This window comes from Teleopsis dalmanni, chromosome 1 (assembly GCF_002237135.1).
Source record: "Teleopsis dalmanni isolate 2A chromosome 1, ASM223713v2, whole genome shotgun sequence".
NCBI classification, from domain to species: Eukaryota; Metazoa; Arthropoda; class Insecta; order Diptera; family Diopsidae; genus Teleopsis; species Teleopsis dalmanni.
This window is the reverse complement of record NC_051846.1, coordinates 91,186,894-91,258,982: the sequence shown is the minus strand read 5'-3', so window position 1 is coordinate 91,258,982 and position 72,089 is coordinate 91,186,894. Positions and strand designations below refer to the sequence as shown.

Below are 72,089 nucleotides of genomic sequence, written 5' to 3'. Positions count from 1 at the left end.
CTACGTGTGGCATTTTCTTGCCAGCACGGTGAGCTATTGAATAATTATAGTTTTCTAACTCTAAGGCCCATCTAGCAATTCTACTATTTACTAATTTCTTATTTAATGTTAGTGTTAATGAATTGCAGTCGGTTATAATCTTAAATTCTATTCCTTCTAGATATACACGGAACCTACGGAGTGCGTAAATCACTGCTAAAGTTTCTAATTCAAAGCTATGGTACCTGCTTTCTGCGTCAGAAGTTCGTTTTGAGAAGTATGCAACTGGATGAAACTGTTTATCATCTTGTTGTTGGAATAAAATGGCACCAAAGCCATGAGAGCTGGCATCGCAATGTAACTGTGTCTCTCTATTGCTGTTGTAAATTGATAGTACCGGACTTGTTATTAATTCTTTCTTTAAGTTAATAAACGATTGCCTACATTCCTCATTAAAATCAAATTTGGAATTTTTCTTAAGCAGGTCATATAGTGGTCGAGCTATTATTGAAAAGGATTGCACAAATTTTCTGAAATATGAACATAAACCGACAAATGACTGAAGTTGTCGTTGATTTTTTGGGTCAGGAAAATTTCTTATAGCTTCGACATGGCTCTCTGAGGGTTTCATTCCTTGTGATGAAACAATATACCCGAGGTATTCTATTTTGCTGTGCACAAATTTACATTTACTTAGTTTTATCTGAAGTCCGAATTCTGCTAATCTGTTTATAACTTTGCTTACAATTATGAAATGTTCCTCTATTGTTTTGCTTCCAATTACAATATCGTCTAAATAAACTATAATTTCTGAATTCTCAATAAAATCTCTTAGGATTTTTGTAATAAATCTTTGGAAAACAGTTGGGCCATTTTTTAGACCGAAAGGCATTTTTAAAAATTCATATTGGCCATTAGGTACCACAAACGAGGTATATTTTATGGATTCTTTTGCCATTTTTACATGGAAAAATCCCGATTTTAAATCCATTAATGTTAATATGTTCTTACCCCCTAAGTATTCTAAACAATCTTCAATTAGTGGCAGTGGGTGATTATCTCTAATAATATGTTTGTTCAGGTTTCTGTAATCTATACACATTCTAGTTTCTCCCGATTTTTTCTTAACAAGAACTATTGGTGATGCATACGGGGAGTCGCTATATCTAATGATTTTCTTATCGAGCCAGTCTTTAATTATATCATTTACTTCATTCTTTTCGGCAAAAGGCAACCGTCGTGGTGAACAGAAAATTGGTGTGTCTGTTTTTATTTCTATTTTTGCCTCATAATCAGTGTCCAAAAAATTTGCTAACGGTTTTTGTATGTAATTATTTTTTTATCATTGTTTCCCATTTTGTTATCCAATCGCGGGATAAGTTTGGGTTAATATCTAAGGAATCACCATCACTTTTTGTGATATTACACATTTCTCTAAATGCTCTACCTACAATGTCATCTGCCTTTGTCTTTTCCAATATATTTAAATTATGCCTGTTTTTTAATTGACTTTCTGAAAAGTCATTTTTATTTGTGTGTTCAATACACAGAGAAATATTGAATTTATGTAAAAAATCTCTGCCAAATATAATTGAATATGATAAGTAATTGTCTGGTACAATTAAAAAATTTAAGGTAATTATCTTATTTTTATATTGGATTTTTGCATTTGCAGTTCCGCAATACATTATATTTTTACGTGCCAGAGTTACATACTGCGACATTTTATTATCATGTAATTGGATCTTAGGATTAGCAGATAATATTGCCGACCGCTTTACAAAATTAATAGGGCTACCCGTATCCAGCATACATAGAAAACAGTCAAATTTAAGTTCAGGTTCGCTATCGGTATTAAAAGCAACACTTACCTTTTCTTCAAATTCTACTTTTTCATAATCGTCATCATTATTAGCAGCAAAGTTTACAAATTTTTTCGGACAGTCACTGTGCACGTGATCGAATTTGCCGCAGGTGAAACAGGACCCTCTTCCACGTTTTTCCTTTTTACAGTCAACAGCATAGTGGCCATATCCCGAACAATTGAAACAGCGTACAGGCTTGTTTGGCACGTTTGAATGATTTTCATTAGTAGCATTATTGTTAACCACAGGAAAATCTCGTTTAGCCTATGATTTCTGAAACGGTCGACTTATCATGTTTTTTGCATTAGTAACTTCCGTAATTTTTTCATATTTTAGTAGCAGTTTTTTAAGCTCTACTATTGATGTAGCTCCATAAAGCATAACTACATTTGTTGATCTGTCTTTAAGGCCATTTATGATGTATTCAATTAGTTCTTCCTCCGACACAGGTGCTTTGCTCGCAATGTTCTGCATCGTTATCACATAACGCAGTAGCGATTCATTTCCTTTATCCCAGGCGCGTGTTTCCAACTGCAATTCAGCAGTGCCAGTAAGCATTCGACGAGCGAAAGCCAATTTAACTTTCTCCGTCCAACCGTACACTGCGGATACATTTTCAAAATCAACAATCCAAGTTATGACGTCCATGTCATCATCGCCACTGAATTTCTTTGACACTTGCTCCATTTCTTTATATTGGGTAGAGTTAATTGAAATGTGATTTTGCATCTCCATGATTCTTATTTGATTTTCCAGGAGTTTAACACGTAACTTAAGTTCATCTGTGTCAACTGAAGTGTCTACATTGCCGGTGTTTACAGCATGTTTAATTTTAGCTGTGGTTTCACTGCACTGATTTTCATTGGCATCACTTTTATCGAGTTTTGTATATGTCACAATAGCGGCATTATTATTGTATGTATTGGTGGCGTCACTTTTGTCATCTGAAGTCGCATTTGCTATTACTATTTCTGAAGTTGCATTTGCTAATATTGTTGAATCGGACCGCTCGTCCACTTCATCAATAACACCAGCAACTAATTTTTTAAGTTGACTTAATGTTGCCGTGTCTGGAAATGAAATATTCATATTTCGCAATGTCTCGATTATTGCAGCTCTTGAGCCATCAGCCATTATTTTATTATTATTTTTTTTTTTTTTTTAAAACTGATTAATATATATATTGTAAATTTGCGCAATTTAACGCGAACTTAATTCTTATTTGTACGCACGCTATTGTCGCTAGAATAATTTATTTATCTCCACGTGAATTTTACCCCACACCTGATATTGTAGTAATAAAACACAACCGCTTCATTTAGTTTCTTATTACACACTGCTTGATTCTTTATTTGTTATTCTTTATATTCGTTAGTCATCAATAGGGTTGCCAGCCATTTATATTTATTCTTTAATTCTACTACAAAATATATAAAAATATAAAAGATGTAAAAATTTAAAAAATATAAAAATATAAAAATATAAAAAAATAAAAAAATATATATATTAAAGACTATAAAAATATAAAAATAATAATACATATAAAAATATAAATTAATTACATATATTTTTCTTGTTTATTATCAAAGTGTTTATTCTTGTTAATTTTTATTATATTATATTAAATATTTAAACAAATTACATATTCTTCTAACTCTTGTTAATTTTTATTATATTATATTAAATATTTAAATTAATTACATATTTTTCTACTTTTCGAGTTTCGCTTACTAGCGTGGTCAGGTCGCAACTGACTCGACGAAAAAACTCGTCTTAGCGCAGCACACCTAAACGGGACATTCTTATTTTATTATTCAAGACCCGTTTTGCAGCAATCATGTAAGCATCGCATGGCTGCGCCGTTAATTATGTTACATAATTAGTGAGGGGCAAATTTGGTAACATCGGGTGTTAACTCCTCTCCTCCCAATTTCAAACGTCCCCGTTTGAGACGCTACACTTAAATTCATTTTTGTTCTTTCTTGGTCTCATATTACTAGTTACAATATATTAGTTAATTACTTAATATTAGTTAATCTTACTCAACAATATTATATTACCAAGAACCAAGATGAAAAATAATTTCCCTCAATGGTCTCCTTATATTCTCAATACTCGTCTAACATCCTAACTACCTTGAACTTTGTAAATTTATCAATTGCTGTAAGCACTCTCTTTCCATCAGTCGAAAAAATATCAATATGGAGAGTGTGACCTGAATATGTCGGCATTGGTGGTGGTTGTTAGTTAGGATTTGTTGTTAGGATTTTTGTTTTTTTTTGTTTTTTTGTTTTTTTTTGTTTTTTTGTTTTTGTTTTTTATTAACGATTCTTCAAATAAAGACAAGAATGGTTTTAATAGACAAGAAAGACAAGAATGGTTTTAACCTAGTACAAATAACAAAAAAAAGGTACTAATAAGCAATTTGATTTGAATATTTAATGTAAAAAAATGAAGCTATTTTGCTACTCGCTGTCCATTAAGTCTGCCACTGTTTTCCTTTTTAGCCGTCTAGGTATTGCAACCACCTGGAGAGGTCTGGATGCTGTAACGTTGACATGTGTTTTCAATCGCTGTTTGTGAGCAATGGCACACCTTTTTGCCACGACGTCGACTGTTGGTATGTCAAGGTCACGGTGGAGATCACTGTTTCTAAAGTATCGTAGTACTTTATTTTGAAAGCGCTGGATAGTTGCAATGTATTTCTTGCTGGCACAACCCCAGAATTGTATACCATAATTCCAAGCCGGCTTCAGTATTTGTTTATAGACCATTAGTTTGTTGTGGATTGGCAGTTTAGAGCGCCTGCCAATGAGGTGGTAAAATTTGTTTAGTTTTAGGTTAAGCTCTTCTCGTTTTTTCTTAACATGCGCTTTCCAGCGCAGCTTGGCGTCGAGTGTAATGCCCAGATATTTGGCTTCGTTGGCGTGTGGAATTTTTGTGGCATCGATATGAATTGGAATATGGTTATAATTTCTCAATGAGAAGACTATATGTACTGATTTTTCCTTATTTAGCTTGATTTGCCATTTTTTTGCCCATGAAGCAATTTGATTGACTGTGTATTGTAGATTAACCGTCGCGTCTTCTATATTGTTTTCGATTGCTAAAACCGCAGTATCATCTGTAAATGTTGCTGTAACTAATTGGTTTGCAGAGGGTTAGTCGTGTGTATACACACGACTTACCCAAGAATGCTCCCTTGCGGGACGCCTGCGCTAATCTTCTTTAGTGCTGAATGTGCATCTTCATATTTAACACTGAAGTACCTGTCGGTTAGATACGATGATAGCAGCTGACAGAATTGTAGAGGCAATAATGATTTAAGTTCATGAAGTAATCCTTCATGCCAAACCTTATCGAAGGCTTGTGATACATCTAAGAACACGGCACAACACACTTTCTTCTCTTGCATCACCGATTCAATGGCATTTACGACTACATGTATTTGGTCGATGGTTGAGTGGTGTTTTCTGAAGCCGAATTGATGATCCGGAATTAAGCGTCTTCTCTCGATTATTGGTAATAAACGCGATAGTAGTAGTTTTTCAAAAAGCTTCGATAAGGTTGGCAATAGAGATATTGGCCTATATGAGGATACATCAATGGGAACTTCCCCGGTTTGGGTATCATAATTACCTCAGCGAATTTCCAAAAAATGGGTACATGTTTCAAACGGAGGCACGAATTAAATAAATCGCATAAGTACATGATGCAGTTATTGGGTAAGTTCCGAAGAACTTCAGCCGTTATTAAGTCAAAAACCAGGAGATTTTTTGAGTTTCATTTTTAAAATTTGTTTACTCACTTCTTCCGTAGTGACTGGAACAATTGCAGTGTCGCCTTCGGGCCAATTTGTACTTGACCCAATAACATCTTGACCGTCATTTGGACTGAAGATTTTCTATAGGTGTTCAGCAAACAGTATTTGTTATAGCCCACTGAGTTTCGTTTATTTTCACTGTAGCAGACTGCTGCATTAGTCTGTTAAATGATTTAGCAGCTTTCCACAGAGAGTATTTATTATTTTTGTCTGCCGTGAGGCCCATCAGAAAACTATTAAAGGTATTATTTTTGTATGATTTGATGGCTGTGCGTAACTTTTTAGTTGCTCTGTTTAGTTGCGATTTAATTAACGGACATCTAGGTGCTTGCCAACGTTTTCGCAATTTTCGCTTCTCCGTAATCTTTTTTGTGATGAAGGGTGGGTATTTTTTACCATGTAGATTTTGGAGTTTTGGTGTTGGTGTACTGTTCCACGCTGCCATCTGCAAGTGCTGAGTGAAATAAAGTACTGCGTCATCTAGTTGCTTGCTGTTAACAATATGATCAAACTTGTGCAAATATTCAAGCTGAAGCTGAAAATATTTCCAGTCGGTAAATGTATTGCCTGAGAATTCCCGTAGACAACGAACAATGTCAGGTATTTTGTCCAACTCTCCTAAGTTATTTCTATTTGTTATCTGTTCATCGGCTAATTCTATATGTTAGTCAGTTTTTTCCCTTATAACATTATTAAAGGTACTATCTTTAATAATATCTTGTTATTCGGGTGTTGCCCTGGCGACATTTGGAGGTGGCATATGGACGTTAGGTAATGATAAGGGGTGTTGTTGGGCTTGTGACCCTGGTAATGAGTGTTGGTGGATCTGTGCTTGGTGTGCAACCTGGTTGGTATCAGGTAAGCCTGCCTCATTCATCATGTTCCAAAATCTACTGTTTTTATTCAATAACGTTTTTAACGTTATTCTGTGGTAAATAACTTTTTGTATTATTAATTTAAATATTCAACTTTGTAAGAAATATTATAGTATCATATACATATATTTATATTTTATTGATATAATAACCAAAAAAAACAAAAAAATTTTCCTTTAAATATAATATAGTGTGTTATATTTGATAACTTGTAATTTTTTATTTTAATTTTTTCAAGAAATAAAGCAAATTTTCTTTTAAATGTTTGCTAACTTTCTTTTAATTTCGTTTACATTAATATTAATAATTTTAATTTTTTGTTTTTATTTTGTGGATATAATACTCAAATATTTTTTCTTTTAAATATAGTATAGATTTTTTTTATCTAATAACTTGTAATTTATTAAAATTTTTGGGAAAAAAACTAATTTTTATTTTAAATGTTTGCTAACTTCTTTTAATTTCACTTACATTAGTATTATCAGCATTTTTCATTGGCTGCAGTGCTCCGGATTTTGTCCTTTTTACTGTAGTTACTGAGGATCCTACACTCGTTGCCTTTTAGTTGTTCATCCAATTGTCCACTTCTTTAGGGGAGTCTACTGCTCCTCTGCATAGCATTGGATTTTGGTTTTATCGTTTTGTTGATTTTATTATAAAAAATCCCATTGTTCACGGTTTTAGGGGAATATACTGCTCTTTTGCACAGTATTGGGTTTTCGTTTTATTGTTTTATTATTTTGATTTTTATTATAAAAAATTTTTAATAAAATGTTTATTAAACAAAAGGTTTATTTTAATTTTATTAGTAATAATTAATTTTCCACTCTGATTTAATTTCGTCGAATTTTATTGTTTTTTTTGTGATTTTCATTTATTTTAATTTTATTAGTAATAATTAATTTTCCACTGTGATATAATTTCGTTATTAACTTTCTTTATTTCACTAATTCGTTTTTTTAAAGTTTTTATTAAAAGGAAAAGTTCTAAATATTTTATTTTAAACTTTTAATGCTTTTCATACGTATTAAATTTTCACTATTATTTTATTTGTTTTTATTTTAAAGAAAGGTTTTAAGTATTTTTATATTAAGCTTTATTACTAATGCTCATAACTTGTATAATTTAACGATAAAACACAACAACTTTGACGTTGGGCGCCAGTTATGGTATCTTTTGTTCAGAGTACCAAAAAACGAAAACACGAATGTGAATCTTTATTTCTTGAGTTCTTTATTAAAACTGATTTATAACTTTTAACAATATTTTAATATTGCACCGGACAAGTGCATTAATTTAAAGCGTCAGCTTTTTGTGGACGCTCGTGCAAGTGTAGAATTACTCAATGGGAAAATGCTTAGTGATCATTTTGCTATGCATTCCATCGTCTGCACATGCATTAATTGTATCAACTTTATATGTGTTAACTTATATACATTATCTCCTTCCTTTAGATTGTTATCCCTTCTCGTGCCTTTATCATAATATTGCTTTGTATATCTTTTCTGCTGTGGTATACGTTCTGACACATCTCTTATCACTTCTTGTTCTGTATCGTTGTTTGGTATCTTAGCCATCTGCAAAACATTCATTTTGCTGGACTTGATCCAATCTGGTTAGGCACGTTTCTCCAAAGTAAAATTGCTTTATAGAAATCAATGTTCAATTCTATAGCTTTTTTTATCAACTGTTTTGCTATTTTTACTACTGCTTCGCTCTTACCATTTGCTTGTTGATGGTATGGGCTCGAAGTACGATGTTCAGATTCCCACTCTTCTGTGAATTTTCTGAATTCTGTATTAACAAAATTTGCACCATTCTCTGTAATAACTACTACTGGTATGTCGTATCTGTTGAAGTTTTTTCTATATAGATATATTCTAGTTTTTGTTGATAAATCTTTTAATTTATCACTCTCGAAAAAATCCGAATAATGGTCTACAGTTATCAAAAAATATTTTCTCTGATTGTTAATGTTCATCTCGAATACATCCATCGATGTTATTTCAAATGGTGATGTAGGAGTATCTGTTATTATCATTGGCGCTCGTTTTTGCATTTTGACATTCTATTTACAAACCTCACAATTTTGTATCATTTGCTTTATCTCCCTTTCCAAAAAACTGTTTCACGAGCTAATTTCAGTGTAGCTTCTATTCCCAGATGTGGTAAATGTGATTTTTGTAAGATGTCACTTCTTATGTCTTTTGGTATACAGACTCGGTTTCCTTTGAATACTATTTCATCATTGACTATTAATTCATCTCTAAAATCCCAGTATTGTTTGATTTCTTCCGGTACATAATGTTTTTGTTCTGACCAACCATTTTTGATTATGTTGATCAGACTCTGCATGACTCCGTCTTCAGCCATTGTTTGTTTATGCGTTTATCTTCTTTTTCGTCCATTTCATCTAGCATAAATAATTAGATGCTCTTCTTGTAATTGTGATGGGATTTGATATAGTCTTTAATGAAAACGCATTAATTTGTTTTTATTATATGAAAACTTTATTTTATTTATTTACTCATTTACTTTTATATTATTATGATCTTTGCCAGATCACGTTCTACAATAGACTGTACTCTCAACTTATTCTAAATCTTACAATAGTTTCATTATTTATTTTTAAATGATATATTTATCTTATTCTAACAATAGTTAACTAAATCTAACAATATTCTCTTAATTCTAATTGGTTATTCTTATATACTTTACAATTATAATTTTCATATACTTCCTATTTATAAATGACACATTACTTAAGACAAGAAATGCATAGTAAGTACTTACTGTGCATTTGTTTGTCATGTGTCTCATGACACATGTGTCTCATGACACATGTGTCTCATGTCACATGTGTTCTGATTTGTGTGGTCTCAATATATTTGACACCACATGAGCTCGTAACCAAATTTCAAACGTCAAATTATTTATGTCAGAAGTATCGTTTTCTGACTCATGCCATAAATTACGAAAATGCAATGGTTAGCTCATTCAAATCAGAACATAAGTGTTTAGAAGAATATGAATGCAATAGTCATCAAAGGCGGCCTTAACATTGAGTAAGGTAAACTATAGATATACTATATCTATATCTATATAGATATAGATATAATGCACAACCTATTGCATACCATGACGCATCTGTTTATATATACAATTGGTTTGTTTATATTGTGATACTATAAAACTGGTGCTGTTGTTACTAATTGTTTTAAATTGTTAAAAGCTTTTCCCCACATAAATTTTTGTTTCATGTGTGTTATGTTACGTAGCGGTTCTGTTATTGTTGCTAGATTTGGTATAAATTTACTCACATATATAACAAGGTCTAAAAATCTAATAGTCTCAGCCTTATCTTCCGGTCTTGGTATGTTCAAAATTGCTTTCGTTTTATTAGGGTTTGGTTTTATACCCTCACTGGTTAGTATATGTCCATAAAATTTAATATTTTGTTGACATACCTTAAGTTTGTCTTTGTTGAATTTTAAATTTTGTTGTTTTAAACGGTTCAAGAGTTGTTCTAAGTTTCATTTGGAAAATTTCCATTGCTGGTTGTAACCCAAATGGCAAACGGTTAAATCTATACTTTCCAAATGGAGTCCAAAACATTGTAAGTTTGCTGTTATTTTTCTCTAATTCAAGTTTCCAAAATCCATGTTTAGCATTTAGTACTGTGAAGACTTTTGCATCTGCAAGTTCAGCTAAAACTTCTTCTATTGTTGATAGTTAATATATTACATCCTTTAATGCTTGATTTAGATGCTTTGGATCAATACATATTCGCAGTTTGTTATTTTTCTTGACAATTACTAAAATGCTTGTCCAATTTGTGTGTTCGTACACTTTTACTATTATGTTTTGTTTTTCCATTTCGGCTAGTGTAACTTTTAGCTGTTCTCCTAACGATACAGAAATACGTCTTGGTGCTTTATTTCTCGGTGGTATATTGCTATCTATTTTAATGTTAGCTGTACTGTGCCCGCTGTCATTATACGAGTTTCGTCAAGGGTTTTTAATGTTGTTTTAGTGTTTCTCATAACAAGGTCTGGAAATATTTCTAATGAATCTTATTTTAACAATTATGTTACATGTCGTGCCAGTTTCCAGTTGACATCTTATTTTGCAACTGTTGTTGTTGTTGTAGATGATTAAATCTATAAAAATACCTGTTGATTAACCAGCTTCTACTATATGCAGAACATACTCTTAAGGTTGCTCATTACTCTGGCTTCTCTCATTTTTCTTATCGTTGTTACTTTTTCAACATGTCTCGTTTTGCTTTGTGTCATTTTGTCGTCACTTTGGTTTTTGTTTTTAGACATACAGACTCTGGTGTAATGGCCCTTTTTATTGCATTTCTTGCATACTTCCTTTCTTGCTTTGCATTGTTCGATTTTATCGTGATAATCGTATCCGCAAAACTTACAATCTCTTACAATCTCTTACAATCTCTTTTGGGTATTACTGTCGTGATGGTTTTTGCACTTGTCAATTTTATTGACTTTGAATAGTAATAATTCAATTCCGCGAAGTTGTATTTCTGTTACTTCTTTTGATCTGCAGATATCGATAGCTTTATTTAGCGTTATGTTTTCGTCTAGTCACAGTCTTTCACGTAGATTTTGATCTTTTATTGAACATATGATTTTATCTCACATTAAATCATTTTCAAGCGGATCATATTGTGCATTTTTAATGAGACCACGCAATTTGTTAAAGTATTCATCGTATGTTTCGTGTTGTTCTTGTTTTGCCATGTTAAACTTCGCTCTGACGTAAAGTTTGTTGTTTGTTGGTGTTAAATTTCGTTCGATTGCATATAATTATTCGTCTACTGTTGCTTTTTCTTTTTCTAATACAGTCGAACCCCGATAAATCGAAATCGCAAGGGAACAGCATTTTTTATGAATTAGAGGGTGTTTTGAAATGATAATATTTTTTATCACTTTTAATTGTTTTTACAATATTTTATTTATATAAATGTACAATGACTTTATTTTACATATTTAAAGTTTTTTCCGAACGAGTGAACAAAAAATGCGTGTGTCTTCGCTAACGATCAACCGGTAAGAGAGTTGCAAATTTTGATGCAAAGCAAAAGGCAAAAAAAAAGCAAGAACAAAGATTTAATATAGAGAAGCAAAATGAAATGCAAATCACCTTTTCGAACAAAACAGTGTTGCAATGTAAAACAAATTAAAAATAAAATTAATTGAATTTAGTTACTACTACTCTAAACATTCTCCCCCGGTTGAAAGGCTCTGACTTTAAACATATTTATCATCTATCGGAAGAATTGCCACCCTCCTTACAGCACGTTTGATAATTCCTGTATTCGTACGTATTTCCACCACTCGAGTCACATTGTCAGATCCGCATATTATGCTGGTGATGCGGCCTAAATGCCATTTAAGAGGTGGGAGATTGTCTTCATGTACTAGCACTATATCCCCAACACGAACATTTGCTGCAGGTGAACGCCATTTGCTACGCTCTTGTAATAGCGTGAGGTAGTTCACACTCCACCTTTTCCAAAATATTTGTAGTGTATTACTAACTCATTGCCATCTGTCTAAGCGAGAGAAGTTAGACATAGTAAGGTTGGGCTCAGATATTGATGTTAGCGGACCACCCACCAAAAAATGAGCTGGTGTGAGGACTTCTAAATCGTCTGGATTTTCTAAAATAGAACAAAGAGGACGAGAATTAAGCACTGTCGATAAGTGGCATGCGAGTGTGCGTAGTTCTTCAAATGATAAAATTGAAAGTCCGACAGTGCTGTAAAACAAACGTTTTGCTGATTTTATGGCAGCCTCCCAGAGACCACCAAAGTGTGGAGATCTAGGTGGTATAAATTTCCATTCTATGCCATCACTTAGACAATCCTGATGAATATTTTTAAGATGTTGGCTACTTTCGAACAATTGTTTTACTTCAGCTAACTCGTTCCTTGCACCAACGAAATTCGTAGCATTGTCGGACCAAATTATTTTGGGATTTCCACGGGTACAAGTAAAACGTTTCAAAGCAGCTAAGAACGATGATGTAGTTTAATCTTTTACCACTTCCAAATGTACAGCCTTCGTCGAAAAACAAACGAATAAACAGATGTAGCATTTTACTGGAGGTCTGGTTCGCACTTCAGATTTATAATATAATAGAAGGGACCGCAGAAGTCGATTCCAGTAGTGTGATCTCCCATTATATATTCGACATATTTTTGCTTAAGACGAAAACAACGAACATATTTGTTGATAACGTGTGTTATAGTTTTTCGACCACCAATAGGCCGAAATTGCAAACGAATTGTGGCGAGCAAACTCTGTGTCCCAGCGTGCAAGTTCTTTTGATGAAAATAGATTATCATTGCGTTTGTGATAACATGAGTTTTTGGAAGTATCATTGGATGGCGAGCCTCGAAACTTAGCGATGAATTTTTTAGTCGACCACCTACACGAATCACTCCAAATGAAAAAATAAAATAATTGAGGGAGTAAAGTTTACTTGAACTAGTAACATTTTCTCCTTTTTTAAGAATTTTGTATTCAGCCGAGAAATGAGTTTGTTAAATGGTTTTAAACAAACCATTTATTTTGTACCCATTTCAATATTCTGAGGATCAAGTTGACCAGTTTTCCTTATGGTCTCTTTATGTTTGAGTGACACGAATCGATAAATATATGCGAAAACTATCTGCATTCTATTAAATGAGTTAGCGAATTTACAGGATAGTGTTAAGTCTTGCTGAGATGTAGTTTTTAGAACTCTCCTACGTCGTTCAGGTAATTCTGCTACGAAGACAGTATTTTGTGGCCAATGTATGGTAAATGCGTTGTTCTTAAAAATTCAGGTCCTTGTGTCCGAAGTTTTGAGGCTAAAAGTTCATCTGGCGCTGCTCGTCTTGATAAGATATCTGCAGGATTCATACAAGTTGGTACATGATGCCAATTCATGCCACAGGTAAGAGTTTGAATTTTGCTAATTCTGTTGGAGACAAAAACGTTAAAATTGGATGGTTGTTCACTTATCCAAGATAATACCACCATTGAGTCTGACCAGCAATGAAAATCACATGTAAAATTTATAGTTTTTGCAACCATATCAATGAGTTCCAATAAAAGTAGAGCAGCTGAAAGTTCTAACTTGGGAATTGTAAGTGTTTTTAGTGGTGCAACTTTTGATTTGGAGCATAGTAGTTGCGATTCAAATGCAGTCGAGCGCTCACACCTGACATATATACATGCACCATAAGCGTCCAGACTGGCATCACAGAAACCATGTATTTGCACTTTAGAATTAGACAATAAAACATAACGAGAGAATTTAAAACTGCTGATAATAGTAAATTGAGAGTGAAGTTCAATCCAAGCTGAGTATAATGCTTGTGGTAGACTCTCATCCCAATGCAATTTGTGTTTCCATAAGGTTTGTATGAACATTTTTGCCTTGGTGATGATAGGTCCAATTAATCCGATTGGATCATAAAAACGGGCTATAGTTGAGAGAACAGTACGCTTGTTAACTGGCTGACTACCTACCACTGGAGTAAATGAAAATAAAAAATTGTCGAGGTTTGGATCCCAAACTAAACCCAATGCTTTGGTGATATCAGAACCATCTTTAAATTTCAATAATTGTACACGTTCGGATTCAGCGGTACCACACAATACTCTTGGATCATTGGAACACCATTTTCTGATCTGGAAACCACCCTTTCTTAGTAATTCAGTAGTTTGCTTTCTTATTACTTCGTCCACGGTGTCGCTGCCTGACATTAAATCATCTACATAAAAATCTCTGAGAACGATTTTAAAACCCAAGGGGTATGATTTTTCTTCATCGCGAGCCAGTTGATGCATTGCTCGAATAGCTAAAAATGCAGCTGGTCTTGTTCCATATGTAACAGTGTCCAATTTGAAAACCTTTATGTCATCATCGAGATTACTTCTCCACAAAATGCACTGAAGATATTCATCGGGATATGTAACACACACGCATCGATACATTTTACAGATTTCTCCACAAAGAGCAATTTTAAAATATCGGAATCGAATAATTAATTCAAAGTGGATGTTTTAGCTGACCCATCGAAAACCACACGCAATTTCGTAGTTGTACTTTCGTTTTTCAGCACACAATGATGAGGTAAAAAACTCGATGGTAATTGTGCTGGCGACAATTTAAATTTATGTACTCATTAATAAAATCAACATATTGAGTTTTTAAGTCAGCATTATTAACTTTATTAACTTTCTTTCTAAACTGTGGAATCGGTGAAGTGCGTGATTGTAAGAATCTCCAAGTGAGTCGATATTGCGCTGCTTAGGAAGCAAAACCGAATATACACCAGAATCTTACCGAATAAAATTTTGTTTAAAATGGGTTTCGCAATATGCGTCTTCCTCTGATAGCGAAGAGTGCGCGTCAAAACAATTTTCTATTTCCCAAAACTTTTTTATAATTTCATTTAATGATTTATCATTTTCAAATTCCAGTTCAGTGGTTGATTTCTTAGCTGTAGCTAACGAAAATGAGTGATTGTATTTTGGAATAATACCGCCACCTGATGCTATCCAACCCAGCCTTGTCTTCTGCAACATAAAATTATTTTTCAGACGAATTTGTCCAATACGCAATAAGTTAAAAAATAATCCGCCACGTAGTAGCACATCGATTCTCTGTGATTTGAAAAACGTCGGATCAGCTAAGGTGATGTTGTTTGGAATTGACCAGCCAGAAATGTCTACATTAAAGGTTGGTTGAGGATCTGTTATAGTTGTTGTAACGATCGCAGTGCATGAAGTTGAATAATCACCTGAGTGTGATTTTGTAAATAGCTCAACAACCTTGTTTGTTTCAAGTGTAGAATCCCCTATGCCTGATATGGTTGTGTATGTTTTTTTCCGTATTTAGCTGCAGCAAGTTGACTAAACGAGAAGATATGTGTTATGATCTATATCTAGTTTGATACAGATTTTAGTTAATCCGGCACTTGAACTAGCTTAGCTTTTACACGTTATGTTATCCTCCGTACCTAGTCTGATACGGATTCACTAATCCGGCACTTTAACCAGCTTAGTAATTCACTTACGCAATCCGGCACATGAACCAGTTACGTAATTTATAAATAGCTATATATATATGTAAATATATATATAGGTATTTATTTATTTATTTTATTATTTATTGATTTTCAAATTCGGCACATAAACCGACTTTGATCAAAGTTCCTTTAGGCACTTAAACCAAAAGAAAACACTTGGTTGAATTCAGGTTTTGAAATTGAATTAAATGTTTATTGAAAAATGTTGTGCTTTTATACAAAATTCTTAACACTAAGCTTATGGTAAAGGAGGAAATGCACCTAGTTCCCACGATTTGTTATCCGATGGTCTTTGAATATTCAAGCCCAAGGGCACTCGTGGGAAATATGTGCATTGCCTATGCTTATACTATTTAATACAGCCAGCAAGCTGGTATACGTATTTTGCCATATATCAACCTGCTTCACAAATTTGGTGATTTAAATGTGTTATCACTTAAGTCATGCGTCAACTCATATTGCACCTGTGGGAACAACAGAATTGCCGCAGCGGCTTGCCTATTGCTGCAACTCACAACGAGCACACGATAAAAGAAAATGAACATAATGCTTATCAACCTTGCACAGTGGCGTGTGAAGATGATCATGTTACGTCTGGCACGCTGCTAGCGTGCGAATATTTAGTTGTGAGAGCCAGCAACATTGCTAAAAATATTTGATAACACAAATAAAACCAACAACAAAAACAACATAAGAAGCTAATTTAAAGTACTTATGAATACATATAATTAATACAATAATAATACAATTATAATAGTTGATACAATTGATTTTTATAATAAAATTAATATAAAACTTACCATAACATTCTCCCTCCTTTTGATTGTTGTTATCGAGTTTTGCGCGTTTTCGTGGCGCGTCTTCAGCTTGATCTGCTTGTACATTGGTGCATGAATGTGCATCTGCTAGTAACGATGCCAATCGATGTATCGGCCGTTTCCAAATTCCGTTCTTGGTTTTAACATCTACCACTCGAACCTTGCCATTAATTCCTGGGTAGGTATTCACTATCCGCCCTAATGGCCATTCCGTAGGGAGTGTGTTATCTTCTTTTATGATAACCATAGTACCCTTTTTAACTTTTTCTGCTTCTGTTTTCCATTTATTTCGGTACTGAAGCTCATTTAGGTATTCGTTTGACCATCTTGACCAAAAGTTTTGTTGAATTTGTGCGCTTGCCTTCCAACGTGTTGGCAATGAACCCGATGATACACTGGAGGTTTCTGGCATTGCTGTTATCGGTTCGCCGATCAATGAATGACCTGGCGTTAGTGATGTGATGCTGATCCTATGAGCTGATATCAGTGGTAGACATAATATAATGAGTAACGCTAGGCCATAGAGTTTTAGCCGTTTTAATGGCGTTTCTTTAGCTTGCTGTTGTTGTGTAGTGGTAGACGAATGTAAATCTGCTGATACCGGTGCCAATCGATGTATTGGCCGCTTCAAACTATCTTTCTTAGTTTTACCATCTGCCACTTGAATTTTACTGTCAACTCTTGGATGGGTATTCACATTTCGTCTTGCTGGCCATTCCTTATTTTGTCGATTGTGTCCAATAGATGTTGCTTCACTTTTTTTCTCGACTTCATGTAATTTTTATTCATTTTTGGTGGCTGCTGTACATGCGATTGTACTCTGATTACATCCACCTAATGTACCGCTGCATATCCAACCAATGACGGTTTTCTGTAATACTGGTAAATTGTTTGTTTACATTATATTTTTATGTTATCTTAAAATTTAAATTGTATTTTTCTTCATTACATAAGATTTATTAAAAAACTTTTTTTTTTTTTTTTTTTTTTTTTTAATTATAGTATAACATATGTACTGTTTATTAATTACTAAACGTTGTAATAAGTGTAATAAAATATAAGTAGAATTTTCTTATTATTATATGTATTGATTATATATATTTTTATTTTGTAACTAAATATTTGTATTTATTAACTTGATAATATAATAAAAATTTTTGCTTAATTAAATTCAAAAAATTATTTTTATTTATTAATTATAATATAGTCTTAGTCTGTCTCTGTTCACTAGTGAAGTTCTGTTGTTTTCGTCTTTTATGGTAACATTATTTCTATTATCTAACATTTCTACTACGAAGGGGCCTTTGTAAAGGTTTTCTAACTTATGAGCTGCATTATCTTTAACTAACACTAAATCTCCTATAGCTATATTTTGTGGTTTTATCTTTCTATCATGGATTAATTTTTCCTTGATTTTTCTAGATTTTATTAATTCATTAGCTCTTTTATGAGCTATTTGTAGTCTATATTTTACTTATATTTTACCCAAATGAATGCAATCACAATATGCCATTGGAATGCAAACGGCTTAAGCCAACATGTACTGGAAGTAACTAGATTTCTGGTGAGTAACAATATCGATATACTGCTTATATCTGAAACACATTTAACCTTCAAAAACTGTTTTCGAGTTTCTGGATATAAGTTTTATGACACTAAACATCCAGATGGTAAAGCATGTGGTGGTTCTGGAGTACTTGTTAGAAACACAATACAACATTATGAAATTCAAAAGCATTGTTTTAAATACCTACAAGCTACATCAATTTGTGTAATTTCTGGTCTAACTAAAACTGTCGTCTCAGCAATCTATTGCCCGCCCAAATTTGCTATTACTTCTGATCAATTCCGGAAATTTTTTACTGATCTCGGTCCTAACTTTCTAGTTGCTGGGGATTTCAATGCTAAACACACCTTTTGGGGTTCTAGACTAATAACTCCAAGAGGTCGTCAACTGTATGCAGCACTTGGCAACAGCCTTGATGTTGTGTCCTCAGGCCACCCAACATACTGGCCATCAGACAATCGAAAAATACCAGACTTAATCGATTTCGCAGTCATTAATGGTATGAAACGTGAAGATATTGCTGTTAAATCATCTTATGACTTGTCCTCTGACCATTCTCCGGTTATTTTAACTCTGACAAAATTTAATACTAATTCAAATGAGCAGAATAAGAAAACTCTAATAAACTGGAGGAAATATATAAATATAATTAATGAGGAAATAAGTTACAATTCAAATTGTAGTTCACCTAAAGAAATTGATAAAGCAGTTGATCACTTTACCAAGACATTAAATAATGCTGTAATTAAAGCCTCTCAACCAAAAAGATCAGTCCAGTCAAATATAGTATTTCAATCACACATTGATTATCTTATTTCTCGAAAACGACAAGCCAGGCGTGAATGGCAAAGACTTCGATCACCCACCTCAAAACAAAGATTAAATAAAGCTTCAAAAGATCTTAAAAAAGCACTATCTGATGACAAAAACCGCTCTTTACAAGAATATCTCGAGTCTCTTGGTCCACTTAAAGAAAACAACTATTCTCTGTGGAAGGCAACGAAGAAATTTAAAACGCCAATACAAAATGACCCACCGCTTAGAAAACCGGATGGTTCTTGGGCTCGCAATGACGAAGAAAAAGGTTGTATTTTAGCAGAACACCTAAAGGGTGTCTTTCAGCCAAACCCACAATTATCAGATTTCCAACCTAACATCGAATTTCCTTCTATTGTTGAAACTCCCCTTACGTTGTGTTTGGATAACGTCAAGGAGACTATTCGAACATTTGCAAATCCCAAAAAGGCACCTGGATACGACAAAATTACGGGTAAAATGATACAACAATTGCCTGATTCAGCAATAACTTTTCTAACGGTGATATTTAACAGCATCCTCGCTTTTGGCTACTACCCGAAGCAATGGAAAGTTTCAGAAATAAAAATGATTCCAAAAGCAGGAAAGGACCTAACTTTGGCATCATCATATAGACCAATTAGTCTTTTGCCCCAGTTATCCAAAATCTTTGAGAAAATGCTCCTGTCATATATTATGCCAATAATAACTCAAAACAATGTGATCCCAAACCATCAATTTGGATTTCGAACAGGACATGGCACTATTGAGCAAGTTCACAGAATTGCTAAAGAAATACATACTGCCTTTCAACACAAACAATACTGTTCCGCCGTTTTCTTGGACGTAGCCCAAGCTTTTGATAAGGTTTGGCACGAAGGTCTTATGTATAAAATAAAACGTTATCTTCCTGAAAAAATGCATAAGCTATTGTATTCATATATATCTTCTAGAAAATTTAGATTGAAATACAATACCTTTATTTCAAGAGAAATCGACATAATGGCCGGTGTTCCTCAAGGAAGCGTATTGGGGCCGTTTCTGTACATAATCTATACAGCTGATCTCCCACTACTCTCAAATCACACACTTGCTACTTTCGCGGACGACACTGCAATTCTTAGTTCTAACAGTGACCACATAAGGGCGTCCCAAAGTCTCTCGACTCACTTAAGTCTATTGGAGAAGTGGCTAGCAAAATGGCGCATAAAAGTAAACGAAACGAAAAGTGTGCATGTCACGTTTACTCTGCGAAAAGAAACGTGCCCCCCTGTTAAGTTGAATAACATCATTATACCTCAGTCACATGATGTAAAATATCTTGGCATCCATCTTGATAGAAGGCTGACTTGGACTAAGCACATTGAAAGCAAAAAATCTCAAATTAAATTAAAATCACAGCAGCTCCATTGGCTTATTAATAAAAACTCTAAGCTAACTCTGGAAAATAAAGTCTTGGTATACAATTCAATCTTAAAACCTATCTGGTCCTATGGTATAGAACTCTGGAGTGCAGCATGTGCTTCTAATATCGAAAAAATACAGAGAGTTCAAAACAAATTACTTAGACAAATAACCGGTGCTCCTTGGTATCTCAAAAATGTACATATCCACAAAGATCTTGGAATCCCAACTATTGCAGACGTCATTACAACATGCGGCCAAAAATATAAAGTGAAACTTCACCAGCATAGTAATCCAATGGCGCAACAGCTGCTTTCTGATACCACAATATCTAGACTTAAGCGAAAAAGCTTCGTACCACCTTAACGTAATTTTACTAAAAATGTTGATATAAATTTTGATAATAATAATCCATTTCATTTTATTATAAAGTTTAAACTCCTTTTTTGCACCTGCTAATTGCATTATGTTTAGTTTTTAAGATTTGATTACATAATTGTCAATTTCTTATCAGAAAGATACAATTAAAAATAAAATAAATAAAAAAAAAAAAAAAAAAAAAATATTTTACTTCTTTATCATGTGCTTCAATATTATATACAGGGTCAATTTTTGCCTGTACGAGAAAATCGTGTATGGTAGGTGATTTTCCAAACACTAGTTCAAAAGGACAATAATTATGTACTGCTGAAGGTGTTGTATTATAACAGTATGTGTAATATTTTATCCATTCGTCCCAGTTTGTTTTATCTGTTGGTAGGTATGTGCGTATATATTCATTGAATGTCCTATGATTTCTTTCTATCGTTCCAAGAGATTGATGATGATATGCGGTTGAATTTATATTATCTTTTTGCAAAAGTTTACATATTTCTTCAAGTATTTTGTTTTTAAATTCGGTTCCCATATCTGTAATAATTTTCTTCATAGATCCGTATACTAGTATAGCATTATCAATGATTGCTTTAGCAACTGTTGCAGCAGATTTGTCCGCAATTGGAATTGATATTAGGTATTTTGTTAAGTCGCATATTAAAGTTATTGCATATATATTTCCATTGTCCGTTTTAGGTAATGGTCCTATTGTGTCTATTAGTGTGACGTCGAACGCTGTTACTGGTGTCTCCGTAATTATGCGTTCATCTGTATGGTGCTTTTGCGTTTTGTTTTTCTGGCATTTATCACATGTTTTAATATGTTTTGTTATATCCTTCATATTCTTCCAATAAAAGTTTTGTTTTATCTTTTTAACTGTACGTGTGATCTCTGTGTGGCCACCACAGATTGGATCATCATGATATTTTTGTAATATTCTTTGCTTTTCATCATTGGTTTTTATAATTGTGAGTTTATTTGTCAGAGCAATTTCTAATTCTTGCAAGATTTTATTTCCTTCCTCTTTATAATTAATAATCCGGATTTTTTCAAATATTTTGTCATTTAATGACTGCTGCAGCTTCTTTATTTCATTATCACATGCATTTTCAAGCATTGGAAACAATTGATACAAGTCAATTTTTCCATTAGTGAAAATGTGTTTAATACTTTTAGTGATCACTTTGTTTTTTATTATTTTTAAGTAGTCATTATTTATTATTAGTTTAGGACTACTTTTATTATAAGTGCTTCTGAACGTTTCATATATATTAATTTTTACCAATGATGTTGTCTTTTTTTTGTTTATTTATATTCCATTTTCGAGTTTGTTGTCTGGTTGTTACTTTTAGTATTTTATTCGCCTTTTCATTAATTTGTTGAATTTCTTTAAAGTCTATCCGTGATAATGCATCACCGGCGTGATTTTCTTTTCCCCTCAAGTACTCTATAGTAGTAGTCATATTCTTCAAGATCAAGCCTCATTCGTGTTAATTTAGAAGATGGGTTTTTCATTGCGAATAAGTACGATAGTGGTCTATGATCGCTTTTTATCAGAAATTTGGTATCGTATATGTACGGTCTGAAGTTTTTAATTGCCCAGTGTATGGCAGTTAGTTCTTGTTCTATGGTAGATTTATTGGTTTCTCCTTTTGTGAATGATTTTGATGCATATGCAACTGGAAGTTGGTATCCATTGTGCTCTTGACTTAGCACTGCACCACATGCATATTTACTTTTTTTTTGCCAAATTGATCGAGTATATCATCAATTCTTGGCAATGGGAATTTGTCTGCAATTAACTTTTTGTTTATATTCCTGTAATCTACCACTAATCGCCATCGTTTCTCATTACTTCCTGGTAATGACTTTTTAGGTACTGTAATATCTTCTTATTATCTTATTTAGATATTATTAAAACAAGTCTTTGTTATTATCAATATATTCAATATTTTATTTATTTCATAATCAAACGTTGTTGCTCAGGCAACGTCTCAAATACTTCTGTACTCTAAGAGCGGCGCAGCATACACAAGCAACTCAAAGTGCTTTGTCTCATAATTGCAAGATCAGCAATTAATGCTGTTGCGAATATGGTGTGACTTAAGAATAAGTGAATAATACTTTTCTCAAGTAGACCACACATGAAATGAGTAACGGAAGTTATTGTTTATATTATTATGTATGCTACACCTCCCTTTTACAAAAGAATGATCTTATTTATGTAAGATTATTCTATTACTAAATATTACATTAAATTTTATGATTTTCTTATATACTAGGATTACAATAAAATCTTAGAGATACTTTAACTACTTTGTCTTAATTTTACAATATTATTTTATTTTCTTTTTATGTTATATAATGGTACCATTTGTTTATTTATGTTTTATATATTAAAATTTCATTTAAATCTTATATCTATAAGTTGGAAATAAAGTTAATTATATAATGAAAAATATATGTTTTTGTTTTTATGATTTTTGAAATACAAATTTTAATTTCTTTGTTCAAATAATTTTAATCTATTTTTATGTGTTACAATTTTCTTGTTCTTATCTTTTAATATATAATTTTTCCTATCATCTATATCCTGTACTATATAAGGACCTTTATATCTACTTTCTAACTTATGAGCACTATCGTCCCTAACTAATACTAAATCTCCTATATCTATTTCTATACTATTACAATTCTTATCATAATATGATTTTTGTTTTTTCTTTGCTTTGCTTATTAATTGGTGGACTCTTTGTTGTGCTACCTGAAGTCTAAATTTGATTTCTTTTTCATAAGCTTCTATATTATATAGTGGGCTTATGCTTCCTTGTTTTAAAAAGTCATATTTCGGTGGTGTTTTAGCGAAAATTAATTCAAAGGGGCAGTAGCTGTGTACAGTGGATGGTGTAGTATTATAACAGTAAGTAAAATATTTGAGCCACTCATCCCAATCGTTTTTATCAATGGATATGAACGAGCGTACATATTCATTGAAAGTTCTATGTGTACGTTCTACTGCTCCTACCGTCTAATGATGGTATGGTGTTGAAGTATTATGTTTAATTTTTAAAAGCTTGCACAACTCAGTAAAAATTGCATTGTTGTATTCTATTCCCATGTCCGTAATGAGCGTCCTCATCGGGCCATAAGTGAGAATAAAATTGTCAAAGATTGCTTTGGCAACAACTTTAGCGTGTTTACTGGGTATTGGCACTGCTACTAAATATTTAGTTAAATCACACAAAATTGTGACCGCATATTCATTACCATTTTCAGATTTTGGGTAAGGACCTATAGTGTCTATTTGAACTGTCGAAAAAGCTGTCGTTGGGGTTTCTGTTATTATCAATGGTTCTTTAGTATTAGTAGTTGTTTTATTTTTACTGCATTTTTCGCATTTCTTTATATATCTTCGAACGTCACTGGTCATATTTCTCCATTTATATTTTTGTCGAATTTTAGACAACATTCTGTTTATTCCTGGGTGGCCTGCCACAGGATCATCATGATTTTCTTTTAAGATTTTATTTATTTCTTTCGATGTTTTTATCTGAATCAATTTTGGCGTTAACGCAATTATTGTATTTTTTAATATTTTATTGCCCATTATTTTAAAATTTTCAACCCGGGTATATTTAAACAATTTGTCGTCTAAGGACAATTGTATTTTCTTGTGATTGCAGGCATCTAGCCTAGTGAATAATTGATCTAAATCAATTTTCTCTTGAACAATCAAATTAGAGGTATTTATTTGTTTTATAATTTTCCTCCCATTTTTAATATATAATTTTGGGGATCGAATTTGAGCTCGTTATATTTTCTTACCTCATGTTTATTTATTACTTCATATACATTTAATTTGGGCTTTTGATTCATTTTTTGATCTTTTTTATTTTCGTCTTCATATGTTATTTTATTACCCATTGACCGTGTTATAATGTGACATTTGTTCGTTAATTGTATATCTTTTAAATCATTTATATCTATGCGGGATAGCGCATCCGCAACATAGTTTTCTTTACCTTTTATATACTCCACCGCGAAATCATACTCCTCTAAATCTAACCTCATTCTTGTCAGTTTTGATGATGGATTCTTCATAGCAAACAAATAACTTAATGGGCGATGATCGCTCTTTATTAAAAACTTTTTACCATATATGTATGGCCTGAAATATGAGATTGCCCAATATATGGCTGCTAATTCTTGTTCAATTGTGGATTTATTTGATTCACCTTTTGTGAATGATCTAGATGCGTAAGCTATAGGAAGTTGCTTGCCTTCATATTCCTGACTTAATACCGCGCCACAAGCAAATTTGCTGGCGTCTGTTGTTATGCAAAATGGTTTTTTAAAATCAGGATACTGTAATATATTTGGATGCAATAATGCATTTTTAAGATATTGAAATGCACTGGCACATCCAGTTGTCCACTCAAATATCATATTTTTTCTGCATAACCTTGTCAGTATGCGGGAATGTTCCGCGAAATTGGGTATAAATCGTCTGTAGTAGTTACAGAACGCTACAAATCTTTTCACCTGATCAGCGTTTTGTGGTGTTGGGTAGTTTTGCACTACTTGAAATTTGCTATCGTCAGGGAGAATGCCTTTATCTGTACACTTGTGTCCCAGATATGTCACTTGATGACTGAAAAATAGGCATTTATCAGGATGTAGTTTTAAATTATATTTTCTACATATTGAGAAAACATCCCTTAAGTTTTTTAACATATGGTTCTCAGAACAACCTATGACAACTAAGTCATCCATATAGAGAAATGCTTGTGCAGCTGTTAAACCTGAAAAGGCTAGCGTCATCATTCTTTGGAATGAATTTGGAGCTATTTTGAGTCCATACGGCAATCTTTTAAATTGAAATGATCCATTGTCAGTAGAAAATGATGTGATATCTCTTGACTCTTTTGCTAGCTCTATTTGGTGGAAACCTGACATTAAATATAGGCAAGGAAAATATTTCGCTCTACCAAGTTGATCTAATATATCATCAATTCTTGGGAGTGGAAATTTGTCGGCTGTTAATTTTTTATTAATGTTTCTATAATCCACAACTAATCTCCATCTTTTCTCTGTGTTACCTGGTAATGATTTTTTAGGGACTAACAAGATTGGACTATTATATTCAGATACGGAAGGTTCAATTATATTATGTTTAACATAATTTTCAACTTGTTTGCTGATTTCTTTTTTATGTGCATGTGGTATTCTATAGTTTTTCGTATAGGTAGGGGTTTTGTCTTTCATACGAAGCTTTTGTTTATAGAAATTATTAACTGAAATTGGTTCTGTTTCTAAATCAAAAATGTCTATGAACTCTGTACATAAATTGTTTAATTTATTTTTAACGAAAGTGGGAAAATTCTTATTAAGTTTGTCTAATTTTTCTTTATTGTTATTTGTTGTTTGTGATTGTTGTATAATTTCATAATCATTGAGATTTTCTGTCTTTATATTTAGGTTATTAATGATCACATTTTCATTTGTAGTGTTAATTATTTTAATATAAGCTTCCCCTCGTTTTGCTATTGTATTTGCTAAAAAAATTCCTGCCTGTATTTCTTGATGGGGTATTAAAATTTCTTTGTTTTCTGTTTGTATATTTACAAGTCTGATAACTTCAGATCTTGCTGGTAATGCTATTGCATTGTTATGGAGAGTGTTTCTCATGGGGATTGCTATATCTTCATGGTAATCTTCTGGTCTTAGTATTATTCTATCTTGTTTACTTTGATAATCGAGTTTACAGTTATATTTTTTAATAAAATCCAAACCTAATATACCTGCACAGGCGATGGGGAAATCATCATTAACTAAATGAAAATCTGCTTTAATTAGTAGATCTTCGCAAATAAGATCAGCTTCTACCGTTCCTAATGTGTTTATTGTACCTTTTCCTATACCATTTAAATGAGTTAAATTGAAAGTATTTATCGGTGTGTCATTTTCTATTTCTCCTATTTTAAAAAGTGAAATGTCTGCTCCCGTATCTATTAGAAATGTTGAAATTGAATTATTTAATGTGATTTTGATTGAAATGTAGCTATTTAAATGTAAATTAAAGGTATAGATTGCGCTATTTAATTTTGTGGTGGAGTATATTCGTTTTCCTGTTGGTCATTACTGTTAACATTTCGTACATTACGATTATTATTATTATTATTATTAACATAATTTCTTCTAAAGTTATTGTTTCGACTGGAATTATTGTTATTATTGTTATTGAACCGTCCTCTACCTCTATAATTGTTTCGTCCGCGTTGATAATTTCGACCGTTATTATAATTATATTGAGGTGGGTTTCTATTTCTATAAAACATAATTGAGCTAGGTTGCGCCATAGCATCATTACTAGCGTCAACAAACTTTGATATGGCTTCATTCATATCTGCGAACTGACCGGATTTCATTATTATTTTTACCTCCGGGTTACTAGCATTCGATTTAAGAGCATCTACGGCTACATCTGTTGCATATTTTGCAGCTGTTTCCATTGGAATGCCATCTGAAATATATGCACTTTCTAACGCTTGGGTAAGTTCTTCTATTTCTTTACAAAAACCGTTTGCTGTTTTTCTATCCTGCTTAACGTTTTTTATTTTAGCCTGTAGTACCTTTACACTTTCTCCTTTACATTTTTGTTTAAGTTTAACTGCTATCTGGTCTATAGTGGTTTCAGTCGTAATAATATTACGTACAGCACCTTTAAGTTTTGTTTTGATTAAAGTGACTGCGATTTGTTCATTTGTGCCTACTACTGATTTCAATAAATCTAAAGAGTCTAAAAAGCTTTGTAGATTTTTAGAGTCACCATTAAAATCGCTTAAAATTGAAGTGGCTAGTTTTAAAAATTCTGTTGCCATGTTGCTATTTGTTGAAGTTACTGTTTCAGATATGCTCATATTTAGTTTGTATTTTGAATTTATTTCGTGCAGTCTGTCCCTGCATTTACTAATGAACCAAAAGACTTTCTTGTTATGCTTAAACAATTGTTCATATTTTAACACAATTTCGATTGCTTTATTATATTCTTCGATTAGTATTTTTATATGTTTATCCCGAGTTGGTAACAATGGTTTTCTGATCGTAATCGCTTTGTACGATCTTTCAAAAGTATTCTTGCAATTAACTAACCTACTAACAATTTGAAACCAGTCACTCATTTACTGTGTACATAAAACATTGTGCATTTAAGATCAATTTTCTAATTATTAAAATTATTGTCATATATAAATGTGAATATTTGTATTTGCTTTTATATTAAATAAGCTTAAATTCAATAATAAGGCTTCATGCAATACATTATGCGATGACCAAATAGATAATTATATTATGCACAAAACTAAAAATCTTACTATTACATTGATGTAAAGTCGGCACCTACAGATCATCTTTTTATCTGCTATTTGCTGATGTCGCTTGTAACGATTAAAATTTGTGACAATTTAAGTGTTACAACATCGTGGGTTCCGTAGCCCAACAACAATTGGTTCCAACAAAGCAATAACCTTTCGCTATACAGCATCACCATACGCTACACCAAACCGCAACAGCCCACCCCGCATCAACAGAACGTGTACGATTGGCAAAGTCTGAAAATACATAAAATTAAATATGATATTATACAAGAATATTATACATACCGTGAAACACCCTTGTGAATATTTATTTTAATTAATTTAATTCGAATAATATTTGTTATGTCACATACATAAAAAATTGTAAGACTTTCCACTTCTTTTCAACTTTATGATGTTATTTTTTATTGATAATTTCAATTTTAAATTAACAATACAATTTTTTGTTCTATTAAATATTATATAAATTATTTTTATAGACATTTATCCATTTGATGTATATGTATAAAAGACATTTTTCTTATCGTTTAACAATCTTTACTTTCCACTTCGCTTGCTTAATTTCAACAGAACTGTCACCACGAGGTTCTGCCAGATCTCCCCCAACTGCACACGTTGTTCGAAAAAGCTCAGAATCGACCGGTTTATCTCCTGCGCCTCTCTTACCATTTTCTGCCGGTCGACCTGACTCTGATGGCACCCTATCGAAAGTGCATTCACAACATATTAATTAAAATAAATTTAAATTACTTTTCGCGAACCGCATGAACCACATTGTAAAAATAGAAATAATCAAAACAAAATTAGAGAAAATAAGAAATGTCATTGTCATGTGCTTTGTACATTTTCGGTTGATCGTAAAAATGTTGCAGCGGATAATAAAAGGGAAAAAAGCTGTGAGTGGAGTTTAAAGCTTTCAGAAGCCTGAAAAGAAACCAACAGAATACCTGATGAGGGGAAATGTTGAGGGCATTGACCGAACAACGGCTAGCAAAAAAGTCCGCTCGACGCAGTTAGAAAAAAAAAGGAGAATAAAAGGCGCAAGCGGAGGAGTTTCTGTCTCTTGGCTCGTGGTTATGTCGTACCGGTGGTGTTAATTACTTAGTTTTTTTTTTTAAATAAATAAAAAAAAAAGTTTTCTTTGCATTTTTTATATAACAATTAAAACTACTTTAATGTTAATTTAACCAGTGGAAATAAAATTCTTAAAATTGTGTAATTTTCTTTTTATAATATATAAAGAAACAAAAAAAAATTGAAATAGTTTATCGATACGGCGCGAAACGGGATAATAGTGTTAATAGCCACAGTATAAAAGAAATAATTGACGGCTTTAACAGTGGTCAATTAAAAGATTTTGTACTCGTGCTCGTTCGAACGTATAAACGTGTTGACACCATAAGCAAAAGACGTGGCGCGGCTTGGGTGTCTCTTTTTTTTCTCCGATACGTGGCAAAGCTTAAATTGATTGGTGTTTCCTGATAATCATCGCTGGACGTTGTAAGCAGCCCTGATGTACCAGAGAGGGTAAGACTTATATATGTATAAAATACAGTGCAGATTTTCGCGTAAGTAACTTCAATGTATAAGCGCGAATTTATAAGTTATTTTATTTAAATCGGACGAATTGCTTAAAAATTAACAAATTCCAAATTGTATAATTGAATACCTACAAATTTTACTCATTTGAATGGAAATGAGAAAAGTAACAACAAGGCAATCACAATCGTAAAGGCTTCAAGTTAAGCGCATAGGAGCATAAACTTTCTAAACACAACAAGCTCATGAATTATTAGTTCTTATGAAATAGAATCTATGAAAAAAAATGTATCTTTGTAAAAATTGAAATTAAACAACTGAAAACAAGATATTTGTGAAAAAAAATGTATTCTGTTATATGCAAACATAATCTTAATTAATTATAAAGTGTAACATTAAAAATTTAATTACTTAATCCACATTTAAGGAATGTAAAAATATTACAGAAAATTCTAAGTGAAATATCAAAGTAATCTTCACACGACTACGCTTAATAGAAATTCTTCTTCCCTTATATTTTTATTTAAAAACATTTTATGAGTTTTTTTTTTAAGTTTTGTTGTATTTAAGTGAACACAAAAATGCATTTATAAAACGTTAAACTTAAAATATGATTAATTAATATTATTTTTTTTTAAAAAATTGAAATCAGTTAAATATTATTTGCTTATTATTACCTACGAGTAATTGTAAAGATATTATTTGATAAATTGTTTTTTTTATTTAAAATACATTGATTGTTATACATATATTACAAATTGTTCAATAAAGAAAAAAACTTGAATTCTAAAATAATTACTTTGTTGTACGGCATCTTACTTCAACGGTAGAAACTACAGTAGTTGAACGCTGGGTCCCCGCGAATAGAAATTTTCTTGTAAGACCATGGACTAGGCTGAGAACTACCCCGGCTAGGAAAAATTAGGTTCATTACACGCTGCTTTGCTGCTTTGCTGTTGTCGCTGCTTTGCTATTGTCACTGCTTTGGTTTATTTTATAAAAATTTTCAATTTGTTTTGAAAGTGTTCTCTTTTCATATGCCAATTGGCTCAAGTTAATGTATCCAATACATTTTATTTATTAGAGTATTTAAATTAAGTATCTTGTATTTGGATATTTGTTAAAAAAAACAAAATTTATTAATTATAACTTTATATAAAAATATACTTTTTGTTCAAAATTTTCACTTTAAAGTTTTTAGTCTTTTTCACATTTTTTTTTTTATGTTTGTTTAATGCTACATTTTCTGCGGCTAATTTCCGCTTGTAGTAGCTCTTAAGATGATTTCTATGTAGTTTGTATATTTTTATCACTATTCCAATCACTGAAGCGATTGCTATAATTATTAATAAATTTTGCACTAATTTCACATCTAGTTTATCTTCCTCTATTTAAATGTTTGTAACTACGTTAGCGGTATTATCCGCTGCCTTAGAGGATTTGCCACCCATTTTAATAAATTAGATTAATTAGCACTGATAAGTATAGATTTTTTTTTTTCCGTAACTATAATAATACCGATACACGTAACTGGCAGGATCGCCATGTAATATCTTCTTATTATCTTATTTAGATATTATTAAAACAAGTCTTTGTTATTATCAATATATTCAATATTTTATTTATTTCATAATCAAACGTTGTTGCTCAGGCAACGTCTCAAATACTTCTGTACTCTAAGAGCGGCGCAGCATACACAAGCAACTCAAAGTGCTTTGTCTCATAATTGCAAGATCAGCAATTAATGCTGTTGCGAATATGGTGTGACTTAAGAATAAGTGAATAATACTTTTCTCAAGTAGACCACACATGAAATGAGTAACGGAAGTTATTGTTTATATTATTATGTATGCTACAGTACTAGTAATATTGGGCTGTTGTATTCTGATGCTGATGGTTCCACTATATCGTCGTGAACTAGTTTTTCGACTTGTTTTGTTATTTCGTCTTTATGTGTCTGCGGTATTCTGTAGTTTTTTACGTATATGGGTTCATCATTTTTCAATCTCAACTTTTGTTTATAAAAGTTGTTAACAGATATTTTATTTGATTGAGATGATTGGATTGACACCTTATCATAATCGTGTAGATTTTCTATTTTTAGTTTAACATTGTGTATTAACACTGATTTGTCAGTTGTATTTATAACTCTGACCAGTGCGGGTTTACTTTTTGCAATTGTGTTTGCTATGTATATTCCTTCCTGAATTGTTTGTTTTGGAATTAAAACTTCTGCTTCTGCAGTGTCAATATTAAATTCTCTAATGACTTCGGTTCTTGGCGGTATTGCTATAATATCGCCATTTGACATTGGTATTTCTATGTCATAAAAATTGTCTGGTCTTACTATTATCCAATCTTGATTTTTATAATAATCAAGAATACAATTGTATTTTTTGATAAAATCTAGACCAATTATTCCATCGGTTGGAATAGGAAAGTTATTATTAACCACATGGAATTCATGTGGGATTAATATATTTTTAAATTTTAAATCTGTATCTATTTTCCCAATTGTTTTTGTTTCACCTTTCCCTATGTCGTGTAGGCTTGTTATTTCTTGCGTAGATAGTTCACGCAAGTTTGAAATCTGGTTTTCTTTAATTATTGAGATATATGCACCTGTATCAACTATAAATGATGATTCATTATTATTAAGTGTGGTATTTAGTTTAAGTAGAGATGCTAAATTTAATTTTATATTGAAGACTTTACTATTGTTTATTTTGTTTATTGAGTATTTGGGGTTTCGTTGTTTTCCAAATTCTGTGTTAATCTTACATTCCTATACTGGTTCGGCTGATTAACTCTATAATTTGGTACACCGCGCCTATAATTGTTTTGATAATTGGCTCTTCCTCTGACAAAACGTCCTCTGTTTTGTCTGTATCCTCGTCCATGGTAATTATTGTAGTTATTGTATTGATAATTACCTCTATAGTTGCTGTTGCGGGTTCTGAAATTTAGTATGGTATTTTGGTTACCATATACTTCAGTGCAGCTGTTCACGAATTTTGCAACTACCTCATTCATATTATTAAATTGTCCTGATTCCATTATCAGTTTGACTTTGTCGTTGCTTGTGTTTTTGATGATTGCCTTCAATGCTGTTTTTGTGGTATATGTATCCTCCAACTGCGAAGTAAGTCAATCCGTTATATATGCACTTTGCAGCTTTTTTGTGAGATCCTCTACTTCTTTAGCATATGAATTGGCAGATTTTGTACTCTGCCTTATATTCATTATTTTTGCTGTGATGACGTCCACAGATTCACCCTTAACCGTATTTCTGAGTTTATTAATTATTTGCTGTATGTTTACTTCTGTTCCTGCTATTAAATTGATAGCTGTTCCTTTCAATTTAGTTGTAATTAAGTTTGTATACCACGTAATCTGAAGTAGTATCAAATAATGTATTTTCTTACTTCGTTACACTGACTATTAGGCACATAAACCAATAATCAGGTATTTATGACGAAAGGCTTGCAGGCACATAAACCGCTAGCCAAGTAAGTAAATAATTTTTATTTATTGCTACAGTGGTTAAAAGGCACATCTACAAATAACCAAATTTTGATTTTGAAGGAAAGACGATTGTTTTCGCTCTCAAGTTTTATTATCAATATTGTTACCTTATATAGTATAGAATTACTTACTAAGCATAATAATATTTACAATTATTGATGACTAAAATAATAATTTAAATTTCACATATTGCTGCATAAGCATAAATACAATATGTGAAGCTATTGAACTTATAAACGTAAACAATGTATTTAATTTTTAAGGTAAATTTTTTCTTGCCGATAATGGCGTGTCTTTTTATGACGAAAGAAACTATTTAAAAGTTAGACCGATTCGAATAGCAAAGAAAGGCAAAGACAAAAATTTTTTTATTTAATTTATTGAAATTTGGCTGACCATACAACGCTGTTGTATGTATTTAATATTTACAATATTTATTTGCTGCATAAGTGTAACTACAAGCGAGCTAAAATATGTTAGGTTTGTTAAACTTAACATTCTGCCCGGCTTGAATTACGTTATTCAAGAATGAATCTATGAGCAATGATTGATTTGATTTGCAATGCGTTATGTGTTTTTTTTTAAAAATCAACAGACAAAATTTTAAAATAATTACAACATTTTGTGGATATATAAATACACATATAATTTTTAAACAATAAATAGTTATACAATATTATATAAACTTAAAAATATAAAATTTAGAGTTTATAGCATCATGAGACTTTGAGAAGCTATGTAATTGTTTCAGGCTCCAAAGTAAATCTTGTTCGTGGCATCGCGTTTGGTGTGAGAGTTTGTGTTGGCTGATTGACTTCTGGACGCTTTACCTGCTTTATTTTCCATATCATCCATATGATGGCTCCAACGACAAGAATTAGGGTTGTGGAATTAATTGCGTAGTGGTGCATGCTGTCCGTCTGTAGTTTGTGTGGTAATTCAGCGAATTTTTCATCTTTCAGAGTGTCTAATCATAAGCTTTTTTATGATGTTTTGAGTATTAGTCTTTTTCTTTACAATAATTATTACTTATATTTTATCAAATACTAACAATGTCTTTTACGAGGTGATGCTAATTTATTCACTTAAATAAATTGCTTTAAAAAATTAATACAAATTTTGTTCAAATTATTGTAGTTTACGATTTATTTACTTAATTACACACGTAACAATTCATATAATATATATTTTATTTTTTTTAACTATTTATAAAACATTACTGTTTAATTTTAGCGCTCAGACTGTCTTTCTTTACACACTTTTCAAAGAGAACAAAAGAGGCTTTTTATATTACAATAGCATTCAAGTTGCAAATTAACATGCGTACGAATAATTGAGTGCGAATGTCAAGAGCTGAAAGCTCAAATGAGTAAAAGAAATGACTCAAAACTGGTATTGATCTTGCTCTACATTATTCGTACACATGTTAAAATGCTTACAAACTCAACTTGCTAAATCTACCAAAGCACCGTGCTCCAACATCCCGCCCCCCTTGAAAGGATTTCAAGCTGGCAATAGTGCAAGTTTGTGGATTGGTCGACGGATGACTCCTTTGGATGTCTGCAGATCGACTACGCGAATATGCTTATCTGGACCGTTTACACAGTGAATGATTCTTCCCATCAGCCAACGTTGTGGGGGCATATTATCCTCGTGGATTATTACTAATGTTCCATTGCTGACGTTTGATTGTTCCTTTGTCCATTTGGTACGTGTCTGCAGCTCGTTTAGATAATCTCGAGCCCATCGGCGCCAGAAATGATGTTTTACAGCCTTCACACGGACCCACTTATCTGCTAGTGGCAATTTATCATATTGAGATGTTGATTCCGGTAATGTCTTAAGTGGGCCGCCGATAAGAAAATGTGCTGGTGTCAATGCATCATAGTCGCTTGGATCGCAAGACAGCGGTGATATTGGTCTCGAATTAAGTATGGCCTCGATTTCAATCAGTACTGTTCCAAGTTCCTCAAACGTAAGACGAGTGTTTGCAAGGGTTCGGTTCAGATGGCCCTTAGCAATTTTCACAGCCGCCTCCCATAGCCCACCGAAGTGAGGCGTCCTAGGCGGTATAAAATTGAAATTGATGAATTGGTTGGTGCAAAAAGTCTGCAAATTAGATTGGTTAGTTTTATTAAATAAAAAGTTTTTCAAGTCAGCCAGCTTGTTGCTAGCACCAACAAAATTTGTTGCATTATCGCAGTAGATATCTGATGGCAGTCCCCTTCTGCCGATCAATCTTTTTAGTGCTGCGATAAAGGCGTCCGTAGTTAAATCTGACACTGCCTCGATGTGTGCCGCCTTTGTTGATAAGCAGACGAAGATAGCTATATACGTTTTGAATGGGGCTTTTCCCCGAATACCAAGATACGTTAATACTGGCCCACAAAAATCTACTGCTGTACGAGCGAATGGCCTACTGGGAGTGACGCGTTCAATAGGAAGGTTACCCATTATTTGACCAAGCAATTTCGGTTTGTAACGCACGCAGTGAATGCAAGACCGAACCGTTCGACGCGCAATATCGCGAATGTTTAGTATCCAAAATTTAAGTCGAGTAAGGGCGATTAATGCCTTGGCTCCTGCATGATAGTTGCTCAGATGAAGATGCCGAACGTACAATTCCACAAAATAACAGCCTTTAGGCAGTAGAATCGGATGTCGCTGACCCCTGGCAATGTCACTAAGTGCGAGACGCCCTCCTACCTTTAAGAGTTGATAACCTGACGCTTCCTCCAAGAATGGGTTTAGGTGCTTAAGTGACCCTTCCACTGGGTTACCTCGCTGTAGGCCTTGTATATCCTGAGAAAAAAAATGATTTTGGATAATCCAAACAATACAATGCAGTGCTTTTTGTAATTGCATAGGTTGAATGAACTCTACGTCAGCTTTCTCTTTATACTTGGTTAACTGATGGAATCGATGTAGTTGCGCTACTATTCGTAGTATTTTAGTATAGGAGCCATACTTTGATATAACTGTCAGCAAATAATTTTCTTTAGTTACCTGAGTAAACGCAAGTTTTCTTCTTTCCTTATTGACTACTTCCATATCTAAATTGCTATGTTCTGGTTGAGGCCAATGTTTTCTTTCACGTAATAAAAATTCTGGTCCAGTGAACCACGTAGACTCCGTTAGTTGGCGATTGGTACAACCACGAGAAACAATATCAGCTGGATTAATTTTTGTAGATATGTGCTGCCACTGACCAGCGCGAGTTATATCTTGGATTTCAGCCACACGGTTGCCTACAAAGGCAGACAGAGTCGAGGAATGTTGTTTCAACCAATGCAGAACTATTTGGGAATCCGTCCAAAAAAATGTTTCTCCTTCGAGGTGAGCGAGTGTCGGCTGAATTTTTTGTAATAACCTGGCAAGTAGTAACGCACCACATAACTCTAACTTAGGCAACGATTTCCTCTTTATCGGAGCTACGCGGGATTTTGCAGTAAATAGTTTGACTGTCACGTTACCTGACTTATCCTGAGAACGAAGATAAATGCAACATCCATATGCTCTTATTGAGGCATCACAAAATCCGTGGATGTCTACTTGTTGAGGGCCTATTGTTAGGCAAAATCGCGGTATCTTCATAGAAGAAAGTGTATGGAGGTCTTGAACGAACGTTTCCCATGCAGAGTGAAGAGCTTGAGGTACTGACTCATCCCAATTCAAACGAAGCAGCCAGAGTTCTTGCATAATAATTTTTGAAACAAGTACAAGTGGAGCGAGTAACCCAAGAGGATCGAACAGTGATGAGGCCAGTGATAGAATAGAACGTTTTGTTACCGTACGACTAATCGGGACATTGAAAGAGAATAGAAACACATCATGAAGTTGATGCCATTTGATGCCCAATGCGCTAGTGATCGTATCCGAACCCAGATCCCAACTCTTCGTTGTAGTGTCGCTTACAAAATCCACATGATTAGAATGCCATTTATCCAATTCAAAACAACCTTCCTTCAGAATTGCAGTCAGTTGATGTTTAATTTCGACAAGTTCTTCACTGGAGTCGGCTCCGCCAATAAAATCATCCACAAAAAATGACGATTTAAGAAGTGGAGAGCCTAATGGGTATTTGTCCTTATATTTATCGGCCAAATATTGTAAACTTCTAGTTGATAAAAACGGCGTCGATGCTGTGCTTTGTTGGAACATCTTTACGATGTCGGCTGTCAGAGCATAACGGTATAAACGAAACTGAAGAAGGAGCAGATATAGTTCCGGCTGAATGGTAGGGCCTACCAGCAAAATGTCATTTAGCGCACGACTAGATGAGGTTGGACATGATGCGTCAAAAACTACTCTCAACTTTGTTGACGTGCTGGAAGGCTTCAGAACACAATGGTGAGGGATATAGTAATGCGGTTCGTTCAATTTGGGATCTTCGACGCGCGTCATATGTCCTAACTCCAGATATTGTTTCATGAACTCCCAGTAATCGCGTTTTAATGCAGGATTGGATGATAAGCGTCGTTCTATACCTAGAAGTCGACGCAAGGCAATGCTGTGTGTCAGACCGAGGGTGGTTGGTGGTTCCTTAAATGGTAATCGAACTACAATTCTTCCGTCCATAGCTTGTCGAACTGTTTCTTGATAGGAGGTCTCGCACTTCGCTTGTTCTGGTGACCACGATTTTTCAGCTGATTGTACTTCCTCTATCTTCCACATCATTTCTAGTTGTTTGGATACGGTATCATCTAGTGACATTAGGCAGTTTGCAACTGTGGGATTATCGAGAACACCTTGACATCTACCGGATACCACCCATCCAAACAATGTTTTTTGCAGGACTGGAAGATTCGCACCCAGTTTAATTTGACCGATGGATAAAATGTCAAAGAAGCTTTCTGTGCCTAGTAAGAGATCGATACTTTGGATTTAAAAAATAGTTTATCTGCGAGTGAAGTATTCGGCGGGAGGTTCCATGATGATACATCAATTTCTGAGCTTGGCTGGTAAGCAATATGAGGAGTAACGCAGAAGTTGAGATCCAGCTCAAGATTTGAATGACGTGACTTTACGATAGTGGATGTTTGATGCTTTATATTAGCAAATGTGCTGCCTATACTTGCCACATGTACCGGTCGCTTGTATTTGACCAAATTAAGATTTTTTGAGAATTCCTCTGTTATAAAATTAACCTGCGAGCACGAATCGAGTAACGCTCTCCCCACTTGATAACCTCCAACTGAATCTTTCACCAAAACCAGCGCCGTAGCTAAAATTATTTGTTCATTTGAAGACATATCAAGATGAGAGTGACTGGCAACATTGTTATTGGGCAACAGAGTTTGCCTTGTGGTATTTAGTGAATCCGAAACCTGGTCATTGCTATTGGGTTGGTGCAAGAGTGTGTGATGTGACTTTGCGCATATTCGGCATTTGAATGATGATGTGCAATTGGCCACTCGATGCCGGGGCGATAGACAGTTAATGCAGAGTTTCAAACATTTCGCCTTCTCAAATCTTTGGTTAACTTCCATAGTTTTAAAACGAGGGCACTTCTGCACTAAATGTTCATGACTTGAACAAAGTAAGCAGGACTGGGTGGAAGTAGCTGTAGCGAACGAATACTGTTTAGGACGATTGATGGGTTTGGCCTTAATATTGTTGGCTTTACGATGTACCGATAGATGGTTGTATGGCTTGTGATCGAGAGATTCTAGAAACTGACAATGTCTGTCAAGCAGTGCTGAACAGTCGTTCCAACTAGGTAGAGTGGTGAGAGATAGCGCCTCCTTCCATTTCCTACGTGTAGTTTCATCCACCCTCTGCATTACCAATGAAATGAGTATTGCCTCACATATTTGTTTTTCAGAGCCTAACGTGCAGAGTGAACCGTACAGTGCAGACACATTATCGATTAGGCTGCGAAGTTGGTGGCTAGACTGATCCGAAACCACTGGCAAATCAAATAAAGCTGTAATGTTTTGTAAGAAAATCAGCGTACTGTTGTCATACCGTGTTTTAAGTCGCTCTAAAGCCTTCGGATAATTTTCATTACAAATGGGGAATGCCTGCACTGTTTCTAATGCTTGGCCCGTTAGACAATTTCGCAAATGGTTAAATTTTTCGATGTTGGTTAGACACGCTTCTCGATCAATAATTTGGACGAAAGAATTGATGAAGTTCTTGTATTCGGAGTACTTACCACTGAACGTGGGTAATTTCAAATGTGGCAACTTCTTACTCACAGGAGGTATCAATGCTGTGTTGTCCATCATTGTAGAATTATTAGCTTCATCATTCAGCTGCGAAGATATGGAAATTTTTGTTGAAATATAAAGCTCCTCTAAGTCAGCTCTGCACGTATCGGTAGCATCTAGTTTCTCAATTGATGTCTGAAATGATAAGACCTGTTTAAAGTAAGAATCTAGGATACCTTGCCTACATTTTAATTCCGGCTGTGACAATAATTTTCCAGTCTCCTTTATGTGGGTTTCGATCAACCCTTTAATCCTACTGATACTCGCTTTGGTTGAGGCCCTTTGCTGTTTGAGTTCTGCCAATTCTGACATGGCCGTCTGGCTTGTGTTGGGTGTTGTCATCTCGATTTAATAAATTATTGATGAGTCAAAATAATTACACTCTCCGAAAGTCTAATAGATATTATCACGACACGATACCGAAATAGTGCACAAATTCGAAAGTCACTAAGCACTTGCGCATAAATAGTTGTGCTACAACGATAGTTAATCGGTTGACCGAACGATGCGAACAAAGCGAAAGTTCTAAGCACATGCACTTAAATAATTGAGCTGAACCGATAATTAATCGGTAGACCGAATGATGCGAACGAAAGCGAAAGTTCTAAGCACATGCACTTAAATAATTGTGTGACAACGATTAATTAATCGGTTGACCGAATGATGCGAACGAAAGCGAAAGTTCTAAGCACATGCACTTAAATAATTGTGCGACAACGATTAATTAATCGGTTGACCGAATGATGCGAACGAAAGCGAAAGTTCTAAGCACATGCACTTAAATAATTGTGCGACAACGATTAATTAATCGGTTGACCGAATGATGCGAACGAAAGCGAAAGTTCTAAGCACATGCACTTAAACAATTGTGCGACAACGATTAATTAATCGGTTGACCGAATAATGTGAACGAAAGCGAAAGTTCTAAGCACATGCACTTAAATAATTGTGCGACAACGATTAATTAATCGGTTGACCGAATAATGTGAACGAAAGCGAAAGTTCTAAGCACATGCACTTAAATAATTGTGCGACAACGATTAATTAATCGGTTGACCGAATAATGTGAACGAAAGCGAAAATTCTAAGCACATGCACTTAAATAATTGTGCATAGAGTAGCGGTTATTGTCCGCATATTACCGAACCTCGACACTCGAATAACGTTTATTTTACCACGCGGTAACCACGACCATTAATTAACGTTAAGTTTAGAAATTCCGTTTGAAATTAGCAATTTTATTAATTTGCAAATATTATTTTTTAAATAATTTTTTATTATATATTTATAAACAAAATTAGAATTTATTTTTAACATTTAAATTAACACTTTTTGTCTAAAGTTTATCTTTGTTAATTATACACACCTTGAAGTGTTTTATTTTTTATGTCTGTTATTTGTTGGTTTAAGTAAGAACTTTTCTTATTAGAAAATTTGTTACACGGCACTTAAAGCGTTGATCTTTGGTTAGTACTTATGACCGTTTTGTTAAAACGTTCGAATATTATTTTCATATTAGTGTCCTGTCACGGTCGCCAATGTCTAATCATAAGCTTTTTTATGATGTTTTGAGTATTAGTCTTTTTCTTTACAATAATTATTACTTATATTTTATCAAATACTAACAATGTCTTTTACGAGGTGATGCTAATTTATTCACTTAAATAAATTGCTTTAAAAAATTAATACAAATTTTGTTCAAATTATTGTAGTTTACGATTTATTTACTTAATTACACACGTAACAATTCATATAATATATATTTTATTTTTTTAACTATTTATAAAACATTACTGTTTAATTTTAGCGCACAGACTGTCTTTCTTTACACACTTTTCAAAGAGAACAAAAGAGGCTTTTTATATTACAATAGCATTCAACTTGCAAATTAACATGCGTACGAATAATTGAGTGCGAATGTCAAGAGCTGAAAGCTCAAATGAGTAAAAGAAATGACTCAAAACTGGTATTGATCTTGCTCTACATTATTCGTACACATGTTAAAATGCTTACAAACTCAACTTGCTAGATCTACCAAAGCACCGTGCTCCAACACAGAGTATTGTGAAGTAGCTTTAACTGTTTAAGTTCATTGCTGCGATTCAATGAACTTCCTTTAAAATTTGACCATAATTCTGAGTTAGTAATGACAGGTATCTCACCAAATGCAATGTAAGATTCATACATGGTGTCGGTAAGCGTTTGATGTGTCTGAATTGTAGACGTTTGGTGTTTGAGTACACAGTCGTCTTGTAATTTCAGAAGTGTTGCACCTTGTAGTTCTAAATGAGTCGTGATGCCCTTACAGACGGCCGTAACTGTTGTATTGTTTTTTGACCCGAATATCCATTGGTTCGCATGATACAGGCGACTCCAAATAATGTTCGATTTTGTTTCCTGCACATTACACGTATTGTCAGATATGTTTTTTAATAGGTTAAATTCGCAAGCGTAAGCCTGTGAGCCGATGTTATATTTTGATTGTTTATCCGAACAGAGTAGTTTGTTTTCTGGTTGCTTGAAAGTCATACACTCCTTATACTGTTCACGAGTTAAGGCAAAATATTGGTCTCTATGCGGCGTGGCAGCTAAAAATGAAGCTTCTGGAACTATTGTCATCATTGTATTGTTGACTGTTGCAGGAATTGGGACGAGATTGAATAAATCGAAATCCTCATGATCGGTTAATGGCAGTTGTAAGACAACTATCAAATGATCTTGTGTGATTCCACTTTGTGAAGACATCAACGTGTATAAATGAATAACGTCCTCTTGATTAAATGGAAGACGAAGTGAATGAGGTAAATGGCCCTTGATCTTCATGATTTGGTCTTGAAGTTGTTGTGGAGACATCAAAAGAGAATTAATTCTGCCATGCTGAGTATCAGTTAAGACATCAAATATCGCAGCTTCAAATTTTATTAATGTGTGTGCCATCCATGTAAGTTGGGTTACCAGTGATGTATAGATCTCTAGGTGGTTAATACGTTTAGTATTATGATTAGTGTAATCTACTATTTTGTTTGTCTCATCTTGTAGTTGATTCATTTTAACTGCAATGGCTTTTGTAGTTTTGCTGAATATATTTAGCGTTGAGTCCATGACTGTAGTCTGATTTTTGATCATTTTTGATAGTACATATTCATTATTGTTGATTTGAGTTAGAGTTTTAGAAATCGTTTCAGCATATTCTTAATCTAAAACACCAAATAATTTGTTAGCAATATTTCCAACTATATTGATGGCTCCTCTGGCTGATCGGTGTCTCGTCATAACCTTCGTTTCAGTTCGTAATTCTATGTTAGTATTATTGAATTGGCGGACGAGCTCATAACAGCTTTCTTGTTGCTGTAACAATGGGCACAATTGCTGAAGTGCTGCTGTGCCATTTTGAAACCTTTCGATCTCCTTTCGAATAGGCGCGAACTCAAAGTAAGTGATAATTTTCCATCTTCCAATGATTTGATTTACGGTGCCAATTCCTTCAAAATATATTCCGGGTTTGTTTGGAAATGATATTTCTTCAATGGGTTTCGAAAGTATTAATGGCATCATCAATATTGTCACAAGTATGGTCATCATTAAAGATGTGCCATCATATATCTTTCGACGCTTTGGCAACGCTTCACTAGGTTCATTCGTTCGTCTTGTTTGTGTGACAGTAGAATTTTGTTTTGTTGGATTTTGATTAATGCTGCCTTCAGTGGGTAGGGGGGCCAATGATCGTAATGGTCGTTTAAAAATCCCATTGGCTGTTTTTATGTCAGCTACACGGACCAAACCATCTTCTCCTTCATACACCTGTTGCACCCTGCCAAGAGGCCATTTGTACATGGGTAGATTATCATCTTTAATAATGACTAAATCACCTTGGCATAGATTTGCCTTTTGTTGTTTCCATTTGTACCTTGATTGGAGTTCATTGAGATATTCCTTTGACCATCTTCTCCAGAATTCTTGTTTGAGTTCAGAAACTAGACGCCATCGTGATGATAAACTCATTCGGCTTTCCTTTTGATAGGGATCCACATTAGTGGTAGGTGGTTCGCCTATGAGAAAGTGTCCTGGTGTAAGCGCTGTTAGATCATTTGGATCGGATGACATTTTTGTTATTGGCCTTGAATTTAACATGGCTTCTATTTCAGTTATGACTGTTGTCAATTCTTCATAAGTCAATGAAGCGTTGAAAATTCCTTAAATCATTAAATGTTTAGCTGACTTGACGGCAGCTTCCCATAGTCCTCCAAAATGAGGAGCTCTTGGTGGAATGAATTTGAAGTCAATTCCCTTGTTACTACTGGTTTTAATGATCTTTTCTTTACCATTTTCTGAATAAATGGTAGACTGGAGCTCTTGTAGTTGGTTTCTCGCCCCAACAAAGTTAGTCGCATTGTCACTATAAATTGTTTGGCATCTTCCTCTTCTGGTGATAAAACGTTGAATAGCGGCTATGAATGCCTCTGTTGTCAGGTCGCTCACCACTTCTAGGTGAACAGCCTTAGTCGCGAAACAGCAAAATACTGCTAAATATGCCTTTGTTGGCCTTTTTCCTCTAATTTTATAATTAATCCATATCGGACCACAGTAATCAACTCCTGTGGTAAAAAATGGTTTAGTCAGAGTAACTCGGTCAGTCGGTAAGTTGCCCATGAGTTGGTCCATCAGTTTTGGTTTTGCCTTTGAACATATGACACAGCTGTGAACAATGTTTCGCGCCATAATCTTTCCTTTAATCGGCCAGAAGTTTTGTTTCATTATGCTTAGCAATAATTGTGGAGCACAATGGGAATTTTCTTCATGTTTCATTTTGAACATCAATTTCACTATTGAGTGATTGTAAGGAATTACCATTGGGTGTTTAGCATCATATGGCAATGTTGATGCTTCAAGCCTTCCTCCACCACGAAGTACACCTTGTTCGTCAATGAACGGTGCTAAAGTATTTAGTTGACTCGAACTGTTGACTGCTTTACATTGTTTTAAAGCAGAGATTTCCTTTGCAAATTCTGAGCCCTGAATAGTTTTAATTATGAAGACTAATGCATCTCGTAATTCCTTTGGAGAAAGTGTTCTTGTTGGTGATTGTGTGCGATGAAATACACGGCGAACATAAGCAATTGTTCTTTGGAGGTATCTGAATGAGTTTCGATGATCAATTTGATTTATCATGTGATCAGAACCAGTCGTTTGAATGATAATGTTAACTGTATGTCTTTGTCGTCTTTCGATATCAGTTGAGATGTTAAATGCTTTGGGTTTGGCTGTTGCCAAAATTCGTTGCTTCCATGAAGAAAGAGTGGACCAAAAAACCATATATGTGTAGGAATTTTATTATTATATTGAATTGAAAGTTGATTTTAAAAACATTAATACAATTAAATTAAATTAGAGTGATACAAAATTACAAAATGTATATAAGAAAAAAATGTTTCGCGCTACTCGACCGTTTTCGCTGAACACCACGAAGCGACTGACTAACTCTTCTCTTTGTAGTCATGGCAACAAGAATTGGTTTGTTCTGCTCTCTTGTCGTACTGCACAAACACACCCTACATTCGGCCTTCCTGATCAAGCATTCGCCTCGAATGCTCCGAGGTTTTCATTGTTAGACCACGGCTTCATATATTCTGCACGAGTTGAAGTATTTTTCGGACCATCGGAATTACCCATCTTCTGAACATCATAAGAATTATTTGATTTAATTTTCACAACTTTGTATGGACCCAAAAATTTTGGTTTCAACTTAAGACCACTACCGAACTGTGTACGTTTGACAGCAACTAGGTCGTCAACGGCATACTGTCTAGCTTTTTTGCGTCGTAGGTTATACGTTTTTTTATTTTCGTCTTGCAATTTTACTATCTGTGTTTTGGCTTTAGCACGTAAATCGTCGCGATTTTCGCTAAATATCATGATCATCTCGTTGTTAATAAGTGCTTGCAACTGGTGATCATCTTTAGTACGCATTTTTACTCCAATTAACAACTCGAACGGCGTAGTCTGAATGCTTCTGGAGAACGTCGAATTAATTGCTCGCTGTACCCGGTCAACATACTTATACCACTTCGTAGGGTCATCGATACTGAGTTTTGTGAGTACTGAAGTAATAACAGCGTTCAATCTCTCCACTTGCCCATTCACTCTCGGTAAGCCAGTTGTCGTCTTAATCAGCTTAATACCTTCATCGTCACAATAGCTTAGAAAATCTTGAGAGGTGAAAGCTGAGCCTCTGTCCGATATGATGAATGCGGGATTTCCGAACGTCATACTTTGAATACACAATTTTGCGATGACTTCATTCGCTGTAGTTGATTTAGTCGCGTATAGCCAGCAAAATTTCGTAAATGCGTCCACCACAGCTAAAATGTACTTGTAATTTTTGTTTGTTGATTCCAACGGTCCTAAGAAGTCGATATGGAACGTATACAGCGGAATCTCTTCTTTTTGTAGTGGGTGCAACAGACCTTCTTGCTTACCTCGTTTGCGATTACTAAGTATACACGGGATACAACATTCAATAATTTTCTGAATTTTATCTTCAACGTTCGGTATGAAGTAGTCTTTACAGATCAGCTCTTTAGTTTTTTTAATAGCGAAATGACCTCTTTCATGTACTTGACTGATTATTTGCCTCTGCATACCTACTGGAATTACAATTAATTCAACATCATTAACAAGTTTGTACAGGACACCAGATTTTATAATATAATCGTTGTAAGTCTTATTTTCTTTCTTGAGTATCTCAATTATTGCCCTTAGATGTTCATCTTGTGCTTGCGCTTGTTGTATTCGCCATAATATGCTTTCTGTATCAATCATCATCATTCTACTGAGTGCGTCCACGTGTCGCATTTGAGAACCAGGACGATGTTCTACTGTGTAATTATACTCTTGCAAAAAAAGAACCCATCGCGCCACTCTCGTGCATAAGTCCTTCTTGTCCAGCGTCTTTGTGAATGCATTACAGTCCGTAACCAATTTGAATTGCTGACCCAATAAATAAATACGAAATTTTTTTAAAGCCTCAATTATAGCTAACACTTCTAACTCATAGCTACAATATTTGCGTTCTGCATCCGTCGTTTTCTTACTCATGTAGTACACCGGATGAAATCTACCATCCTCTGCAAGTTTTTGCATGAGCACTGCTCCATAACCATCGATCGATGCATCAGTGTGCACTTCGATTTCATATTGTTGGTTGAAAATACTTAATACCGGTTGCTCACTTAAAATTGTTTTCAATTGTTTGAATGCTAATTTTTGTTCATCTTTGATTTCGAATTTGCGACCTTGTTTACGAAGATCACTAAGTGGCTTCGCAATAATTGAAAAATTAGGTACAAACTTACGAAAGTAACCTGCTAAGCCAAGGAAACTTTCCAACTGTTTTACATTTTCTGGCAACTTAAACCTCATGAGTGCTTCAATTTTTGCTGGAGACGGCTCGATTTTCTGATTGCATATAACATGCCCAAGGAACTCAACACGTCTTTGTAGGAACTGGCATTTCTTAAGATTTATTTCTAGTCCGTACTGCTCACATAAATCAGAAACGATTTTTAAACGGTCTACAGCTTCTTCTTCGTCTTGCGCTGGTATTATAACATCATCGATATATGGCAATGCTATACCTTTACAACTCATTTCTCGAAATATTGCGCAAATATGCCTTTGAAATACGCTCGGTGAATTGCATAGTCCAAACGGAACTTTACAAAATTGAAATTGTCCACTGTGTGTAATAAATGAAGTGTATTTTCTCGATGCTTGCGCCACTGGAAGATGAAAAAACCCATTTTTTAAGTCTATTGTACTGAAGAGTTTAGCATTCTGCAAACGATCAAGTTGATCTTCAATTAAGGGTAACGGAAAACGATCTTTGGCAACTACTTTATTCAATCTGCGATAATCTATGCATAATCTTGGAGTGCCATCGCGCTTTCGTATAAGTACTATAGGGCTACAAAACTCTGAGTCGGATGCTTCAATAATACCCTCTTTTAACCACCGTTCAATCTCTTGATCTACGATTTGCCTTTCACTAATAGGTAAACGTCTTGGTTTACTGTAAATTGGCGTATCATCAGTTAAAGTTAGTGTCATTTCTACATTAGTCGATTTTATTTTTTTCGGTCGATAGTTTTGAACTAGCTCTTGAACATTCTTTTTAGTTTTAGCACTAATATCTGATGCAGCATCAATTTCGGTTTCTTCTGGAGCTATTTCTATTTGCATAACAGCTAAGTTATTATCATTTTCATGCATTTTTGTTACGAACACCCCGTCATTATTAATTTTTATTTCGGGTTGATTCCTCAAAGGTTCACCAATTACCACATCTACGTCCACACACTCTGATTGTACTATTTGAAAATTCATTTCATAGTCTTCGCCATCAATTAAGACATTTAAATCACATTGACCAAGGGGTTTTATTTTACTTTTACTTGTCCTTTTTCCAAATCCAACCAAGGATATTTTTTGATTCGCGGTGTTTTGGTTCTTTTAAACGTATATGCATCCGTTTCGTTATTATATGACACTTACTACCTGTGTCAAATAAAGCTCGACACTTTAAATTGTTTATTTTAATTTCTTTCACCATGCTATCATCTTTAATAGACAAAACTCGTGTATTTGCATTTGGTGCATTTTCGTTTTGTTTAATTGTGCAATGCTTAGCGATATGACCATAATCACTGCATTTGAAACATTTCATACCTTTGCTTTTATTACTGCAATTTGAGGACACATGGCCTTTCATGCCACAATTATAACATAAAATATTTTTGGCTTCTTTTCCTTGTTGTTCGGCAGGTTTTTTATTAACTTTCAGGTTAACCGCACGATCTTTTCCACTTATCGATTCATAGCATTTTAGTTTTTCTTTAAACTCTCGTAGGTTTTTCGCGCCATATAAAATAATTTTATTTATATTTAAGTCATTAATGCCTTCAATCACATATTGCATTAGAGCTTCTTCTTCTATATTACCACGTGACGCTAGCTCTTTCATATTGAGAAAATATTCTTGACAACTCTCATTTTTCTTAATTTTTCTACTGCACATTAGTTTATGTAGTTCAGCACTATTTGTCGATTCTTTGAATTCGTTTATCAGAGCGTTTTTTAGCTTAAACCAATTATTTATACCTCGTTCACTCATTAGGTATGTTCGCGCTAATCCTTTTATTGACTTTTTTGCAAAGATAAACTTTTGTAAATCATCCCATTGCATCATTACGGAAATATCTTCAAATTCATTTAGCCAAACATCAATTGATAACAAATCATCTCCACTAAATGGTCTTATTGAATCCTCAACATCACGAAAATTTAACACAAATTTTGGTGTAACTATATTTTCGGCCGCTACTGTAAAATTCTTTACTGAATTTTGTTTACGCTGTTGTCTTTGTCGTAACTCGTTGTTGCTTTTAATAGTTTTGTTTTGTGATGTCATACTTCTTCGTTTCACTTTACCTGTTTCTCTGTTTACTCCGTCGTCGCTTTTGCCGTATTGCTTGTCGCATCGAATTTCACTCTCTAATTCGCCTTCGGCTTCATTGTATTGGTCATTGTCGCTTGTTCCACTATTTGCTTCATCTCTCTCTTCGTTGCGTTGAACGACAGCGTCATTTCGATGATCGTCTTCATTATCATCAAAATCATCATCGCTTTCGTCGTCAGTGTCGTCAACTGCATTAACGGAACATAGTAAACCGCCTTTACTTAAATTGTTGAATATGTGCACGAACAAGTCATCAGCCTTGTAGTCAATTCCCAACATGTTGCATATTGTAACTAATTCGCTGCTTTCGAAATTTGCAGTAACGTACTCCTGCAATGACTTAAAACCCTCGTCATCTTGGCTAAAGTCAAAGCCTACAAAATCCCTGAGCCGTTGCCTGCTATTTCTATCGCCTCCAAATTGAAAAACAAATTTGTGTAATAGTGCAATATTCTCCCTTCTACCTTTAGACAGAACATGCCGTAGCGAGTCGATTCTGCCCAGCGACGCCATTTCATGCAAACACTTATAACTTTTTCACACCAGCTTGATTCAATATAGTTTGTTTTAACACAGTTTTTTATCACTACAGTTTTTATTTTATCTCGGGCGAGCCCCCAAAATGTAGGAATTTTATTATTATATTGAATTGAAAGTTGATTTTAAAAACATTAATACAATTAAATTAAATTAGAGTGATACAAAATTACAAAATGTATATAAGAAAAAAATGTTTAGCGCTACTCGACCGTTTTCGCTGAACACCACGAAGCGACTGACTAACTCTTCTCTTTGTAGTCATGGCAACAAGAATTCGTTTGTTCTGCTCTCTTGTCGTACTGCACAAACACACCCCACATATGTGAATAATTGAACATTTTAACTATTATTCATCTGGAAATGATGTCAGCAGGATTATCCTTTGACGCCACATGATGCCATTGATCAGCATGTGACATCTCTTGAATTTTGCTAATACGATTTGCTACGAGTGTGTGCAATGAGGCAGATGAAGATATTATCCATGACAAAACAATTTCGGAATCGGACCAAAAGTAGGTTGGCACGTTTTGATACTTTAAATCTTGTTTAACTCTTTCTGCTAATTCGACTCCCAGCAATGCTGCGCAGAGTTCTAGTCGTGGAAGTGTCTGTTTTTTTAATGGTGCTATTCTAGATTTGGCGCACAATAGTCTCGATGTTATTGTCTTATCATTATATATTGCTCGCACGTACATAGCTGCTCCATATGCCTTCTCTGATGCATCCGTAAACACGTGTAATTGAATCGAACAGGGAACCGTCGAATTAAAAATATGTCTGGGTACTTTCACAGTATTTAATGTTTGTAAGTCATTTCTAAAACGCTTCCATTCTAGCTGAGCCTGAGGTAACAGTTCCGCATCCCAGGAATAGTTTTGTTGCCACAATTCCTGCATGAATATTTTAGCTGTTACAGTAATGGGGCCAAAAATTCCCAAAGGATCAAAAATTCGAGCTAAGTCCGATGCCACAATCCGCTTCGTGATAGGTTGCTCTGATGACATCTCTGCCTTACCGCAAAATTCGTCTGATTTCGGGAGCCAAATAATGCCTAATGTTTTTGTTGGCTTTATGGCTGAGTCATCTAAATCAAGGTTGATTTCTTGGTCTTCTATCGAAATGTTTTGTAGGAGTCGTGTATTATTTGAGCACCATTTTCTCAGTTTAAATCCTGATTTACTGAGCAGTTCCGTAAGTTGTTGTTGAGTGTCTAAGGCGGTAATGATGCTGTTAGTTCCGCTTAAACAGTCATCTACATAAAAATCATTAAGTAATGCAGGTGCTCCAAGCGGATAGTTGGTCATATTATGTTTCGCAAGGTGTTGAAGACATTTTGTTGCAAGATAAGGGGCTGACTTCGTTCCATATGTAACCGTTTTCAGTCGGTAATATTGTATACTATCATCAGCACTTTTTCTCCAGATTATCAGCTGCTGTGCTGTATCTTCATCATGTACTTGAATTTGCCGGTACATTTTCTCAATATCAGCCGTAAATACAAACCGGTGTATTCTAAAACGCAAGAGTATTGAAAAAAGATCACTTTGCACTGTTGGACCTTTGTGCAAAATATCGTTTAGTGCTAAACCGCTTGATGTTTTTGCTGATGCATCAAAGACAACTCTCAATTTGGTTGTAGTGCTGTCAGGTTTCAAGACACAATGATGAGGAATGAAATATTGTGCTCCTTTGACATCTTTCGGGCAAACTTTTTCCATGTGACCTAATGACTCGTAGTCATCCATGAACTTTATGTACTCCTTGTATAAATTTGCGTCCCTTTGTAACTTCCTTTCCAGAGAACAAAATCGATTGAATGCTATCTCACGCGATCTACCAAGTGTTGTGGGATCATCGTGGAAAGGTAAGCGTACAATGAAACGACCATCGTGATTTGTCTTTACATGATTTGTAAAGTGATTTTCACACCATTTCTCAGATAAAGTCAAAACCCTTTCTGCAGTCTCAATGTTATCTAACTTCCAAAATCGTTCTATCATTTCTGACATTTCACCAACTTCTCCTGTAGTAATAGCGCATGTTGGTTTAATATCTGTTGTAGTTTTAGTCTTACCAACCACCAACCAACCTAGCACCGAATTTTGTAACAGTGGCGAATTCTTTCCTATTATCAATTGTTCTGGTTGAAGTAGAGTATGATAGAATTCAGCACCAATCAGCATGTCAATTCTTCCAGATCTGTTAAAGCTGGGGTCTGCTAATTCTACATTCTGTGGGATCTGCCAATCGAAATATCTAGGTCTCGTGACGGTTGTGCTGATATTATTTGTGGCAATACAAATGCCTCTAGTCTCGTCCTGAAGCTTCCATTAGTAGCCTGCAGTTCAACATTTACGCGAGATTTTAAGTTCCCGAATTGACGACCAATACCTTCGATCGATAGATTTGAATTTGTGGTAATTAAAGATAACTTGTTGATTACTCTTTGGGTTACTAGGTTCACTTGAGGACCTGAGTCGAGTATGGCACGAACATCACACGTTCGTCCATTGTTTGCAATAATGCGCACCTTTGCAGTGGCTAGCAGAACGTAATTACGAGTACCCTTTGCATTAGTTGTTGCTGTTATGGATGGCGATTCATTAGCGTTGATCAATGTTGTGGTTGACTTTGTGTTTGTTGCTGGTGCCCTTGAAGGTTTAGGTGACTGTTGCTCTAAATGAAGCAAAGTGTTATGCTTCTTGGCACATTTTTTACATGATCCAGCTTCACAAACCTTTGCTTTATGATCGGATTTGAAACAATTCACACATAGTTTTTGTCGTTGAATCCAATTTAATCGTTCAGGAGGAGGCATTTCAATGAATTTTTTGCAATAGTAGATCGGATGTTTATCTGTATTACAAACTTTACATAGATCTGAACAAACCATAGTTACGGCTATCCTTTTGTTGGGTTTATATACTGCATTGTCTCGTAGACCTATAGCCTCAAGTGACTGAAATTTCAATTCTAAAAATTCTAAGAATTGTTTTATTGTGGGCATCTCCCTTGGGTTAGTAAGAGTTTGTTCAAAACTGCAATGTGTATTTTTATCCAACTTTTTTAATAGTATGTGAACTAAAATTGGATCCCAAGTTGATGTTTCAATATTTAAATTATGAAGTTCACATAGACTTTCCTTTGTTGTGTCATGCATATTTTTAATGGCTTGGACTGTTGCAAAACTGCTGATACTAGAATTCTTTTATTCTCATATCTACTTTGTAGTAATTGCCATGCCGTCTCATAATTTGCATCTGATATTTGCAAATGCTTGATGAGTGCTTCAGCTTCGCCTTGAATATTGGTTTTCAAATACCAGAGTTTCTGTGAGTCTGATATTCTTTGATTGTGTATCAGTTGTGCAAACAGATCACTGAATTGTCGCCAACTCAAATAATCTCCACTGAACTTTGGAAGAGATATTGTTGGCAAAGTAGCCGATGGTTGATAAGTTGACCTAATTGATGTCTCAATCTTGGTCGACTTACTAGTCCATTCCACCATTGTATCTTGCACCAACTGTTCCAGTGCTAGATAATGATTGCAATCAGGAGGGTTGTCTTGCCGTTCCTGAATAGTAAAATTTAAACCTTCAGCCTGATCCCATAACTTGGTAAGCGTAGGTAATTTTACTGCAAAATACTGTGGTACCTGTTGCTGGTTATCTTGTCTCACATTGTGGATGAGACGATTGATTGATTTACACACTGCATTTCGTCTGTTGACTAATGCCTGAATAATTTAATTCTCCTGACCACCAGTAGGTAATACTATTTCAGGAGCTTCAACATCATTATTTATCTGAAGGTTCAACCCCTTTATTGTTGATGTTTGAGCCTTAATGGGTAATGCTTCCAGCTCTTGAGTTATTGTGGTGATATATTTGTTACCCAAATTTATGATTACCATGCCGTAATCTTGTGTGAAATATTCCGATGTTCTTGCTAGTACATCGGCTTGTTGTAGTTGCTCATCATTAGCCTTGAAGTCAGCTAATAACTGTTCTAAAGTTGTTTTACGATCTTCGAGATATTGACGTGTTTTCCTGCTGGGTGAGTCCTTCTTGAAGTTGCGAATGATTCTGTCGATCTCTGAACCAATTGAATCCTGCTGGTCAGTTAAAGTGGATATTGATTTTGGATCCATGGTTATTGTATTTCCGTTGAAAAAAGTTGTTTTCAATGAAGGTTTTTTGTAAACGCTGCTGGCTCACACTGAGTTGCTCTTGCCAATCACGTCGGGATCACCAATTTATACCACGTAATATGAGGTGGTATCAAATAATATATTTTCTTACTTCGTTACACTGACTATTAGGCACATAAACCAATAATCAGGTATTTATGACGAAAGGCTTGCAGGCACATAAACCGCTAGCCAAGTAAGTAAATAATTTTTATTTATTGCTACAGTGGTTAAAAGGCACATCTACAAATAACCAAATTTTGATTTTGAAGGAAAGACGATTGTTTTCGCTCTCAAGTTTTATTATCAATATTGTTACCTTATATAGTATAGAATTACTTACTAAGCATAATAATATTTACAATTATTGATGACTAAAATAATAATTTAAATTTCACATATTGCTGCATAAGCATAAATACAATATGTGAAGCTATTGAACTTATAAACGTAAACAATGTATTTAATATTTACAATATTTATTTGCTGCATAAGTGTGATTACAAGCGAGCTAAAATATGTTAGGTTTGTTAAACTTAACAAAGTTAATGGGAATGATATCATTGCCATTGTTAATGCTGTCCACCAGTTGTAGAGCGGCTATGAAGCTCTGAAGATTTTCCATCAAACTCAGGTAATATTTTTGTTGCTGTGTTCAGAAATTCCACCGGTGTTTGTGCCATTGTATTGGTATTGCCTGTTGGTTTGGCTTCAATGTTATCGTCTATTTCGGAGAGGTTTTCCAGCATTGATTCTAGCGTTGGTATATCTTTACTTATGTCTATTGATATATCAATGTTTACCTTATGCTTTTCAGCAATCTTGAGCAATTTATCTCTGCATTTTTTATAGATTTGTTTTGCTTGTGATTGTTGCAATATATTTTAGGTATCATGTTTGTTTATTATTGCAACTCTTATTTTTTTTCAAGAGTTGCCTGTAATATTGTGAAATGTTTTGATATAGTGTCTTTTGAAATATTACGATCTAAATTAAGACACTTGTAAGATTTATTGAAATTTATTTCATTTATCAGTATGGATTCTTTTAATTGTGACCATTCAGCCATTCAATTTTAATTGATTTGATTAATCAGGAGGTTTAATTGTTACTCCCTACTATATTTATATAGTGATAGTATGTAGAGGTACATAACAAAGCTATATACAAATATAAGTATATAATATATGTGTTAGAGATGGGGATTGAAGTAGGGCCTACAAACAAAAATGTAATATATTTTTGTAAACTTTTGAAGTAAATTCGGATTATACTTGAGCCATTGACGCGGCTCTAGCTAAATACACTTTTTTAAGTGATTTTTTATGCATTTTATATGCTTTCAACGCTAGCTGGGCAACTAATACTACAATTATTATAATAAGGTAGATAGTTATATCAATACCTTCTTCAATTGCAATGTCATTTACGACATTTGCTCTTGGATTTTCTAATTTTGTTTGTTGTCCGCCCATATTGTTTTAGTACATTAATGTTATTTTAAGTAATATATTTATTATTATTTTTTTTTTTAAAATAGAAATTTAGACATAATGTATTTATATATATATAAAAAATATGTTTTCATACAATTTATATTTACATTTGTATGAAATATTGTTATTAAAGAAAAAATATTTTTTTTTTTTTTAATTTAATTTGCAGTAAATTTGTGTTTGCAAATTGGTTGTTATATTATATAAAATTTATGTTAATATTTTAAATTTAAAAGTATAATATATTTATGCAATATATATATAAAATTTATAATACAATAAAAAATAGAATAAAATAATTTTGAAATTGCTTATCTGCTTGTCTGCTTGTTGTTTTGTATTTGTTTGTTGTTGTGATTATCTTCCTTCAATTGTCAGCTTCCTTGCTTGAGTTTTCTTTATTATTATGTCCCTCGCTGCTGTCATTATTTAGTTGTTCGATTGTTGACATATGGTACATGTGATACATTTTAAAAATTTCGCTTCTGTCGATCTTTTTGTCTTTAGTAATATTTTTATTTGATCCACCCGAATAATTTAGTGATTTTTCAATATTTTCAATGTCTCTTTCGGTTATATTATCACCGTATTGAATTTTTTTCTTAAGTGCGAACAATATGTGTTCCACTGGTCGTGGATAATTATTTTTTCTATCCATAATTTAAATATAAATTTAAGTTATTATTTGAAAGTGTTTGACAATTGAAATGTTTAAATATTTTTGTTAATTTTATTGTTATTATTAGTCATATGTTAATTATTCACCAATTATTATTAATTAATTTACTGTTGAATATGAATTATCACTTTGTATATTAATTTTAAATTATAAATTAATTTTAATATCATGAATATTGTTATGACATTTAAATATTATTGTTTATTTAACACATTCACTATATTGTTTTCACAACCTTTTTGTGTTTTAATATTTGCCTGTGTTTACACAATTTTTATTAAACAAAGTATATACTTATTTATTTGTTTATCTTAAACACAATTTTTATTAGGCAAAATATGTACTTATTTGTTTATCATTTTTCAAATATTATTTGTATTATTTGTTTACAAATACAGTTAATTCATGGTTCTTCTTTTTTTTTTTTTGTTATTTTATTTTATTTAATTCACTATTTCTTATTCACTATCAACAGATATCAAACAGATAAATTAATTAATCGTTTCTTAATTCACTATAATTCAATTTAATAATTCAATTTAATAATTCAATTTAATTCATATTTTTTTTTTATTCATATTTTTTATCAAACAGATAAATTAATCACTCGTTTCTTAAGTCACTATATAATTTATATATTTTATTCACTATTTTATTATTTTATCAAGCAGATAAATTAATTCACTTAATTAATTTTATTTCATCTGTTTGAACTGGCAGGATCGCCATGTAATGTTCTTATTACCGACAAGTAAAACACGACTTATTAGGTTGAGTGGTTTATTGTAATTGATTCATCTTAATGCTAATGCTCAGCGTCTTAGCACTTGAGCGTCATATATTTCTTATATGTTGTAATGAACCCCTTTACGTGGGGCAGTCTATAGCTGGAATAGTTCAACGGTGTCCAGGGTACTTACAAGACAATTTGTATTTTTGGACTCGACTCCGATTCCCCGCGTAATTTCGTCTGATTCACCCGTCCCTAGCCTCTGTTTTATTCAAAACCACAGTACTTTTATATCTACTTCTTCTTTATTGGTATTACATATATTATTCCAGTATACTAGAGTTTACAATAAATTTTATTTTTGTTACGATATAGAGATTTTATCTTGAGCAATATAATTCTTTAAAAAAATATCTTAACAATTTTCATAAATAAAAAAATAGAGTTTATATATACAAGTCTAGATATTATTTCAATACAATAGAGGTTACAATAAACTTTATTTTATTATCATATAAAGAGATTTTATCTTGAGCAATATAATTCTTAAAAAAAATATCTTAACAATCTTCGTAAATAAAAAAATAGAGTTTATATATACAAGTCTAGATATTAGTTCAATACAATAGAGGTTACAATAAACTTTATTTTATTATCATATAAAGAGATTTTATCTTGAGCAATATAATTCTTAAAAAAAATATCTTAACAATTTTCATAAATAAAAAATAGAGTTTATATATACAAGTCTAGATATTATTTCAATACAATAGCGTTTACAATAAACTTTATTTTATTATCATATAGAGATTTTATCTTGAGCAATATAATTCTTAAAAAAAAAATCTTAACAATTTCCGAAGACGCAGGCATATAAAGTATTAACGTATTTATAATTATTCAACGCACATGTCGAAGTCGCCAATATATAAAGTATTTAAAAATTTAATTTAGTCAAAAGCACAGATCGAAGACGCAGGAATATAACTACGATTCCCCAGCGTATTTTGCATTTGTTCGAACCACAAGTCGAAGACGCAGGCATATAAAGTATTAACGTATTTATAATTATTCAACGCACATGTCGAAGTCGCCAATATATAAAGTATTTAAAAATTTAATTTAGTCAAAAGCACAGATCGAAGACGCAGGAATATAACTACGATACCTCAGCGTATTTTGCATTTGTTCGAACCACAAGTCGGAGACGCAGGAATATAAAGTATTAACGTATTTATAATTATTCAACGCACATGTCGAAGACGCAAATATATAAAATATTTAATTTAGTCAAAGCACAGATCGAAGACGCAGGAATATAACTACGATACCTCAGCGTATTTTGCATTTGTTCGAACCATAAGTCGGAGACGCAGGAATATAAAGTATTAACGTATTTATAATTATTCAACGCACATGTCGAAGACGCCAATATATAAAGTATTTAAAATTTTAATTTAGTCAAAGCACAGATCGAAGACGCAGGAATATAACTACGATTTCTCAGCGTATTTTGCATTTGTAAAACCCACACAGCTAGCATCTAATTTAATAGACGTTTTTTTTAGTAACAGTGTTTGAGCAAGATTCTCACACTTCAAATTTACTTGAGAGCCAGAATCTAATATGGCTCGCATTTGGTGATATTTGCCAAACTTGTCCGCTACCATTACTACTGCTGTTGCCAAAAAAACCTCGTTTTCAGTCATTACGTTCGTAACTGATAACTGAGCTGTCTTGTGTGTTGACGTAGATGGCCAATTCTTGCATCTTTGTTCACTTGACTCCAAGATATAATCTTCATGTAAAAGTTGATGATTAGATAAATCACATTTCGAGCATTTAACAGCAGAGCATTCTTTTTGAAGGTGTCCCCTTTTCAAACATATAAAACATACCTTTATTCTCCGTGCTACGTTAAAGGGTTCTTTTAAAGAAAGCTTTCTAAACTTGCTACAATCTGTAATATCGTGGCCACTGCCATTACAGACTTCACATAAAGGTTTTGTAACTGCAAGAGAGGTTGAGTAGTTGCGGTTATTTCTATACTCTCTTTGATAGTTTATAGCCTTTGAATTCACTTGATTAACTTTATGTTCCCTTGCATCACGGTTCTCACATCGCCTCGTCAAAACCGCTGAACATTCATTCCAAGTTGACAGCTTCCTGTAATCCACTGATTCTTCCCATTTGACCTGTGAATCTTCGTCCACTTTTTCCATCACCAAATGAATTAACATGGCATTCGCTATATCTTTGTAATCACCTAATGATAGCATTGCACTCAAATATGCATTCGCTGCATTTAATACATTTCTTAAATGAACTGCAGATGGTTTTGTTAATTTTGGGACAGCAAAGAGGGCAGTAATATGTTCCTCAAACATCAACGCCTTTTTATCGAAGCATTCCTTCAATCGATCGAGTGCTTTGGGGTAATTGTCCTCTGTGACATCGTCAATAGTTGCCAACGGCTTAGAGCCCAAGTGCTCTTTAAGTATCAAAAATCGTTCGCAGTCATCAAGCATTTGATCTTGGTTGATTAATTTATTAAACAAGACTATAAATTTCGGAAATTCGCTATACTTCCCTTCGAATTTCGGTAATTTTACTTCCCGATGACTTCTTAGGCACGGCAATAACGATGTTGTATTCGTTGCATTGACATCTACCAGTGATAGCTTTCTTTTTTTAGTAAACTCATTATTTTTGTTTTCGTGGCCACAAATGCATCTTCAACTTCTGCTGTAATTGCTTCGCTTGAAAAAGTATCTGCACCTTGGTTTAGTTTGTCGATATCTGCTTACACACTCAGAAACTGCTTGAAGTAGTTTTCTGTCAAACTAAGCCTGCAGTTAAGTTCTTCTGTTGACAAACTTGACCCTTTTTTCAAAATCATTGATTTTATACGAGTAATGTTGCCTTTGGTGCTGGCTCTCAACGCCTTCAATTCCGCCAGTTTCTTATATCCTTTCTACACGCCTTCTTGCTCCCCGTCGCTGAGTTCGTAAATTTCTGAGTCTAACATTTTGCAATTTTATTTTTTTTCTCTGGATCACTATCCCTTTTCTGGATCACTATCCCTTTTATGGGTCACTATCCCGGGTTTCGACACCAATGTTTTTATTCAGTTAATTTACTGACCTTTTTACGTTCACGTTTTCTTTTTTATTAACCTCCAAGCCACACGCCGACTTTTTGCGTGTGCTTAAAGGCTACGACACAATTAAAATAATAAAATAAATAAAGGCCATAATACAATGTACCTTAATTCTAAACAAATAGTATAAACCTTAATTCTAAACAGTAGTGCCTAATATGAATTGTCTATCGCTGATAAACAGTAGAAAAAGTTCTACTGCTGATAGACAAAATCAAATTTTGGTATTATGAATTGCAAACCGATAGAAGTTTTTCTATCAGCAGTAGACAAATTTCTCTACTGCATTTGAGCAGTAGAAGTTTGTCTATCGTATAAAATAAATGCTGTTAAAACGCTTTATACAGTCAATTTAAAATATAAATTTAATATAACTTAAATATTACTAATTTAATAGTTAGTAATAATTTATTTAGATTTAATATTATATAATATATCATTTTATATATCTGTTTTCAAGTGTAGTGTATTATACATTGAGAGTAACGGCTGTTACATTTTTGTTTTTTATCTTATTTGCATATGTTTGCTTATTCTAACATTTTGTAGTTAACTTCACTGTAATACAAGCATCTTTATTATACTTTAAATATATTTTTCGACGAATAATGTAAGTTTTTATATAAAATTAAGAAATAATAAAATTAATAAGGTTTGTTGTAGGGCAAAATCAATAAGTAATAAAAAGCAAATAGCAAAACTTGTTGCAAATATGGAGAAATATCCAGATATTGCGAAAGGTATTTGCAACAAGGCACGCTCCAGACCAACGTGGGAGAAAATTGCGGTGGAGCTAAATAGTTTAGGTCCACCAATAAAGTCGTGGGACAAGTGGGTAAAGGTGAAAATTATCTACCACACATAATACTAATTACCTTTCACTTTTATTTTATATTTCTTTTTCAGGTTTGGGTTGATTTGAAAGCTTAAACAAAAAAAAAAATTGTCACAAACACAGCGCAACCGGGGGTGGTCCCAGCTTGGTTCAAACGCTTAGTCCAATGGAGGAAGCCATTGATAATTTGGTGGATCTAAATCAGTCCACTGATCCCAAGGGCTTTGAGTTGGGGCTGCCAAATGAAGTTAATAATTTCGAAATTGTGGAAGAGCAAAACGCGGGAAATGGTAGTGCAGAAAGTGAAGATGAAGTTTATCTGCCACCAACTAGTAAAAAACGGAAAAAGGTAGCCTCTAACCAGACAAGACTAGAGCTACTAAAGGTACAAAGAAATGCCCAGTAACTATTTTATAAAGATGTCTCTAGGTGACTAGAAAATATTGAAAATCTTTTAGTAAGAGAAAGCATTAAAAAGCAAGAGTATTGTGATCGAAACTTTCTCTAAAAGAAGAAAAATTAAGACTATTTAAAGAAAATGCCGACAAAAGAGACAAATATCGCTCTCTTAAGCTTCAACTGCTTAAAGTAAATATTAATGTTAATAATTTAATTTAATTTAATTTATTTTAATGTACATATGTAAATATGACCACATATTATAAAAATATTAAAGTATATATAAATATAAAAAATTATTTCTAGATTCTTTAAGTTTAAGTTTAATATATGAATATATATATTAATAAAATATTTTTTAAGAATATTTGAATTGGATTTTATACTTTTAGAGATGTAATTAAATTTCAATTTTTTAATGCATAATTGAACGTGCAATTTCGTCCATTAACAAATGCGGATTTGCGCCCAATGGCGAGTTGTCATTCGAAATTTCCAATGGATCATCTTCCGGCTCATTATCATCGTTATCTTGATATACATCTGGTGGTGTAGGCTCGGACAAATCGTATTTAATGCAAATGTTGTATAATGCTGCACACACATGTAATTTTTGTTGCTTTTTCTGGTGTATAATGAAGACCTCTAGCTTCAATTAAGCATCTGAAACGATTTTTAAAAGTGTCAATACATCGTTCTATGATCTCTCTTCCTAGGACATGCTTCTTATTAAATTGTTGTTCTGCATGGTGTCAAAAGATATGGTTTTAAGGGATACCCTGAGTCTCCTGAAAAATTAATTCAATTAATAATTTGTTTTAATATTTTACTTAAAATTTACCTAGCAACCAAGTATTCTGGATTCCGTTTTGATATTCAGTTTCCAAATGCGTTTTGAGATTTGACATATTGAAATCAAAAGAATCGTGAGAAGATCCTGGATATTTTGCACTTACATATCTTATCTTTCTTATGTGGTCACATATCTTGCAGCACGGTTTAAATTAATTTGGCATGTGTTCGAACATTAACATTATTTACAATCATAGCATTTATGCTGTGATATCCTTTTCTGCAGAAATATAGATGTTGTGTGTTTTTTTAATGATACAATTTTTATATGTATACCATTAATAGCGCCAATGATGCCCGGAATACCACATTTTTCATAAAAATAAAGCTTTGTCGCACAAGTTTCTGCTTCTGTATTTATAAATGAAACATACTTAGGACAAATTGTGCTCTCCAATGCATTCAATACTTCATTAATTATTACGGACAGTGTTGACTGCGCCATTCCAACAATGCCCGCGTTACCTATTCCTAACTGATAAGAACCTTGCGCAATAAATCTTAATAAAGCAGCCAACTTATTTACTTTTGAAATCGCTTGTCTTGTGTACCGCTTTGCAAGTGGCCGTCAATTTCGTGCAACACTTCCAGAAACTCTTCCTTGTTCAAGCGATAGCTAGCAATAAATCTTTTAAATGATAACAAATATATTAATCACAATTATACATTTATTACATTTGAATTTTCGTTTGTGTATCATATTCCAGTGAATTTGCTGCATCTCGAATTCTGCATCTGTATAGACGAAGATTTGTATTTTCATCGTCTTCCGATGAAGACGAATACCAAATATCTACTGTGGACATTTTTTTTAATTTTATATTTATTTTATAAAGAATTTCAATTCAATTGAAATGATTCTTAGCGAACAAAATTAAAAAAATAAGTTTAATTAAAGCTGGGCGCTCTAAAACCCTTACATCATTCACAATAGTGCAAATGTTTGTCTATCAAGTTTCATAATACCAAATTTGCCTATCAATCGACTCGGTAAACAAATTTCTATTGTCTATCGGTAGACATTTCATAATAGCCACCAGTATGTATGTTGAAAATATTTGAATAAATACACATAAATAAATAGCAACAAAAAATTCTACAATCGTTGTACTCAATATACATACAACACATTACACTTGAAACCAGATATATTAAATGATATACTGTATTATATTAAATCTAAAGGAATTATTACTAACTATTAAATAAATAATATTAAAATTATATTAAATTTATATATTTAATTGACTGTATAAAGCATTTTAACAGCATTTATTTTATACGATCGACAAACTTCTACTGCTCAAATGCAGTAGAAAAATTTATCTACTGCTGATAGAAAAACTTCTATCGGCTTGCAATTCATAATACCAAAATTTGATTTTTTCTACCAGCAGTAGAACTTTTTCTACTGTCTATCAGCGATCCACAATCCGTAATAGGCACTATTATCTTATGCAACGCTATATACTTAATAATTAATAATTATGTAGAGGATAGGGAAATAAAAAAGAAAATTACTAATGACATTTACATTTATTATATGTGTTGGTAAAAAATACATTTTAAGTATTACGATTAAATAAATAACTTTATTTAGATGTGCAATTACAAATTTTACTAATAATATTTTCGAAAAAATGCACAAAAAAATGTGCCCAAAAAAGGGTAGTGTTTTAATGCATTTTGCAAATCCACATCTTTGGTATCAACAAGAATTTGCCTATACATTTTCTCGATATCTCATGTAAGCACTATAGGGTAATGTCGCCATTGCAAGATGATATTTGATAGACCATTTGGTAATGTGGGACCTATATGCAGACAATCATTAAGAGATATTCCGCTCATGCATTTATTAGAAGTATTGAAGACTACGCGAAGTTTCGTTGTAGAACTCGATGTCTTATAGACTCCATGGTGAGGAAGATAACATGTTGAATCTGCATCATACGAGTGTGGCACAACTTCCATATGGCCACATGTGTAATCTTCGTCCATAAAATCTTGATAAAGCTTGTACATTTCTGGATCTCGAGTTAATCGCTGTAAAGTACTGTTTAATAATGCAAGTGCATTTAGTTTACTTGACTTAAGTATTGACAAATCAGCTTTCTGCTTGATTGGTAGTCTAACCACATATCGAGCCGTGTCGTTGCGTACAGTTATACGTTAAAAGAAGTCTTCACAATACATTTCATCTTTTGTTAACGGAGTTTGGCTTGTTATTTCTTCCAATTCCCAAAATTTACGTAGCACTTCGTTCAATGTTGTTCGAGTATAACAGCAGTTAATTTGTCCTTTCACTGAAACATACTTCGGTCGCGACAGTCCACCAAAAATTACCAAACCGAGTTGCGTAAATTGAGCAACAATATTGTTAGTTGGATGCCGTTTTAGTCGCTCATATACAATAGCAGCATAATCTGAAGCACTCAAAATCATATCAACTGCCTCCGGCACCTGTAATTGAGGATCAGCTAAATCTAAGTTCAAAAAATCACCAAGAGCTTCCTTCGGTATAGGAATGGTTGGGGTAACGCTACCCACTCATGGAAGTATTAGGGTAACACAATTCATGTTGAAATCGGATTTCAACGAATGGATTGTAAATGAAACCATTCCTCTTGAATTGGCGACCTTTTCGCCATTTGCACCATTCACCGGCACTATGACATTTGTTTTGTCCAGTTTTAATCACTGCACGATGATCTCGCTGACAAACGTTGCTTCCGACGCGCTCTCTAAAAAAGCACGCACAATAAGCTTCTAGCCGGACGGACTCCTTACCTCTATCAGTGCAGTGCCAATTAAAACAGTCTGTAAGTGTAATGTTCGAGCATCTTGATTAGCGCTGGAAACGTATGTATTGTTTGATGTTACAGCGTACTTCTTAATCGCTTCAGTGGTCTTTTCCTGTGTGTCTGAGTAATTCGTTTCTCCACCACTTCCATTATGGTCATGTATGATGTGTTGCACTTCATCGCAGACACCGATATTTCGATGGGAAATTATGATACATGTGTCCCGTTGTCAAACAATTAAAGCACAACCTTGCAGCTTTGACTACCTCATATTTCTCTGGCCCAGTCATTTGTCGAAAGTCTACGCAATATGCCAGCAAATGCTTACCTTGGCAATGCACGCATTGTTGAATAGTTGTATGATGGCTTTTCACGAAACTCTTTGTTCTGATAGATGTTGCAAACTTTTTCTCCCGATTACATCTATCTTAAGCGATTGTATTCGATTTTCTAGGAAATTTACCAGCTCCTCAAACTTGGAATTTGTTCTGAACTGGTCGTTGACAACTCCCAAGCTGAGCGTGTTCTCGTGTCTAATTTGTATAGAAGGGTAACAACCAACCAATCGTCCCAATGCTGTACTGGACGACCCAATTGTTCTAACGCACGCACAGCTGATGTGATGGTGTCACATAGCAAGCGTAAACTATTTGGTAAACCGTCAGACACCGTTGTTACATAAACAATTTTGTTTAAATACGCATTAAGAATGATCCTTTTGTTTTCATACTTGCGGACGAGTAAATTCCATGCTACTGCCCAATGTGCAGATAATTACCATCAAACTCAAAAATCACTCAAATTATTTTCAAAAACATGGGAAAAAATTACAACGTGTTTATAAAAATTATGAAAATGATGTACGCGAATGTCAAAACATAATTCTCACAGCGAATTAAAACCGGTAGCAGAAGTTAAGGAGAAGGTGAGAAAAGAAAGCAAGAGATCAACTAACACATGTATTGTATTGAGTAAAGAAGAAGGGCGAATTTTAAAACAAACGGCAATCAAAACTATTATATATTTTTTAGCAAAAAATGATACACACGGTCCGATGTATTTTAACAATTTATTACTTCACTTTATTATCTAGAGTAATGAATAATAAGTAAAAGGAATATAGAATAATGACAGGCCAGAGTTGCCAGGCAATTAATATTCAGAAAAAAGTACTTTACATAACAACACCTCCTCTTAAAGTGCTTTTATTATGTATAAAATATGATTTTAGTATTTCATTCCTAATTTCCGTAAGCAATTAACATGCTTTTCTGTAGTGAGTCCTTTGGTAAGGACGTCTGCGGGCATTTCTCCTGTTGGCATATATTTGATTTTAATAGTGCCGTCGTTAACCTTGCTGTGAAGAAAGTGATAACGAATATCAATGTGCTTTGTCCGTGGATGATACCTGAAGCTTTCCGTTAATTTTTGAGCGCTTTGATTATCATTAAAGATTTCAATTGTCTTACTTGTAATGCCAACATCATCAAGGATTGCCTTTAGATATAACGCTTCTTTTGTGGCCTCAGATATGGCCATATATTCTGATTCAGTGCTTGAAAGCGCTACTGTACGTTGCTTTCGAGCTTCCCAACATATCGCTGCTCCTGATATAATGAACGCATACCCTGAATATGAACGTCTATCGTTTAAGTCAGCGCCCCAATCAGCGTCAACCAGGCCATACAATTCTTCATTGTTTTTCTCGTACAATAGACCATAGTTGCTTGTACCTTTAAGGTATTTTAGAATTCGTTTTGCTGCTTTCCAATGTTCCACGTTATAATTTGAATTGAACTGGCTAAGAAAGTTTACAGCAAATGCAATATCAGGTCGAGTTGTAACAGCTAAGTACATTAATGCTCCTATCAAGCTTTGATAGGGATACATTTTCATAACACCTTCATCAATTTTTGTTGGTTTCGTTAACTTAGTGTTCAATTCTATGGGAGTCTTCACTGGTTTACAGTCTTTCATATTGAACTTTTCAATGATGCTTTTTGCATACTTCTCATATGAAAGAAAAACTTGATGATTGCTTAAATTTTGATGAAACTCGATGCCAAGATAATTACTTACTATTCCCAAATCCTTCATTTCGAAATCATTCGCAAGTGCAGCCTTTATTTCTTTTATACGAAACTTATTATTGGACGCTATTAGTAAATCGTCTACATATATTGTCATCAAAACAATGCCGTTGCCTTCACGCTTAGTGAATACACAAGGATCCTGTTGTACTGCACTTAGACCCATATTCTGTAGTTTCTTTGTCAATTTATTGTACCATGATTGCCCAGACTGATGGAGTTCATAAAGAGCTTTCTTTAATAAACACACAGGTGACTTACTTGATTTAATCGCCTTTAACCAATGCTGCGCTGTTTCTTTAACTTTTCCACACAATATTGTTGAAGTTTTTCCCACTGGTTTTGATGAAACAACTTTGTTCAGGAATGGTATAAGATAATCGGGAATTTCCATGAAGACACTCTCTTTGAGCTCTCCATTTAGGTATGCTGTAATGACATCCATCTGATGGATCTCCAAATCCATTTTTGCTGCCAGTGCCGCAAGTAGTCTTATAGATGTTGAATGAGCGACTGAAGAAAACGTATCATGAAAGTCTTCACCTGGTCGTTGTGCAAAACCCTTCGCTACTAATCGTACTTTCTGTTTCCCGTCATCTTTAGTTCGAAGCACGAATCTATTCCCAATAACTTTTCGTAATTTCGGTCTTTCGACCACTTCCCATGATTTATTCTTTAGTTGTGCCACCATTTCGTCTTCTAGCGCCTTTGACCAGGAATTTGTTTCATCGCTTTCAAGTGCCTCTAAAATCGTTACTGGAGTTTGATATGTAGTGAGAAACGCCATTTCACAATCTTCAAAAACGTTGTTGTCAGGTTCATCATCTGAATGGTTTGCATCAGTAATTTTTCTTACTGAACTTGTATTGTCGTCTTCGTTGGATGATTCTTCACCATTCCGATTTGACGTGTGATATTCTTTTCGAGGCCTACCGCGTGAATTTGTGCGAATAAGTCTCGGACGACCTCTTCTACGAATGGAGTTTTCTGCTCGCGTATCTGTATTTTCTACAATTTTCGGATTGACCGACGGTTTGTGATTTTCAGAATTTTCGAACGCAATATCGATATAATCATTTGTTTGGCAGTCGTTTTCATTGTTAATATAAATGTTTTCGTATTTATTATGATAGATATTTTTGTTTACGAACACGACATCACGACTTATTGTTATATTTCGTTTTGTAGGTGACCATAGGCGATAGGCTTTCGCTTCGTTTGAATATCCAACAAACATGTAAGGTTCTGACTTAGAATCGAATTTATCTCTAGTCTTATCCTTTTTTAGGACATATGCTTTAGAGCCAAATACTTGAAAATGTACAATAGTTGGCATTTTACCAGTCCACAACTTGTGCGGTACTACACCATTCAATGCTTTTGTAGGACACCTATTCCGAATATAGCACGCTGTATTTATGGCCTCTGCCCAAAAGTTTGGCGGAACTTCAGCTTGTTTCATCATGCAACGGGCCAGTTCAACTAGAGTTCTGTTTTTACGTTCAGCAATACCATTTTGCTCCGGCGTATATGGAGCAGTTAAGCGTCTTTGTATACCAAATTTCCTCAAGAATAAATTAAATTCAGAATTAACGTATTCTCTACCATTGTCTGATTGTAAAGCCTTAATTCGTTTACCCGTAAATGTTTCTACTGCTCTTTTGTATTGCTTAAATACATTTAATACATCGGATTTTTGTTTTATAAAATAAACTTGACAATAGCGTGATTTGTCTTCAATAAATGTTACGAAATATCTTGCATCCGAATTTGATGCTGTTCTCATTGGTCCGCACACATCACTATGCACGATCTCTAATAAATCACTTGTTCTAGTTTCTTTACTCTTAGGAAATGACTTTTGTGTTTGTTTTTCACTAATACAAATTTCGCAAGTCGGAAGTTTTTGTTTAGGATTTAATTTTAATCCGTGTACTAGGTTATTACTAGCCAATTTTTTAAGATCATTTTCATTTATGTGGCCCATTTTCTGGTGCCACTTTTCAATGTCACATTTTTCTTCAGCAACTTGTGCAAAATGATTTTTATTTTCAACAATAAAAAGATTTCCACATCTTTTCGCTCGAGTTATAACCTTCTGGTATTTGTCCAATAAGATTGCATCTAAAGGGCGAAAATGCACTTCATATCCGCTGTCTACTATTTTTGATACAGAAAGCAGACTTGTACGCAAGTCTTCGACATATAGGACTTCTTTAAGATCAATATTATTATCACGACCGTCTACGTCTACAGTTATTTTCATTTTACCGACGCCGTTTATATTTGTTGTGTTATCGTTTGCTAAGTTAAGCACTTTATTCGATTTTTGAAAGTCTGTAAAATATTCACGGTTTGCACTTAAATGGGCAGTACATCCACTATCTAGGCACCAATAATTTTCTTTTATTGAGCTAATAAATGCATCTTCAACATGATAGCTAAAATTATTGTTTACAGATTTTTCCGAATTTTTCAATTGTGTGTTATTTTCAGTTTTTGCTTTATTTTTACATTCACGTGCAAAATGTCCGTTTTTGTCACAATTAAAACATTGTTTATTTCGCTACAGGAAAAGCTTCGGTCGATTTAGTATAAATAAGCGTTCGTGTTAGAAAAAAAATGACTTATTGGAAAACTCTCAAAGGCAATCATACGTCTTTGCGATAACAAGGAATCGCAAAAAGTCAAGATAGTTCATACGTCTTAACAAGTAGATTTGTATAAACGTCAAGGTAGTTCATACGTCTTGACTAGTGGATTTGTATAAACGTCAAGGTAGTTAATACGTCTTGACTAGTAGAGTTGTATAAAAGTCAAGGTAGTTCATACGTCTTGACTAGTAGGTTTGTAAAAAAAACTTCAAGGTAGTTCATACGTCTTGACCAATAGGTTGATGTTCTGTAACGCGAAATAAAATTCCAAGTTTAAATTCCAAATAGAGCGGCATCTGTCCGGAAGTACTACACAACGCCAAGATCATTCAGCCAAACCCTGAAAGTTGCCATAGGAGGCCGACATAATTTATCATAATATTTATATTGTGACATTTCTTTTTTTTGTTCCCCTTTTTTTTATTTATTTATTTTTTTTTAATTATAATTCTAAAATAAAATGAGTAACTAAATATTTTGTCTTTGATTTTTGGAGAAAAAGAAATTATATTGCAAATAAATTATATTGTCTCAGTTCTCACTAATCTAAGTGATCGCCTTGCGGAAAAAACATTTCTTTTTTTTGTTCCCCTTTTTTTTATTTATTTATTTTTCTTAATTATAATTCTAAAATAAAATAAGTAACTAAATATTTTGTCTTTGACTTTTGGAGAAAAATAAATTATATTGCAAATAAATTATATTGTCTCAGTTCTCACTAATCTTAGTGATCGCCTTGCGGAAACAACTCCGCATCTGATCACTCGGTGATCACGGACGATATCTGTACAGTCCAAAGATGGAACGGACCCCGGATTGGCAGCTTGTTCGGTAATTAAGTGCACTAATCAAGTCAATATTGCTATTGTTTGTCATTATATTCTTATTTATTATTAATGTTAATTGTTTATCCACTGCATCATAATATTCCTTAATCGTCATGCGTCCTTGTCGAGAGACACTCAGCTCATTTTCTAGGACATGCAGTGGACGCTTGTCTGAATATGTTGGATCGAGTCTTGCTATTATTACTTTAAAATTTAGTGCTGTATTAAAGGCAATGTGGGCCATATATACCGTACCTGCGATTTTTTTTCTAAGAATCCCTATGGCCACATAATAGGATTCCGATTCGTGTTTGTAATAACTCATGGTGAAATGTGCCGCATCTTTCCATGCGGGATATTCTGCTGAATTACCCTTAAAAATTTGCAAAGATTTTACTAAGTCTAAATTTGTGTGTGAATTTGCTACACCTTCTCTAATTGTAGCCGGCGTGAGCGGCCCTATTGCTGCGGTTTGAAGTGACCAAATTGCATTTATCAGGTCACTAATTTGCGTATAAAATTCTTCCCTGGATATTTCTACTGCAGCCTCTACCAAACTCATTACTTGATTCCTATCCATGTTATATATTTTATTTTACAAGTTAAAATCAATTAGTATAGAATATTACGTTAACACTTTGCGTGCACTATCTTACAAAACTTTAATGAATGTATTCAGTAATGTAACGTTATTTTACAAAATTTTAATATTCTAATAAATAGATTAATTAGATTATTTGAGACAAAAACTATTAAGTTGTCTGTCTTAATTAAAATTTAAATACTATGCGAACATAGTGCAAAAATATACGTGATTATAATAACTAATATAATGCTATAATGATGAAGAAATTTAAAATTCAAACAATTCAGATAAACAGAAAAAAGAAAAAATCGTAAAAAGAATATGAAAATGAAATAAATAATAAATATAAAAATAGTAATAAAAAAAAAGGAAAACAGAAAATATATTAATACTAAAAACAGATATACATAGTATAAGAGAAATGGTACGTTAAAAAGAAAACAAAGAAAACGAAAAATACACGTCAGAATCACTCGCCACAATCCATCAGTACATCACGTCTGTATTGCAAACTTTCCCTTAAAAAGGCTACTAGTTTACGCCAGTCTGCACCGTTTAGTGAAGCATAGTATTCAGATGGAGTTAATATGGTTTTGCCACAGTGGAACCATCTAATTTCACACAGTATAGGGCAGCGCGCCATGAAATGAATGATGTCTTCTTTTTCATATATATTGCAATGGGTGCAGTCAGTATAAGTTGTTTGTACGTATGGAACATAGTTCAGCCTTATCAGTTCTGTCCTTGCCTTGAATATTAATGATATCGTCGCGGCGTCAAACTTGCCACTGAAATAATTTCGATTGTTTAGATTATACTCCAACAGCTTATATGTATTTCTTGTACTGCTTACACGTGCTTGTCTTTCAAATTGGGTTCTCGAGCTGAAGTCAATATTTTGGAGTATTTGTGTTTGCCATTGGCGCCACAAAACTGTTTCAGTAGGATAAGGAGAGCTGCTGTATTCTTCAGCAAGTGCATTCCATTGAGCGAAGAATTGCGATCTGGATTAGAGTAGATATTTTACGACGATTTTTTGCAGCCGGTGATTTTGCATTTTGATTACTTTATTAATATAATCAAAATGCAGTTGTAATGTGAATGATATAATATTGGCAGCCCCGATTCGAGATGAATTGCATAAGATGGTGTAGTTTGAGGTAACTTAAAAATTTTCTTTATATAAAATCGCAGTAATTTTTCAGCATCATCGGAATGTTGATAGCCCCACACTTGTGCTGCGTAACACTTAATCTATCTGACGGTTACTACGAACATTTTATATTTCGTGCTATGACACACATTTCTTCTACTAAAAAGCTGATTCCAGGTACTATTTAGTGCCACTTTTGAGTCGGAAAGTTTTTGTCAAGTGTGACTTGCAAAATTCATGTCGTCCGCATACATTAATACTTTAAAACATTGTGAATCTAAACAAACTCCACCAGGCAAAATACACGATATGTC

General features: G+C 33.6%; 9 protein-coding genes across 9 annotated transcripts; all 9 read right to left on the bottom strand.

The window, feature by feature from the left end:
- Nucleotides 1–12,106: 12,106 nt before the first annotated feature.
- LOC119687303 lies at nt 12,107–12,665 on the bottom strand. The gene is made up of 2 exons (XM_038101577.1): nt 12,626–12,665; nt 12,107–12,579 (listed from the first exon to the last, which is right to left on the bottom strand). Exons 1-2 carry the CDS (start codon nt 12,663–12,665, stop codon nt 12,107–12,109), a joined length of 513 nt encoding a protein of 170 aa, XP_037957505.1.
- A 674-nt stretch (nt 12,666–13,339) lies between these two features.
- On the bottom strand, nt 13,340–14,554 carry LOC119687300. The gene has a single exon (XM_038101562.1). The coding sequence runs from the start codon at nt 14,552–14,554 to the stop codon at nt 13,340–13,342; it is 1,215 nt and encodes a 404-aa protein (XP_037957490.1).
- A 19,999-nt stretch (nt 14,555–34,553) lies between these two features.
- LOC119687276 lies at nt 34,554–37,763 on the bottom strand. Its single transcript, XM_038101542.1, has one exon. It carries the CDS (start codon nt 37,761–37,763, stop codon nt 34,554–34,556), a length of 3,210 nt encoding a protein of 1,069 aa, XP_037957470.1.
- A 146-nt stretch (nt 37,764–37,909) lies between these two features.
- On the bottom strand, nt 37,910–39,604 carry LOC119687268. Its single transcript, XM_038101530.1, has one exon. It carries the CDS (start codon nt 39,602–39,604, stop codon nt 37,910–37,912), a length of 1,695 nt encoding a protein of 564 aa, XP_037957458.1.
- A 1,689-nt stretch (nt 39,605–41,293) lies between these two features.
- On the bottom strand, nt 41,294–42,388 carry LOC119687258. Its single transcript, XM_038101520.1, has one exon. The coding sequence runs from the start codon at nt 42,386–42,388 to the stop codon at nt 41,294–41,296; it is 1,095 nt and encodes a 364-aa protein (XP_037957448.1).
- Nucleotides 42,389–43,456: 1,068 nt separating this feature from the next.
- On the bottom strand, nt 43,457–44,431 carry LOC119687251. The gene has a single exon (XM_038101512.1). It carries the CDS (start codon nt 44,429–44,431, stop codon nt 43,457–43,459), a length of 975 nt encoding a protein of 324 aa, XP_037957440.1.
- A 3,277-nt stretch (nt 44,432–47,708) lies between these two features.
- Nucleotides 47,709–49,289, bottom strand: LOC119687237. Its single transcript, XM_038101497.1, has one exon. The coding sequence runs from the start codon at nt 49,287–49,289 to the stop codon at nt 47,709–47,711; it is 1,581 nt and encodes a 526-aa protein (XP_037957425.1).
- Nucleotides 49,290–49,666: 377 nt separating this feature from the next.
- LOC119687231 lies at nt 49,667–51,502 on the bottom strand. The gene has a single exon (XM_038101486.1). The coding sequence runs from the start codon at nt 51,500–51,502 to the stop codon at nt 49,667–49,669; it is 1,836 nt and encodes a 611-aa protein (XP_037957414.1).
- Nucleotides 51,503–54,082: 2,580 nt separating this feature from the next.
- LOC119687219 lies at nt 54,083–58,694 on the bottom strand. The gene is made up of 2 exons (XM_038101479.1): nt 58,023–58,694; nt 54,083–54,331 (listed from the first exon to the last, which is right to left on the bottom strand). Exons 1-2 carry the CDS (start codon nt 58,692–58,694, stop codon nt 54,083–54,085), a joined length of 921 nt encoding a protein of 306 aa, XP_037957407.1.
- Between the last annotated feature and the right edge of the window lie 13,395 nt (nt 58,695–72,089).

Bases quoted from the DNA above. Each gene is read 5' to 3' on its own strand.
- LOC119687300 (XM_038101562.1), bottom strand. From the start codon at position 14,554: ATGTATCGATGCGTGTGTGTTACATATCCCGATGAATATCTTCAGTGC.
- LOC119687276 (XM_038101542.1), bottom strand. From the start codon at position 37,763: ATGTCACTAGATGATACCGTATCCAAACAACTAGAAATGATGTGGAAG.
- LOC119687231 (XM_038101486.1), bottom strand. From the start codon at position 51,502: ATGCTGATTGGTGCTGAATTCTATCATACTCTACTTCAACCAGAACAA.
- LOC119687268 (XM_038101530.1), bottom strand. From the start codon at position 39,604: ATGACAACACCCAACACAAGCCAGACGGCCATGTCAGAATTGGCAGAA.
- LOC119687219 (XM_038101479.1), bottom strand. From the start codon at position 58,694: ATGCTATCATTAGGTGATTACAAAGATATAGCGAATGCCATGTTAATT. The intron at 54,332-58,022 runs GTAAATTTGAAG...AAATTGCTCAAG, and splicing joins TATTAGATTCTGGCTCTCAA to ATTGCTGAAAAGCATAAGGT.
- LOC119687237 (XM_038101497.1), bottom strand. From the start codon at position 49,289: ATGGCGTCGCTGGGCAGAATCGACTCGCTACGGCATGTTCTGTCTAAA.
- LOC119687303 (XM_038101577.1), bottom strand. From the start codon at position 12,665: ATGCTACATCTGTTTATTCGTTTGTTTTTCGACGAAGGCT. The intron at 12,580-12,625 runs GTACATTTGGAA...CATCGTTCTTAG, and splicing joins TTTGTTTTTCGACGAAGGCT to CTGCTTTGAAACGTTTTACT.
- LOC119687258 (XM_038101520.1), bottom strand. From the start codon at position 42,388: ATGATCAAAAATCAGACTACAGTCATGGACTCAACGCTAAATATATTC.
- LOC119687251 (XM_038101512.1), bottom strand. From the start codon at position 44,431: ATGATAAATCAAATTGATCATCGAAACTCATTCAGATACCTCCAAAGA.